This window comes from Tetrao urogallus (assembly GCF_951394365.1).
Source record: "Tetrao urogallus genome assembly, chromosome: 1".
In the NCBI taxonomy this organism is placed as follows: Eukaryota; Metazoa; Chordata; class Aves; order Galliformes; family Phasianidae; genus Tetrao; species Tetrao urogallus.
Genome location: NC_136813.1, coordinates 89,362,044 through 89,434,132, shown reverse-complemented (window position 1 = coordinate 89,434,132; position 72,089 = coordinate 89,362,044). Strand labels below are relative to the sequence as shown.

The 72,089-nt window shown below is 41.3% G+C and overlaps 2 protein-coding genes across 3 annotated transcripts; both read right to left on the bottom strand.

The window, feature by feature from the left end:
- Positions 1-3,404: 3,404 nt before the first annotated feature.
- On the bottom strand, positions 3,405-4,053 carry KCNE1 (potassium voltage-gated channel subfamily E regulatory subunit 1; the record flags this gene model as incomplete). Its single annotated transcript, XM_079549419.1, has 2 exons — positions 3,405-3,828; positions 3,983-4,053. The coding sequence occupies 2 exons, from the start codon at positions 4,051-4,053 to the stop codon at positions 3,405-3,407; spliced, it is 495 nt and encodes a 164-aa protein (XP_079405545.1).
- A 28,717-nt stretch (positions 4,054-32,770) lies between these two features.
- Positions 32,771-71,411, bottom strand: RCAN1 (regulator of calcineurin 1; the record flags this gene model as incomplete). 2 transcript variants are annotated; one of them, XM_079549360.1, is made up of 4 exons in its annotated part: positions 32,771-32,934; positions 35,855-36,014; positions 36,952-37,125; positions 71,109-71,411. In XM_079549360.1, the coding sequence occupies 4 exons, from the start codon at positions 71,334-71,336 to the stop codon at positions 32,771-32,773; spliced, it is 726 nt and encodes a 241-aa protein (XP_079405486.1). The 2 variants fall into 2 exon arrangements, with proteins under 2 accessions (XP_079405486.1, XP_079405485.1); XM_079549359.1 differs by lacking the exon at positions 71,109-71,411 and adding an exon at positions 39,261-39,347.
- Positions 71,412-72,089: the final 678 nt, after the last annotated feature.

Sequence of the window (72,089 nt, the reverse complement as noted above, 5' to 3'; positions counted from 1 at the left end):
CAACGTGATAGGTTTTGTCTATCATAGAATCATAGAATCATAGAATCACCAAGGTTGGAAAAGACCTAAAAGATCATCCAGTCCAACCGTTCACCTATTCCCAATAGCTCCCACTAAACCATGTCCCTCAACACAGCATCCAGTCTTTCCTTGAACACCCCCAGGCTCGGTGACTCCACCACCTCCCTGGGCAGTCCATTCCAGTGCCTGACCACCCTTTCTGAAAAGTAATACTTCCTCATGTCCAGCCTGAATCTCCCCTGCCGCAGCTTGAAGCCATTCCCTCTGGTCCTATCACTAATGACACGAGAGAAGAGGCCGACCCCCAGCTCACTACAACCTCCCTTCAGGAAGTTATAGAGAGCAATGAGGTCTCCCCTGAGCCTCCTCTTCTCCAGGCTGAACATTCCCAGCTCCTTCAGCCTCTCCTCATATGGCCTGTGTTCCAGACTCCTCACCAGCTTTGTTGCCCTCCTTTGAACACGTTCCAGGGCCTCAATATCTTTCTTGCAGTGAGGGGCCCAAAACTGGACACAGTACTCGAGGTGCGGCCTCACTAGTGCTATGGCAAAGGTGATGAGCAAGTGAACTAATCACACATTTGTAGGCACTCCTTGGCCAACCTGTGCTTTCATTGCATGAAATCAGGGATGGACTCGGTGTCAGCCTTCCTGCATTAGTCAGTTGTAATGATAGAGGAAGTGGAAGCTATGTGGAAGACCTGAAGGATGCTCTGCAATGGAGGCTGCAGCTGGCTCACACTTCCCATCTCCAAAACTGTTAATACGTGATCCAGAAAGGGATTTTGGAGCCTTTTTCAAGAATACAGAGACCAGGCTGACCTGACTTCTATCTCTCCTGTGATCAACAGTATCCTTTCTAACCTTAAAAATCTGCATCAACAGAGCATCCCAGGATGCTCTTTTTGGCCTTGTGCAGAGCCAAAAGACCTTCCTCATTTGTTGTACTGAACCAGAGTCAAGCTGCCTGGTGAACTGCAAACCCTGCGAGTTTATTTGAGGTGAAGAATTTGTGCCTGACATTTTATTGTTTCGCCTGATCTAGGTGTACTGGGACATATCCCAGCACCCAGGCCTGGCCCTCATTAATAGGATGTAGAAATGTGACGGGTGAGTGGGTGCCCATCAGGTAGAATCGGTGCTCTTTCTGCAAGCTTATGAAACAGCTCAGAAGAAAAACTTCTAAGGCCACAAGCAACATTTGTAATTAATATTTTATTGGGTTTTTTTTTTTTCACATGTGACAAATGTATGGGAAGAAGGAGAAAGACTGAAAGGTAATGTGAAGGTCCACTGTGGGAGTCTACAAATGACATAGAAAGGTGCTTTGTAGCCTGGTTACAGAGAAAAACATTATGACTAAGGCGTAGTGGTTCCTCACTTATTAAAATAAATAAAATGGTAGAGATTAAAAAAAAAAAAAAAAAAATGGAAGCTAAGTAATGCAGACAATGACCTTGTCACAAATAGCTACACTGGGCCTATTAAAATAAGGCCACCAGCAAATGACTCAGCCCAAAATACCTGAAAGCACCTGGAGTGGAAGGAGAGCTGCAGGAGGCAGACCTTTTGAAATGCTTAATGTTCAAAGGTTTTAATGTAATGAAGGCCATTTTTAACGCAGGTTTAAACATTTTCAGCAATGCTTTGTGGGTCTACACCTAGATAACCAACAAGCGAGAGCATTTGCATTCTCACAGAACGCGGGAAGTAGAAGCAGCATACAGACTGCATGGTAAGAACCCAAAAGGACAGTGCCCAAGTCAAGAAGTTCACGGTTATCCGAGGCCTGGCTTGGTCTGCCTTCCTCTAAAGGAGAAAAAGGCTGAGATAATTAAGCCGATAGATATATTCCAAACTGTTCAAGACACTTAAAACATTGCCCTCACCCTCAGCTTAATGGTAGGCACCATACAAATACATTTTAAAAAATACACAGTGTTTTCAAGTGTCCTAAGTTTAAGTATCATGGGAAGATAAACATGGCTGGAATGATACTTTAATGAAAGTACAGTGCTTTGCATCCTTTGCCTATCCAAATATTTGGTAGTGATCTGCTCCCACTCTGCCTTTGCCTTGCCTTTGAAGCAACTGCTCTGGATGACTTTTTTTCAAGCCTTTCCCATTTCTTCTCACTCTCTGGTAGCTAAAAATGAGATGTACATCTGTAGAGTAGAAAAAAAATGTCCTCTCCTGCCCAGACCATTGCTTCTTTGATCCCACACAAGAAAACAGGATTTGACCTGGCTAGGTTGCTATTTTAAGCAAGGCAGTGTTCAGAGCGGCCATATTTCTGCCAGATAGCAGAGACAGCCAATATTTGCTGCTAGAGCAGCAGAGTTCAGCTGCTGCCTTCTCCCTGTAGTTTGGTGTACACAGTCCATGGAAGGAGGGCATATGGGGGCCACAGGCAGAAATACCTTGCTGACATGGTTCCTCACATGGGATAGTTCCAGAAATAAACAGCTGTGCTAAGGGGGCTGCTCTTGGGAGCTAGAGAAACAACTCATGGGCTACAAGTTAGGTACATAGATAAGCTGCTTTCATGACTAAATAGCAGAGAAACCAATTTTCACAGTGTGGAAATTCACTTTGCAACCAAAGGCTAGCACCTAGGTCTTCTGCAATAATTAAAGGTGATTGAGACTCACAACACTGTATGTTACTCAGTCCATGTACAAAGGTAGATATTGCTTCTGAGATCGACCTGGATCCACAAGAAGGAAAAACGTAAGTACTCTGCAAGTCTTATCTGTGGTACACAATGTGAATTAAGGACAGTCACTAAAAACATTCCCTCCAAATTCTGCATTTTTTCACAGAAATGGTTTTCAGCAAAAATAAAGCAAATTTTTTTTTTTTTTAAATTCTATCTCAAAAAGCTACATGATTCTCAGAGAAACTACTTGTCCATAACACTGTACAGTTTATATAATAATTATTCAAAAATACAAAGAAAATCTTTCTGCTACATTTTCTTGGAAGACAATGGTCTTACTTGAAAACAATTGCCTGAACAATACTTGGCTGTTAATAACTCTAGCTTATGCTTGATCCAGTTTGTTTTGAAGTATATTGACTACTGTAAGAATTCATGCTGGCAACATGAACAACTGCATTTCTCACCAGGTGAAGCTGATGAGTTGATGATACTCCTATTGGTGTGTCCCCTTCCCTGACTTTACAGAGACTGAAACAATGTGATCAGGCAACTTTGCAGCACCGGAGCCATCACAAACCCATCAGCTTCACTGTCATCTCTGTAATTCAATCTGTCCTAGGCCAGCACCGGGAGCTTGGCAGGTGGGAAGGGAGCTAGCCTGGTTCATAGCAGATATTGCTTGGGTTGTCCCCATGCAAAGTTCAGTCCTTTCTCCCATTTGGCTAGGAAGACTTCTCCTCAGGAATGTGTATGCTTGGCTGCTCTACTGCCAGCTGGTTTTCAAAGACACAGCACAGCTTGTAATTTTCTATAAGCTTTGCTTGAAAATATTCCTGGTCCTTCTTGTGCCAAATGTCTGTTGCAATGTACGTGTTGTAGGGGTTGTGGGAGTCCTCCAGCCTCCTAGCACGGATATTGGTCACCATGACTCCCACTGTGAAGAACCCAAAGAGACCGACCATCATCAGCACGTAAATGATTTCCAGGCTGCCGCCAGTGCTTCCAACTGTAGAGGGGGCAGTGCTATTTGTCTGCTCCAGGTGGTCTTGAAGCAGCTTGGAGAGGAGAATGCTCAGGGCTGTGTCATTAGACAGCACCAACATCTTTTTAATTCGGTCCTTTGCACTTCTTTCTTCCCTAGTTTCCCTAGAAAAGAAAAAAAAAACCAAAAAAACAGGAACATGCCATTAGACAAAGATGTGATTCTTTCTGTCTGCCTTATGGTTCCCCCTAGCAAGGAAGTTGTCTCAGCACATGAATAGAGTCAGGGCTTGAGAAAGTGCCTGAGAGGCCTGCTTACCTCCTCCTTCCAAGCAAAGCCAGTGAGGATGTGTCCATCCCCTGCAAATATTTGTCTGAAAAAGCCTCCATGATACTAAAAGTCCTCAGTCTCCACAAATAGTCTATTGTGGTATTTTACTGCCCCAGCCGTTGGCCACTCACCCGGCACAGGCTTACGCTCCTGCTGCCTACAGCCCATGGCTTCTTCCCCAAGCCCCACAGGCACCAGGAGTGGCTCACTCCCATGCTGCAGCAGCTGCTTTTGGCTTAGAGGGTTGTTATCCTGGCTTCCCCTCTCTCCTATACCAGAACTGAATCTGGAAACAAAACTTCTGTACCTGATATACAGTGCAAATAATTTGGTACCTGCAGCAAGCATCACACATCCACCTCTGTTGAAGAGCTTTAAATTCTGCAACCCTTGTATGGATACCATGCAGAGACTGAACAACCAAACATTTGAGAAACATTTATCCCAAGCTTATTTAATGTGAATTCCCATTGGGCATTTGCCCAAGGAGGGTGTTTACAGGGAGTATGAAGTAACTGCCTACCAGACAGTGGCTGCTACTGATGCGCAAGGAAAACCTTTTCCCTCTATCCTCCCTCTTAGATGCAGACAGGCCTCCCCTAGGCAGTTCAGTGCTTTCTCCTCCAAACTAAATTGCTGTGCAACCTGTGTTTTATTGTCTGATTAGGAGAACTTTCACTGGCATTGCTGCAGATCAGGAATGCATTAGGAGATGGCTATACCAAGAAGCAGTGAACAACCAAAGCCTCCCAGCCACAGCCTTCTGTGCTGACAGCCCTCTACAAGAATGCCCCTCACTACAAGAAAGACACTGGGTCCCTGGAGCATGTCCAGAGAAAGGGAACGAAGCCGTGAAGGGTCTGGAGCACAAATCTCATAGGGAGTGGCTGAGGGAACTGGGGTTGTTCAGTTGAGACTCAGGGCAGACCTCATCACTCTCTACGACCACCTGAGCGGAGGTCATGGTGAGGTGGGGGTTGGCCTCTTCTGTCAGGTCACAGTGACAGGATGAAAGGGAATGGCCTCAAGTTGCACCAGGGGAGGTTCAGGTTGGGTATTAGGAAAAATTTCATCTCAAGGCTGCCCAGGGAGGTGGTGGATTCAATGTCCCTGCAGGTCTCAGGAGCCATGTGGATGTGGCACTGAGGGACATGGGCAGTGGGCACGGTGGGGATAGAGTGATGGTTGGACTAGGTGATCCCAGAGGTCTTTTGCAATCCTTAATGATTCTTTAATTCTAAGAAGTTGAAGGGTCCTTTTCCCTTTTTAATGTCAGCTGTGAATCTTTTAATAAGAACAACTCTATCACCACTGCAGTCCCAAAGCCTCAACAGCCAGGTAACATGACTGACAATCTCATTACAATGCCTAATTTAAACAGCTCTGGAAAATTAAGACTACAGTTTCTCCCTGTTTTTGCCCTTAACATGTGTGAATCAAGGTACTGTTATTCAAGGTGACTTCTGTGACAGCAATCCTGTAATAACATAAGACAGCTGTCAGTGCTTTCTACAGTTTTAAATATGTGATAGCAGGTCAGCCTGTTAGCAAAAGCTTCTTCAGCATGAGTGTTCTGTTGTGGTTTTGTGGTTTTTTTTTTAATGTTTGTTTGTTTTGTTTTTGTTTTTTGTTCTTTGGTTGGTTTGCTTTATTTTGTTTGTTAGAAGTACTGTTATGTTCATTTATAATACATCAAGAATGAAATGAACCCTTGGGCACAAAGCCACCAAAAGACCCAGGCAGCAATTACATCTCTGCGTGAGGGCAGCACTAATGATACATAGCTGTTGTGCAGGACCTCCATGCAACAGGGATGTTAGCTGTGCACACAGCCTCCAGCTGCTGGTAATAACACTGCAGTGGATGCGAAGTGTCTGGAGGTTTCTCTGAATTGTCTGTGCCTTGTTACAGCACAAATGGTGTAGAAGGAGATGTTGAGATAAAGGAAATGAGAAAAGAACACTTATCTTGTGACCTCCTATCCCACATGTGGAGAGCAGTAATTTACTCTGTTCTGTGGCAGCTAAATGAATTATGTCATCAATTTAGACATGAATATGATAAAAAATACTTGTAAAAATTAATTGCTAATGCAACCTACGCTGATTTTAGCACCAGATTTGTCCAAACCGTTTTACTAGATTTCCATGCTGTGCAGTCATGGAAAGTCAGATGCTCAGCCCAGGATGATAACTGTCGTGAAGAAAGTTTTGCTTTCCTCATCACACATTCCTGAGCAACACAAATGGCATCAGTCCACACCACCTGAACCCAGACTCCTACTCTTGGTGAGTGAGTGACCTTGGGGAGCTCAGGGGAGGCTTTTGAGGGCTCAGATTCACAGCATTCTGAGCACTTCCGGAGATGAGCTGCCTTTCCAGCAGGAAAAATGAGCACACATGGGAGCATGCCTTGGTATTTTGGTTTTAAATAGAGATGAGCCTGGGGGTGGCAGAGGGAGACAAAATCCCCTCTACAAACAATATTCTGATCCAACTCATTTCTTCAGTTGCATGAGTCAAAGCTACAGGAAATAACATCTTGGCAGCTTGAGCTCAATAGTTAAAATCTATTCACTTTTCACAGCTGTTTTCAGATCCTTTAATAAGGGAAGGAAGAGAAAAAGGAGATTAAACCTTTATCTGAGATTACTCCTCCTAAGTGCATAGAATGTGTCAACACTGTAAAATGTAAAACTGCTAATAAATCATTGCTATGACTTGTTGCCAGCCTGGCTCTATCTCCACAGCCACATCAGAATAACACGCTGAGGGAGGGAAGAGGCACACTCTGGTTCCCAAGAAAGACAGCTCCTCCTGAAACATCAGCAGGCCTAAAGGTCTCATCTACCATTTCACAAGCATTGTTCAACTCCACTGAAATCCATTTAGAGCTGCAGTACACAGGACTGGGAAGAACTGTTTGTATCGACGTCTAACCATTGACAGATGGAAGTCATAATGTCCTCAAAACTTTGTTCCCCACTCTCTGCAGATGTCTGCTGACGGGCTGCAAATCATCATCACTGCCCCAGTCCCTTGTGGGGTTCCTCTGAGGAGCTCCACGTAAAATTGCGAACATCCCAAAATCTGTTGGCCATGGGTTGCAACCCCTGTAAGCACCTTACAGTTGCAGTGTGTGGCAGATGGTTACACCTCCTATCGCCTCTATGTTTTGGGGGGCAGGCACTGAGCAGTATTAGTAGTTCTCTGCCTGGTGTTAAGAATGGCCTGGAGCAAACTTGTTAACAGTTTAGCAGCTCTCTCAATGGGCAGTGATTCAGAGGGAATTCCTTAAGGTTGATAACAGCCTGAGCTACATCCTGCTCTCAAGTGTGTTGCTGCTTCTCCACCCGTTAGGCAGGTCAAATGTGCCTCCCAAGCAAAAGTAGAGGTCTCAGTGCAAGTTTATTTTTAACACCGAAGTTTCCCAGCTGTGCAGATGTACTGCTGGCTTTGCTCAAGCTCATCTTTCATTGAATGTCAATGATGAACCTGAGCCACTGCCCCATTGGCTGTGATCCACAGCATCAAGAATTGAAATGAACAGGTTCTCAGGTGTAGCAGCATGCCTTCAATCTAACCTCAGTGCAGACAGGAGGATCCTAGGACAGTGTTTGCTTTCTTGTCTGATGGCTGGAATTGCTTGGGATGCCTTCAGCCTGGCTGCTGTTCTAAGCAAAAGTTTCCCCAGGGAAGTATTTGCATAGGTGGGCTGCTACTTGCAGCCGGGGGCTTCCACAGTGGGGAAAAAACAATCCAAACCCAAGAACAGCTTAGAGCTGTGAAGTATTACAGCTGCAACATGCAAGCCTGTGAGTCTGTGTGATGCATGGTCTGACTCTGCTTTGGGTCTGTGGCGAGGCCAAGCCAAACAGCTGGAAGAGCGTGTAGTGCCCAGCTTGGTGCTGAGGCAGTTGCATTCATCCTGCTGAGGAAGTAGGACTGTGACAGGGTATCTCTGCAGAGCTGCAAATTGACATTTGAGTTCAAGCAAAGCAATTAGCAACTGCAGAGCATCTGGCACTTAATATTACTTCTGTCTTCTTTATAAGCATCAGAACTGACTTATGTCTGGCTATTTCCCAAGAAAGGCAGAAGAGCATGGGTCTGTGTGTTGCAAGGCAGGCTGCAGACTGCTCTCCCAACCTAGGTGCCTCTGCACAGGGATCAGAACCAGTTGGAGCAGCAGCCAAAGCCCTGCCTCTGCTCCACCTGGGGCTGTGCTGGGCTGGGTCCCAGCAGTGGAGCTTCAGTGGCCCCCCATAGACTGCCAAAAAGTAAAGAGGCAATTTTCTGTCATGTACCTAGAGGATTCTCAGCTTTGGAGCCCAGTGGGGATTTTTCCTCCAATACAAGGTAGGCAAGTTGTTTTGCTTTGACTAGTGGTACCTCTCTTCCCTACTGAGTTAAAATGTGGTATCATGCAGGCAGAGGTGGATGTTAAATGACAAATGCTTATCTCCCATTGCCATCTTCTCAGCTCTCCAAAATCAAACAACTGTATTTTAATTTATACCCAGCTAACATCTCCAACAATCTCTCTCTCACATTGCTGCCAAGAGCATCAGTAACCAAGCAGCAGAAACCGAGACTTCAGAGGCATTTATACCTTCAGAAAATACACTGCAGCAGCAACTTCTCAGGAGCTGATGACACACAGAAGAGCCTACTGTACACTGGCAACAGAAGTTAGCATAGCACATTGCCCACCTCCCAGTTCTGTAAAGCGATTAAAGTTTCTCCAACATTAGAAGGTAATGGAACTCCTGACCTCATTTCTCTGCCTGTTCATTACAGGGATGGGTAGGTCAGACAACAGCTTTCTGGAAAGCAGAGCATTGCACAAGATAGACTCATTTGGTCCCTTCAGATCCTGGATATGTGTGCAACAGCACAGCATGATGCAAGGCTAGATGTGAGATGGTACAGTAGAGCAGCCCAGAAGCAAGTAGAGCTCTGGGGATGGATCTGCAGTCATGCACAAGCTGCATGTATCATCTGCAACCCCTAACAAATCTTAATTCTTTCCCCACCAACCCTCAGGCCACCCATCACTGCCCACTTCTACTCTAAAATACAACACTTGTACTGAGGGTACAACTACTTCTTCTCAAAAGCACCAGGTACATATCTAGTCCCCTTCCACACACCATATACATACCATACTATTTTGAAGTGAAAAACCCAGCAACCACCCCAAACAGTATGCAGTGAAGTTTATCCTCCCAGATGCAGCTGCCTTGGGCTCATACCCAGTCTGACAGAGCAGACAAAAACTGTTGTGACTGCAACAGCAAACAAAAACTGTCTAGTGAAAGTCTTGCTCCCCCTTCTTCTTCATTAGTTCAGCCCTGCAACGTTTGCCATCACCCCTGCTTTCATCCCCAGCCCGGTACACACCTGGAAACAAACCTTGGCTGGATGCAAGGCTCCAAGCCCTCCTGGAGGAATTGAAGGTGTGAGCCCAGGGAAGACCACGAACTGTCTGCAAGCAGAGGTTGGTTTCTGGCTCCTGCAGGCTCTTACTGTCCCTATTCCTGGGATCAGTGCAAAAGGTAAGAGGCAAACAGGAAAATATACAGGCTGGGGGAGGGCAGTAGCCTGTGGCAAGGGCCAGCCTCCTGCTGCAAGGTGTGGGCACTGGCCGTGGGTGCCAGGTAAGTGGGAGGTACTGGGGGCAATTGCAGGTGGGACCCAGCCCTGGTAGGTGCTGCTGTGGGGTGCTGGTGAGGCAGCATGAGGGGAAGCACTTTCAGGGTTTCTCCAATAAAATACCGACAGCTTGGTCCAGGGGATATTTGCTGACCTCCAGCCATCATCCCAAAAGAGCTGCTTTCCATGTGAGAAGAAATGTCTGCCATCACCCCTTAGCTAAAAGGGAGTCATTAAAGCACATCTGGAACCTCTAAAATGAATCTAATAGCTTTGCAGGGCAGCTGCATTTAAACACATGCAGACAGTGCTGGCAGTGTGTGATAATGAGCTCTGGAGTGCTGTGCAATCCCCCCCCAGGCACACTCCAACCAGGGACAGCAGCAGCTCCAGCTCCTCAGCTCTACTGTGCTGCTGCTGCCAGGGTGACAGCTGGAGAGAAGTGAGAGGGTGACTGAGGTATTAAAAGGAATGGGTGGAAGCAGTGTCTTAATATCTTCTCTTTCCTTTCAGGAGCTTTGTTCTATGCTTTTGGTGCAGTGGGGGATATAGTCCCCACTTTCTGAGCAGCCCAATGGAGCCATAGGTGTCTCTGCTCAATGCAGGGGAGTTGGACCAGGTGACCTTTCAGGGTCTCTTCCAACTCAAACAGTTCTATGACTACGATTCGTTGCTCATGGCATTGCTGCGTCCCATTGAGGAGAGGATTGTTAAAAGGAGATTCTTGAAGGTTGGGCAGTGGCTAAGTAGGGAAGCAGTGCACTGCTTTGTGAACAAATTGGTCCAATCCTCCAGCAATGCAGAGGGATCAAAATAGGGTGCACCTAAGGGTGCTGTGCCTGCAGGTGGAGAAGACAGGGTCTGGCATGCTCCCTTCTCTGTTTCTGGGCAGTGTGAGCACACTGAAAGGTGCACTCTAAAACTGGAGATGGTCAAAAAGGAGGTGAGGGAAAGAGGAAAAGAAAAAGGAGGACACACATCAGCAGAGACAGCACACAAGGAGCAGTCAAGTCCTGCTTCCTCTTTACAGGAGAAATTTGGGAGAAACTTAGATCACTTCCTCTTCCCGTGGCTGAACAGTCAGGAACATGTTGGGAAAGAGGAATGCTGCTTGGTGTGGGCTGGCAGCTGTAACCTTTGTTTCAGTAAGAGCTGCCTTGCCACAGACAAGGCACGCAAGCCATTTTGAGCCAAGGTTCAGTGACAACTGAGCCTCAGCACTGTGTGCAGGCGTGGCACCACAGTACAAAAAGGACATGAAACTATTAAAGTATCCCAAGGAGGGCTAGGAAAATGGCGAAGGGTCTGAGGGCAAGATGTGTGAGGAGCAGCTGAGGCCCCTCACTGTGCTCAGCGCAGAGCAGAGGAGCTGAGGGGAGACCTGGTGGCGGCTGCAGCTCCTCACAGGGAGCGGAGGGGTAGCGCTGAGCTCTGCTCTGTGTGACAGCGACAGGGCCCGAGGGAACGGCATGGAGCTGCGTCAGGGGAGGGCAGCTGGGGGTCAGGGAAAGGGGCTGCACCACAGGGCGGTGGGCATGGAACGGGATGCACAGGGCTGTGGGCACGGCCACCAGTGATGGAGCTCAAGGAGCGTTTGGACAGCGCTCTCAGACACAGGTTTGATTTTGGGTGGTGCTGGGTGGAGCCTGGAGTTGGATTCGGTGATCCTTGTAAGTCCCTTCCAGTTCAGGATATTCTGTGGTTCTATGAAAGCAAGGATTGACTTTGAAAGCTCTTGAGTTCTGTGTGACATCTCACTTCCATGAAACCTCCACTACAGCTGGGTGGAATGCATTTTGTTACACAAGACCAAATCCATTTTATTTTCTTTAGAAACATCCACGTAACCTCTATTTGACTTTGGTGGGACCTGACAGGCTGATTATTTTTTTAATATAACAAAGGTAATATACAAAAGCTAGGCTCAAAGCCACAGAAACTCTTTGCCCTTCCTGATCTGTCAATAGCCGCAAGTTTCATTTTGTTCACTGTAATGACGACGTGGAGTAACTGGATCCCTCAGAAAGTAAATGCATCACATCTCTTGAAGGTGGTAAAGGACGTTTCACAAGTATAGGAGTGTGCGGATTTCTTGAATGCATCTTTCTGATGGTGATAGAGAAAAAATTTATATGGGTTCTTAGCATCATTTTGAGGAAAGAAATAGTGCAGCAGGTGTAGGAAGCAGAGAATACTGGTTGTTCTTTCAATGACTCCATGCTCTGTCTTAGAAAGGCTGCTACTGTGGCTTTCGTACATGAGGAGATAAAGTCTAATATCCAGGAGATCATTATCTTTGGCACTTTCCCATGTATATCACATTAATCCCTCAAAACCAGAGGAAACTACTGGAAAGTTGCATGAACTCTTAGTTGCAGAGTTTTACTGGGCTTGCTACCAAAGTCCTGAGCAGAAACAAAAGACCACAGAAGTGACTCAGAAGGTGCTTTTTGTCTCCTTGGGTCCTGCATTGATCTGAGCTGGGCTCAGCTCATCTCTGCTTCCTAACACCTGGCCAAGGGTTGGACAAATGGGACTTCGGTCCCATGCTCCATTCCAAGAAGGAATTCCCACCACATGGCATTGGTCTGGCCCTTTGGGACAATCTCTAATTCAACCCAAACTGTGTGGAAATGACTTTAGATGGGGGTTATCCAAGCCATCTTCCAAAGGCTGGGTTTTCAGGGAAGTCATAACATGGGTTTTCAAGCAAATAAAGCTTGAGTTAGAGAGCCAACTTTAAAAGTACCCAGAATGATGTATAATATTTAGCAAACCTAATTAGTGACACTAATTCAATCACTGCTATCCAAGCACCAACTCAAATGCATCCAACTCGTAAAAGCCAGGACATGGACCACCTGCTTCCCACTTGTGCATGACTCTGCCATTACACAGCCACAACACAGAGGGTCACTTGGCTGCAGGAGCAGGAGAAATGCCACAGTCAGACCTACAGCTGCTCTCATCGGCATAGCTGTGGCAAAGAAGAGAGAGCTGCGTGGATTGACACCAGCTGGGAAAGTAGGTTTTCAGTTTGCAGTCAGCCAACCAAATATAATTTAGACTTTATAAAGCCACCATGTTACATTACGAATGTGCTGACACCTGCAGCATTTGGAAAAAAAACAGCGTATGGAGAAGTTTCCAGTCCTCTATAGCAAGGTTAAACACATTTCCCTTCCACTGAAGAGTAATTCCTGGATACTGGTAGAGGCACAGTGTTACATTTTTATGATGATGATTCAAATGAGTCATCTCCAATCAACAAGCAATCATTGCTTTAATGACCAGACAGGGAAAATGCGGTTTAGCGGTGACTGACACTGCAGTTTCTTCTTCTGACTGCTCACTAAGCACTATGGGAAGGCTGTGTCACGAGCTGCAAATTTGTATCCAGCCCAGAATCTATCTCCCGAAAGCTGGCTGTGGGTACCAGCTCCAGCAGGACCTGTGCGGCAGTTTCTGCTCCTTCCCAATGACAGTGTTGCAGGCACTCTGTGTGTTTCTGCTCTGTGCTTGGCAAGCAAGTGGCCACATCCCAACAACCACCATTGGCACCCAGCAGCAGGGCATGCTGCTTTCTGAATATCCCATTCCCTGTCCTAGGGATGTGGGAGGCTTTCTTGACCAAGGAAGGGGAAAGGGTCATTTTCCTCTCAACAGTCGTGAAGCAGCACAGGCACACCCAGGTCAGCCTGAGAGGCACTGCCTTGGAAAGTAGGTGATATGGCTAACAGCCCCATGGGGATGCAGTCTGACCCTTATCTCCCATTTCTGATACAACTGCTGTAACCTCGGAGCAACTACCAGCAAACTAAGAGCTGGTGACCAAAAACACATGCTTCAAGAAGTGCAGTCCTACCCATCCTACAGACACCTACTGAGCTGCGCACACACCTCCAGGACTTGGGCTGAGGAGAGACAGGACTTGGCATCCTCAGAGCAGATCAGTCCAGCACTTACATTGATCACAGCTCACTGTGGTCACAGTGCCTGAAAGACCTTCTCTGCTCCACTTCTGAGAAGGAAGGGCAGGAGGAGAGCAGAGAGCTCTGTGCAGAAGCGGCTCCCCCCATCTTCTTTCTCAGGGTGTCTGCCTCGGATGAGGTGTTCGTTTGCTGTAAGGGCTTAAAACAGGTGGGGCTATATATGCCTTCCAAAGTAAAGGGCTATCTTAAGATTCACACACTCTGACAGAGGATTTAAAGATGCTATCTGAAGTTTTCATTTAAGTCAGGTGCAAGTGCCAAAGCTATATACTCATAAAAATAAATCATTATGAGCAAAGAGCAAACAGTGCAGTGGAAAAGCACTGCAAACCTCCACACTTTTGTAACAGTGACATACTAACTCTAATTAGTGGATGGAAAATACTGTAAATTTTCTCCTCCTTTGGAGTTCACGAAAGTTTAAATTTGCTAAGAAATCAAGATGACACACTTCCAAAGTGCTTACACACAGCAGATGGTTTTATCTGCAACTCAATGTGCAGGCTCTGCGGCTGCAGCTGGAGGCTGAAGGGCAGTGGAGTGCGTTGCCCAGCATAGCCTGAGCTTAGGATCCAAGAGAAGCAGCAGTGGCCTGGATGAGTGAGGGGCTCCAGGAGAGTCATAGAATATCCTGAATTGAAGGGACCCACAAGGATCACCAAGTTCAATTCCAGGTTCCAAGCAGCACCACACAAAACCAAAACCCTATATCTGAAGGCGTTGTCCAAACTCTCCTTGAACTCAGGGCCTCCCCTCTGCTCCTCTGCTCTGCACTGAACAGATACTCCTATCTCCGTGTCTGGCAAAGAAGGTGACCCAACCCAAGAGCACTGCACAGGGGAGCCCCACACTAGGGAAACAGCAGGACATAACATTGGCCTGTGCCCTGTCTGGAGCTGCACGCTGTGCCCTACTGTGCCCACAACCCTGCCTCCTCACATCACACTGATCCTATGGCAGTCAGACAGCCTACCTGCAGCAGACAGACAGCCTGCCCACTGCTGTGTGGACCAGGTGGATACATGGTCAGGAGAAAACCTGACAAACTGTAATCCTGATTCCATCAGGTGGCGAAACTCAAAGGTTATGCTCACAGAGCACTTATAAATGAGCTAGATCCTCTGGTATTCAAAAGTCTACAGCCAGTAATGGTAGAGTCCTTCAAGCACAGCAGAAGTGGTTTTGTATAAGGCATGACCGCCTTATGAGAGCCGCAGTGTCAGGCAGGGAGGTTTTAGGAAGCCACAATATTGTCACCGCATTATTGGAAGCTTATTCATTCTCCTGATACTTAAGGTATCGAAAACCTGAGAGGATTGCATTGTTCTCCTTTTTGGCAGTAGGTTGTTTAAGCAAGAGCAGTTTTGAACCTTTGGCTTTTCCTTTTCCAAGTCCAGCCACCACAGGAAGAGTTTCATAGCCATGTTTTTTGTCAGCAGGTCTCCTCATTCACCAAGTAGAGATGGTTTATGCTCAGAAACCAGTTTTGCTGGCAGTGCTGCTGGAAGAAAGCAAATCAGAGGTCCTTTGCTGGTACAATAGCATTAGCTGTATGAACATCCCTTCCAATCTGCCAGGAATTTGCACAAAATTGCTAGGCTAAGGCATGAGAGGAGGCTTTGCTGTGTACTGGGAAGGGCATTCTCAAAATTTCACCTATTCAGAAAAGGTACCAGGTCATGGGGGAAGGGAAATCTTGTATCCTGGGAAGTCAAAATGTAAAATACCTTTCCAGTCATTTAGGTGAAATAATGAAAGCTATATCCCCACACATGCCACCCACAGCTTCCTGTGCTTGCAAGCAATGTGAGGTCCAGCTTTGCCTGGGTTATCAAGGAAGGCTTTCAAAGGCAGTGCTATTCCTGGCTTTTTTGTTCTTTTCTTCTTTTAAAGAAGCTGTGTGTTTTACAGTCAGGTATAGATAAGCTTCTCCCCAGAAGCAGGCACGCATATCTCCTTGCTATGCCTTTTTTCCCCTTGAGCAAACACCAGATGCAAGCAGCAAAAGCAAACTGCCACCTTCCAAACCCTGAGATGCTTGGTTTGTTTGTGGTTCACTGACCTGTGGCTGCCTGCCTTGGGACGTTCTCCCTCCAGGCTCACAGCTATACTCCTGCAGCCAGATCTGAAGCACTAGCACAGATGTACACTGTCCTAAGCCTCTCATCTCTCTTATCCCAGTTTTGCACATATTCAACCATGTCAGCATGAGCAAGCTCTCTCCTAGGGCAAGGAGCCATTGCTGTCCCCAAAAACGCCCAGTTGCCTTCTTGGGAAGGTGGAGGTAGAGCTGGGCTTGTGGTTGCTTTGTGCCCAGCAGAGAAGGTGAGTGGAGGTGGGGACTCAATTTTTCTTCAGCTGAAGGAAACCCACATGGTTCTGAATATTAGATAGCTGCTTGGGCTACATAACAGCTTGTGTGCAGCTTTATAAACCAAAGGGCAAGATAATTCCTTGGTTAGTATATGAGCATAGATGGAATATGTTTCTTCTGCAATCACAGCCAAATAGAAGGAAATGAAGTCCTGGAGCCAGCACTTTCCAGCAGGTTGCCCTTCACTCTGTCAAGCATTTCAGAGGAAAAGGGTGTGGGATGACTCAGAAGAAGAGAATATCTGAGAGGGCACTCAGCATCTGAAATGCCCTTGAAGCAATATGATTCATTTCTCCCAGGAGAGAATGACCAGCTCCTACATACAAACAGCTGTAAATGACCATTTCTTTCAATCCATTTCTTTGTCTTATAGTGGCCAGTGCACATGTTTAGGGAAAACTGGTAAGAAACGAGTGTTGGGCTGTGTGTTGTTTGGTACAGGCCCTCGGCTACCAGCAGCCATTGCTGCAGCAGGTTCTCCATTCACACAGCCACGTGCTATTAGATGACTCCCTGTGTCTTGCTGAAACTAGAGATGAGAGCAACCTACATAAACTAAGAACACACTGAAAACATCTAGGAATTTTCCTAGACAAAAGGTGTGTGGAACAGCTAATGCCAAGGTAGCATCAAACAAGCATTCCTCTGGTTGGACCTTTGAGCTTTGCTAAGGTACTGATCCCACTGGTGTGTTCGTAATGGCGCACTGCCACTTAACCATAAGGGCACTGCAAATAATAAGACAATGACCATAAATTCTTCTGTGATAGCAACACTGCTGCAGAATGTGTTGGGTTCCTTCCATCCCCTAGGACTTCTTACACCTTGCCTGTCCCCACCACACCTGAGCATTCCCAGCTGTGCTAAAATGGCTGCTGCTACTTTGTTCTCTGGTCTAGAAGCAAAGCACAGAATTATGGAATCATCGAGGCTAGAAAAAGCTTTTAAGATCATCAAAAGTCCAATCATCCTACCAAAAGTCCCACCACTAACCCATGTCCCTTAGCACCGTGTCCACACATTTCAGAAGTACCTGTAGGGATAGGGACTCCACCACTTACCTGAACAGCCCATTCCAGTGCTTGACCACCCTCTGTATGAGAAATTCTTCCCAATAGCCAATCTAAACATCCCCAGTGCAATTTGAGGCCGTTTCCTCACATCCTATCACTTGTCACTTGAGAAAAGAGTCCAACACCCACCTCATGGCAGCCTTTCAGATAGCTGTCAAGCAGGCTGCAGGACCGATGGAGAAGAAATGCTGCCTGTACCAAAATCACCATCAAATTTCTCCTCCCTTTCAAATAAAGGCACCTTCTGGCCGTCATGTACCTGCAGTGTCCCCAGCTGCCTGTGGATGCAGAAACGCCAGTCAGCAGTGCGTCAGGGGTCAGTGCTGGCTGTGCTGGCGTGGGATGGAAGGAAGCTGCCCACGGGCATAAAGCATAACTAGACTTGCCGTGGGCTGAAGTTATGCAAATTTACTTAATCAGCATTTAAGTCCTTACCTCAGAGCAGGGCCCGCAATACAGGGTGAGGAGGAGATCGGTGATATGAAGTTTAACGCAAAGTCTGGTAGTCAGCCGCTCCTTTCTTCAAGGCAAACTCCTTTTCTTCCTTGCCTGTGTTAACATCATGAGTTTTAATCGCAGCTTCCTCATAGCAGAGATCTCATTTTTCATTTACCTCAAAAACCTCTCGCAGAGTTTGGGCATGATATAATTAGAGGCGATGATGATAATTAATCGATTTTGAAGTTGCCATCTCTCTCCAGTGCATTTAATGAATGTCAATGATAGAGCTTCCCAGAAGTGCCAGAGGCTGTAGCTCCACCTAATGACATTGCTGAAAGTGAACCTTGAATGCATGCTGAAAGAGATTAATGATGGTAGATTCCAGCTTCATTGTCAGTGATGTGGAGATGTGAGTGCAAGGCTCCTGCAACAGACAGAGCTGGAGAACATATAAGCTAATGGTTTGTGTGGCTGGTAGACAAGCACAGTGATGGGGAGAGGCATACTGAAGCCCAAGATTTCATGCCAACCCACTGAAATGCATGGCTTGGTGATTAGCAGTATCTATACTGCCTTGAAACCTCAGCTTGTTGACCCGCCTGGTTTCTTAATGTGCAGCCACAAAAGAAAGAGGGGCAGAGCTGCACCGGCAGTGCCAGTGAGCAGGAGGCTCAGGGCAAGGACCCAACTGCTCTGGTAGTTTGCTCAGCTGGGCTGACAGTTGTGACCTCAAAGGCACACCCAAAGAACCTGGTGGCTTCCTCAGAACTGTGAAATGTTTTTATTCCACTCCAGTGGGTCTTACCCTGGCAAGGGAGCAAAAATGTGCTTCTGTTGCCAGCCCCAATGAGGGTGTTGCTAGACCTCAGACTCCTGCTTCTACCACCTCTGCAATTTCTGTCCCTAACAAATTCTACTACACCCAAATCAGAAATGCACTCACAAGAGCAGAAGCTTTGGGCCTGCAGGTTGGTGGTCTTGATGCAGAGCAACATGCTGTCTCCTGCCTTTTTCATCTCCTCGTGCCTTCCTCACTCTGGGGGTTTGGGTATGCATTCATACATGTTTGAAATGTGCACGTGAACATTTTTTCTACACATTGCATATTTGTGTTACTTTGGGCACTTCCTTTCCTCCTAAGCAAACAATCCTTCTTAGTTCTTTGAATTCCCTCCCGCTCATAACAATGGTCTAGACATGGAGCAAAACTGCAAAACTGTCCCTCCTTAGATCAAGCTGTCACGCATTTCTCTCTCTTTAAATAAGGGGCTATTGCTAAGCTCACTATTTCAGTTCTCTCTCAGCCAACAGCAAGGCTGAAGCCCATTCTGGCTCTGTCCTAGAGCTGGCATTCGTGACCTCATTTGCCCATGCCCTCTGTGTGCCACGTGGGATGAGCCACAGCCTGTGGATAGCATCTCCTCAAGCAAGCGGTGAGGCGACCTTAGCTTGAGTGTTTGTAAAACGCTTCTGTCCCTGGAGGTGTTCAAGAAGCAGGTGGACGTGACACTGAGGGACATGCTCAGTGGGCGTGGTGGGGGTGGGCTGACAGTTGGACTAGGAGATCTTGGAGTTTTTCTCCAATCTTCATGACTCTGTGATTCTCTTCTATGATTCTAAAATGGCTGGAATTGAATTAGCATCACTGGAAAGTAAATGTCCCTAGAGAATGCATTGCCATTAAACGCATTAGCTGGTAGTTAGCAGTACTAATAATTTTTAGCTGGTAGCTAAAAATGGAGCTTCAGAGTCACACGCATAAAGATGCTCAAATATGAGCTGCCAAACACTCCATCACACCCAGGTGAGACCCTCGTGCCAAGCAGCAGGCCCATTTTATTTAGAAAACTGGATGTAGTTCTAACAACATTTTCCTTGAGCAGTGGTATTGCTGACCATGCCATTCATAATACAGTGACTAAGTGATTTACTAATTTTAAGCCTACTTTGTTTATTCCACACCAGGAAATGGAAAATGTGAATTCCTGGTGTTCAGCTCCTGCACCAGATATAGTACATAATTCCTTTCATTTGGAAAATTTTATTTCCAAACAGTATTGTTACTCAAACTGTATTAATGCGACAAATGTACCGTCCAAATAGTTTCCAGTAGATCTCACCAAGAGGATGTTTCTTTTTTTCTGGTGCTAAGAGCTGCTCTACTCATGACAAAAAGCTCCAGTTAGTCTCATCTTTTATCTCAAATGTTTTAAAAAATAAATGAATACTTGAGGTTCTTGTTTCCTCAGAAGTTATAACCACCAGTGATTCACTTTCTGCAAGTGTCACACGGACACCTTGGTCAGTGAGGACCAAGTTGGGAAACTACTCAGATATTTCAGCACTTCAGTCCTAAGTACTTCTTCTGAATCTACAGCACTTGGTTTGAGCTTTGTGGTGCACTGCATGCTGAGTCCTCAGCAGCCTGAGCTTCTGTCCCTTCCTACATCATGCCAGTCACCCCCGGGAAGCCTGATCTGGTGGGTGGCAGCCCTGTCCATGGAAGTAGGTTGGAGCTCAGTGGTCTTTAAAGTCCCTTCCAACTCAAGCTGTTCTATGATTCTGTGATGATTTCCTCAATGGTCCACTGATGAGCAATCAAAACAAAACCCTCAGGAGGCCAGAGGTATCCTAGCAGCAGCAGGTCTCAGGGATTCCCACGGAACCAAATGTCCTGACAGCGGGTCCCTATGATTAAGGTTCCTGGATCCTCACCATGGGGCAATGAAAGGCTGGGAGGTGGATGAATGCCTGAAATCTTTCCATAGAAGGTACCAGTTGTTTGTAACTCTTCTCCACTCAGCTCTGCTCTAGCAAAGCCGATCTTTAATATCTTCAGTGTTTCTCATCCTTCACAGAAAGTAACAATGCTTCTGATGGCAAATAAATTAAACACATCAACAGCCCATGACTTAATTTTGGAGATGAGACAGCATCAAAAAGAAGAGTGCCTTAAAGTAGAGCTTTCCAAGACAAAGCAGCAGCATGAAAACAATACCTTGACTCACTCCATCACCATCGATATCATCTTAACGCTACAAATTCAGTTCAAATTAACTCCTTCAGGTTTCCACAGAGGAGAAAAATCTTCTAGTGGTTTGTTTGCTTTTAATCTCACCTGCTTAATAAAGCCAGCAGGTACTTGTAATATGAATGCTGCTGTGTCACACTTAGTGAATGACCCAAGACATCAAAATCGCTTCAAGCCAACAAGAAACAAAACCCAAGTTGACCCTGTCCCTCCTGATGAAGATAACAGAGCAAACTCATACCTGGCCAATAGTAAACAAACCAAGATACCTATGCTTTTAATAAATGCTGCAGCACCAAGCACTTAGAGGAACCAAAGAATAAATAGGTCTTAGGTCATCAGCTTGGGGCAACTATAGAGATGCTAAGATGGAATATGCACTGATGAAGCTACAGATGCTGTGTTTGCAATAACTGCTACGTGTTGGAGCAGTGGTGAAAGGACCTCACCCATACTATCTCTCACCCTGGGCTGGGTTCCTCAGCTGCCACTTGCTGCTGCCGTTCATTCTGTCACAACACCTTCGCGTGAGTCCGCCCTTCTGTTTAAAGGTTTCCTGTATTCTGCATGGCCATCATTAAATTTTACAGATTATAAAAGCTCATTTAAAGTGCAGATTTGTACATGCATTCCACTTATGGCTTGCTGCATTCAGCATATCTTGCTGCTGGTAGGCATGACTACTACTGGAATAAAGGTCATGGATAACAACTACCACCAAGCAATGAAACACTGCATGGGCAAACTTTCTGGACGGACATGACCCTTTGGCTTTATTTATAGAAGAGGAACACCAGGCAGGGCACTAGGTACTGGAGTACCTTCCTTGAATCTCAAACTTGCATGAACTGTCAAGCTGTCTGCAAAATATACACAACTGTGGTTTCTTTTTTTTCCAAACCCCAGGGCCAGGTGCCTGTGCCAACTGCCACATAGAGAGTCCCCTCACCCAGAACCTAGCCAACAAAATAAAAATCCCCTGTTGCTTCAGTTTGTTTGATAGTGCTCCTATTAACTCATGCTGAAACATTGGAAATTGTAGACTAATTTGAATGGAAGAGACCCTTAAAGGCTATCTGGTCCAAGCTCCCTGCAGTGAGCAGGGATACCTACAGTTCCATCAGGTGCTCAGAGCCCCATCCAGCTTGACCTTGAGCGTCTCCAGGGATGGGGTGTCCACCACCTCTCTGGGCAACCTGTCCTTATTATGCTTGAATACAAGTATGTTATTTGGAGCAAAAGGACTTCAGGTCTGCCTCTATCACCTCTTCCTGTGGTTGCCTATGTGCAGGGACATCTCTTCTGCTCCATTTTCTATAATGACAAATAATTGTAAGGTGAAGAATATAAGAAACAAAGAAAGGGGTAATTACCATTAAGATGCTTGCATTACACTCCTTCACCTGGCAGTAAGGACACTCCAGCCAAAAACCAGATGAATAAATTCTGTGGATCTAGCCCTGACCCTTTGAGCTGCCAAAGAACAAATAGAATCACAAAATCATAGAACACCCGCAGTTGGAAGGGACCCATAAGGATCATCAGTTCCAAGTCCTATGTACAACACAGGCATCTGATTTGCCAATAAAGGGAAGGATCACAGGAGGCTCCCACAATGGCAGGTTTGGACTTCACCCAAATGTAAAGGCTGAGCTAAGATGGAGCCGGCTATTTGCGTCACCATGAAAGCTGGTGCAGATATGATTCAAGAGCAGATGAGCTCAGGTGTTTAATGCAGGCAGATTTCAAGTGCGTTTACGGTGCTCAGATAATACCCTGGAAATATTACTGCTGCAATGGACAGACTGGGGCACAGAGCCTGAAAAGAATTTGGAGCTCTGTGAACACACCTTACAGATGCATCAAAACAATCATCTGATATTTTCTATGTTTAAAAAGCACTTTAAAAGCTTCAGCACTGCCAAATATAATTTTTACCTACGAGAGATGTTTTAAACCATTACCCAAAGCACAGAGTGAAGGAAATTTCCTACAGATACGCACCCCACAGCTGGATTTCTGGAACATGAAAATAATCCCCCCAAATGACAGAAGTGTTGCAGGAAGACATTTTTCTCTCACAATTCTCTCCCTTATTTTGCTTCACAGCTCCACATCAGTTTTCTGAGCATGGATAAAGAAAAGGCCGTTTATTTCTTTATCCTCGTTAGAGGAGCTGTAGGCATCCCTCTCGCATCCGGCTATCATTTATCATCTTCTCTTGTAAATTCCACGCACCTGGCCAGACCTCAGGACTATCTGCTGCCTAAATTCCCCGCTTGGTTCCCGTCTGCAGCCCTCTTTGTGGAGTTTGTTTGTGGCGTTGGTGCAGAATTTCGCTGCGCCATCTGGCATTGTGTAATCAAGTGGAGCACAGGGAAATTGAGAAGTCTGGAAGCAAAACAGCTAGCATCTGCAGATACCAGGCAGCCTCATCGCCAGCCAAGCTGGGGTGTCATTGGCAGAAGCCTGCCATTTCCAGAGTCAGGCTCAGAGATTTTGCAGTGTCAGCTGAGAAAATACTTGTTTTTAAGCCGACTGGTGCTGAAAGATTTGATTAATGACTGCAAGATGGCAGCCTTCTCACTCCCTTCACCGCAGGTACCAAGTGACAGCACCCCTGGTGTAAGGAGCAACCCCGTGGGCAACAGAGCTAATTCTCCTTTTCTGTCAGCAATCAACATCTATTTAGATGCACAGGCTGTGCCCCGTGACTCAGCTGACCAGATGAAGGCACTCAATGGGAGGAAATGGAGGCCCTGGCACCCACAGCCCTGGCTGTGCTTCTTGCTGCTTCCACTGCCTCACGCAGCCCAGCCTGTACAAGTGGCACAACGATGGGGCTTAGAAAAATTCTCATCTGCTCAAGGGTAAAAGAAATTCAAGCCAAGACTTATTCAAATGCACATTAGAATAGGGCCTATCTTTTCAACTGGAGTCTTACTCTGGAAACAAAACATTTAAAAGTATAAGTAGGAAAGGCCTAACCAGAAGCTTCATTAACACAATAGACAAGCATTCATGAAGAGGCTGTAAATGCCCTGTGCTCTACACAGTCATAAAGATGCACATTACTGTTGTGTGCCCTCTAGTTTAGCACTTGTCCTCTGACTGAGAGCTGTCACAACTGCTACCTATATGGCAAATATACTTCAGACTGGAAGATAGTCAGCATTGCCATCACTCCCTCAAGGAAGCCCAAACCAGCACTGCTCATTTCAATATCACTCACAGCAGGCCTCTGCTCAAGTATTTAAGATATACTTTGCCTCCCTCGATTTCCAGTAGACTTCATTCTTAAGTGTTTCTAAATTGCTTCAAGAGCTTCCTGCACACAGGGTAAGTCAGAGCCAGGGTACACACTGGGGCCACTTCTACCTTACTTGTGCTCAGTGACCTATTCTTCTTGGCTTCCTCTGTATCTTCTCTCATTCTTGCGTGTCCGATCTTCTCTACTCACACTGTAGCTCAAAGCTGCTCAAGGCAGAGACTTCCTTGAGCCTGGTGTTTGTAAAGCACATGCGTCATCGTGAACAATTAATCACAGCTTTTAATCTCAGCAGTTCTTCTTTCCTCCTCCACACAGCCCACACACCTCCCACAGCTCTTAAGAATCCTGATGAGCAACATCCCTAAAAAAACACAGCAACACTTTGCTTCTTCAAGAATGGAGGCATTCAAGGCCAGGCTGGATGTGGCTCTGGGCAGCCTGGTCTGGTGGTTGGCAACCCTGCTCACAGCAGGAGGGTTGAAACTGGATGATCATTGTGGTCCTTTTCAACCCAGGCCATTCTGTGATTCTTTCTTACTGATATTCTCTAATACAGGAACTGGGTGTACACAAAATGAGTCCCAAATGGCTCTGGCAATTGGGTGTATAAGGTAGACAAGGGCAGAGAGGCTAAGTACTGAGCAGTACTATTCTGGAAACCTTTGGTAATGAGTAGTAACAGGACACGTGGATGAGTTAGTCCATTGACATGCTCTATGGAGAAGGATTGGGTATTTACTACCAACGAACACAACTCTCCCCCCAAACGCAGTACTATTCTTTTCCTGAATGATACCATAGGCTGACAAAGCATGGAAAGTTCTTGTTAAATATTTCTCCCACACAGCACAATTTGGCAGAGAGATTAGCAGCGTAATGTAATGCACCTTCTTTTTAATCTCATGTAAAAATTCTAGCTGCTGAAACACTGCTTAATCAGCAGCTTGCCATTAGAACTGCTCCTCAGCAAATGCTTACTGGAACACCACGTCATACTTGGAAAGATTTTTGACCTACCTACAGGACCTCTATTATAACAGCTCTAGCCTGTAATTAAGGCTATATCAAAGCTTCTATCCTGTAATATTGCTCTAGAAGGAGAAAGTACACAGAATAACCTAGAAAACTCGAGGTTACACACGAAATTGCTCAGGGTATCATTTCATACAGCTGAGACTTCAAACTCAATACTTGCCATGACTCACCCAAGTGAATGCAGGACTTCACTGTCAGGTGCAGCAGTTCCTTCTCCTTTCTTGCAGTCTTCACACAGCACAAGCTATTTTATTTTCACAAGTTGTCATCTCAGCTTTCCTCAAGGTATCTAAAGCAGTAGGTCTCCACTCACCCTATCGATCCTTCAGCATAGCCAGGTTAGCTTTCCCCTGCCTACAGCAAGCACGCTGCATTTAAGCACATTTTCTCATGCAGCATTCTCTGATCCAGCCCATCAGACAGGCCTAGCTGAACCAAACAAAACACGTGCATACATCTACCTGCTTTCAGACTGAATTGTCTCCTCCATAAAACTTGAGAAGATCCTGTACAATGCTCAAGTCCTTAACTTACAAAGCAAGCTATGAAATTACGTTTGCTTATACTTCTTACAAGAATGCCACAGCTGTACCTTGAAAAACAGATCCTGATCAGCATGACGACGGGTAAGGTAATTAGACCTGTCCACTTGGTTCATGTTCAAGTGGTGAAGCAAGGTCAGTGAATTATAGATATGCAACTGGAGCATAAGAAGTGGAAGCTTGCTCTCTGAAAAGCTCAAAAATGAGGAGGGCAGGGAGCCAAGAGGTACTTGGCGTTGCATGGTGGAACTGGTGCTCTGGGAGAGGACATGTGCTTGTGCCAGCTGGAATCAGGACCATTACAAGAAGGTTCAGCATGACAGCCTCTGTGGGAACATACATAGTGCCAATGGGTATGAAGAACTTGGAGGACTATTGCATCCAGCGTGGAGGCATAAGTCAGGACACTGAGGAGCAGAGGGAGAGGAAGTCTGAGCCCTGATGCTCAGGTCAAGCTCTCCTTGTACCCAGACTCCTCAGCTCAGCCTCAGGAGCCTCTTTTGCTTCTCTTTTCCTAATGATTTCACGTAGGCTTCACTCCAAGCTACGGTAATGCTTTTATGACCAAACGAAACAACTGAAGTTGGTGCTGGCCATGCTGCTTAGGACACAGGCAAAAGTGAGAGACGGACTGATGCCAGCATATAAGCCAAGATGCTTGAGGCTTGGACAACCTTCTACAGGCCTACCGCTATCTGCTCTTCTCTAAATCTTAACGTGGAAATCTCATGGAAAAAAATAACATCTGGAGCACCGGACTTCAGCATAAAAAACTTTTTGTAAAGCTTTTTCATCTCTTTAAATGAATTACTGTGCATAGCTAGGAGACACCAGCATGGCACTTTCAGTCTTTGTAACTCCAATATATCTAAGAAGTGCATCTGAAAACAGCTTGGGCAACTACTTGGTTTCAGAAAGAGCCTGCTTACACAGAATGGAAAAGCAATCAGAGGCAAGCCTTTTCCCCGTAGCACTGTATTTTTTTTTTTCCTTTACGAAAATAGAACTCCTTCCAAGTGTCCTTCATCACAAACAAGCCCATTTGCCTTCAGCCAGAATAATGCATGTTATGGCATGCAATAGGCTTGACCTTCAGTATCAGAACAAGGAAGATACTGCATTTCCCTCTCAGGACAGATATAGTAACATGTGTATTCTCTGCACGTTCTTCGTACCTTTGAATGAGGTACGAAGTACACACCAGTCATTTAAAAGACAACTTTGAGAAGTAATTACTTGGCTAAACAGAGATCTCCTTGCAGCCTTTAGATCATTGTCTGTCCAGATCTGCAAGAATCATGAGATCAGAAACAGCATTTTTAAAAACATACTTACAAGACATAGAAGGACATGGAGAATATACTAAAATGAATACCTGTCACTTTCCACAGAAACAGATGCGCTATGTACAGAGGTTGGTCTGGTTCGATGCCGACAGACTGTTGAGCTGTTTGTCCTCACTGAGCAAGGGGTGTCAGCTATAAACTAATGGATACCCTTGGCTTACTAAACAGAAATACTTCAGAACCTGAACCAGTGCAGTCACTTCTTGCAGCTTCCAGCCACACAAGTACAGCAGGATCAAATTCTCTATTCCAGTAGGGGCAAAATCTTACGAGTGGAAAACAAAGAGGTATAAAGGGCTAGGCTATGAAACTGCTTTTCATGCCAAGTCATATTTTTTTCTCAGCCTTCATAAAATCGATAAATTGATCATTTACTTCTCACAACAGCGGCCCAAACAAACCTCATTCAGCTCCAATACTAGTAAAGGCCAACAATAAAAATAATTTAAAAAATCCCATGACGCTGTTAAAAGCATGTTATATAGCTGCTGCTCTTTGCATTAGTTCAGCAATAACTCACACTGAGAAATGCTTTTGGGTGAGCTTGTCTAAGCCAAAGCCACCCTGTGAATTAGCAACACTTGATATATATATATACAAGTATTTGGATTTCACCTTTTACAATGAAAAGTGGCTGGATACAAAGGTAAAATCATTAACCATCTCCGCAAGCTTGCAACGCATGCTAGCTTTTCATGCCTTATTTTTCCCATTAATTGAGCATTGCGGTGATTATTTCTACTCTCTTTCCCTGCCAGGAAAAGCTTCTCTCTGTGAACTCTACACCCCAGCATGTACAGTCCTTGTACAAATTGCTTTATCACCTGGCTTAATCACATTTTACAGTATGCGTGCTTACTTGCACACAGGGATACCCATGCAGAGATGTTACTCAAGTACTGGAGGCAATCCTGCCGTGATAATATGACACCCTCAGTGTGTGCACTGTTTGCTTTCTATGGGCTATAAAGCATGAAGAGTGTCACAGATATGGAAGGCTGGAGGTTGAGATTTTAGTTTTATCTGCATTATTTAACGGCATCGCTTGATATTTAGCTCCACCTATTGGGCACATGCATGTACCTCTTCCAATTCATCGGAATTGAACAGCAACTTATTTGCACCTCCAGTCTCTGATCACACTAGTCTCTGCTCATCCTTTCCCCAGCTATTAAGTACAAGGTTATAAAGCTCTCGAGACCCAAGGAAAACAAGTATATAAAGTAAGGAAGAGAGGATAGCAATAACCAAGGGAGGACTAAAAACTTCAGTATTTCCAGAGATTTGGACAATGGCAGCACGCATGGGAATTTGATTTGTTCCAAAGCCTGTGTATTTACTGAAGGTATCACAACACACTGTGATACAGGGAATTGATTACTTGGCCAGAATTACAGACGGACAGCACTAGAACAGAGCACAGTTTGCACCCACCAGTCAAAGAAATGAAGGTTAAACATGTAAATGACAGTGATAGATGCTCAGTGCAAAGCAAATAGTAAAGCAGATGTAATTTCATGAGAATTAACAACGGCAAGACATGTTGGGTGATAGGTGAATATAGGAAAAGTTCATACAGCTGAGATATGCTACTAATGGAGCTGAAAATAAAACAATTTCCTGGCACATATCAGTGCCAGGAAAACATGCACGCATTCAAAATGAAGGCAGGTGCACACAAAGTCAGAAATAAAATCCAAGGAGATGAAGGCTGTGCTTGATAGACGGTACACAGCAAACTCAAATACAAAGAGAATCCAGTCCTGCCAGATCCACTGCACTGACTAATGGTCAACTGAGCCACTTTTTTCGTCTTGCTTTACCAAAGTAGGGCACAGCGTCCTGGGGATGCCTTGAGCGGGTCTTATCTTCACTGTTATTGCTTGTTTATTATCAGTTGTTCTGTATTCTTGTTCTTAGACATCCAAACATGAATTACTAAAGGTGTTAAGTAGATAATTTTTTTCTGTAAAATGTTTCCAGAATGTGTTGGACATAATTCAGAATAAAAACAGAGATGATAGAGAAAGTGCAATAGCTAAGTCTAAGGAATGAATTTCTAAACTTAGTTCACGCCTGGAGTACAAGTCTATCCCTTGCTATCATTTGGAAATGGGAATTTGGAAATGGGAGAGGATTCTGGACATATCACAACAAGAAAGAAAGCTTCACAGATACAAATCACAATCTCAAGTTAAAGAACTTGTCTTCCCAAAGGCATTCTTTCTAATGTGACAAAACTAAACTTGACTTGGCAGGTGATCATGCTTAAAGCAAAATCCATGCTGTAACTGTTAAAATGGCATGAGAGAGTTGCTTCCCCACCCTTGACAAGTCTGGGCTACACAAGAACAATTAATAGGCTTGTCTAGTATTTTAAATATCAAAGTTACTACACTTGTTGCTGCTCTGAGAAACAACGCCCTGATTAGAAACAAACCTTAGTCTTACATACTGTTGAATTCCCCTTGATAAGGTTATTAATGTAGTGATGCGTGCATAGAGCATAACCCAGCGATAGCAATGCGTATCACTAAACTGACAACAAGTCTTGCAAGATGGCAACAGGTGGCATCTTCCAAGATTCGAGATAGCAGATGCTATCCTTAAGCAGAATGCAAATAATAAAACTGTGAACAATGTATTCAAAAAAGAAAAAGAAACTAGGTATTCTGTGTAAAGTGGCTCAGTTGAAACTGCTGCTGTTTGAAATTGTGGAGCAACTTACCTTATTTTATTAGGTCACGTAAGGATCAAGTTATTCTGGTTACTCTACGCAGGAGTTCCCTTGGATGGGTCTGCTACTGATGAGCAGCAAAACTCTGCTATTTCAAATAGCGTCTGTTTATGGGGCAATTTATTACAGATATCAATTCTTCTCAGTCGTAAGTACTGAGAAGAATGATGAGCATTAATATCAATAAATCCTTTCTGCCATGAGAGGATTTCTTCCATCCTAAGGAGTAAAACTTTCAAAGCATTTTTGCATATGCTCTGCAAGTCACCACACTGGATTACTGGATAAAGCCATAGAAATGCTGACGTTTTCATATTCCGAGAGCTTTAAAAATAGAATTATTCATGCTGTAGAAGAAAACTAGTAAAGGTGTAACAGAATGGTAAAGTGTTGATACTGTTATTAAGAAGCACATCAACTCCTGACACAGAACAATCAGTTTTTAACTGAAATATTTTGGACTATTTCATTTATTAGTAGATTCTCATACTTGCATTAAGATCATGTAAGTCACTTAAGCAGAAGGTTGGGAAGTCTTTCTCTATGCATAAATTTATTTAGTTGATAAGGATGTGACCTGGAACGATATTCTTATCAATTGTTACTTATTCAAACCAGCAATGTTTAAGAAGCCTAAAGTTCAGATTGTGGCGCAAAATCTTTGAATAGTTACATGTACAAATACCACAACATTACAAGAAGACAATAAAATATTTTAATTTAAATATGCCCCATACTATACAATTGTATAAAATACCAATGCAATTAATTAAGCACTCATTTAACCAGTTTTGTTTTGTTTTGTTTTTTTTTTTTAAGAAAAAAAACAGGGCAAACAATATGTTGTAGTAATAATAACAGAAGGTGACACACGCCAAGATACACAACCAGAAAAGACAGGCAGATTACTGTCTCACCATCTTTGCTTACAATTACAATCAGAAGAACACACTGCAGCCATCCCAAGTCTCCCATCCATGGTTTCCAGTGTCCACCTTCATTAGGCAGATATTAGGGTAATAGTCTGGGAAGATCATATTGGTAATTCTTTAACATTCTTTATTTTTAATTGAGTATTAGCACTGCTTTCTTTGGATTGCCAGGAAGCAGAACAGAAACTAAGTTGCTAATGTAAAATTAATGCAAAACTAATGCTTTGACTGGTAATCATGAACAGACAGAAAAAGGACCAAACAGACATATTTCAACAATTTCAAGTTGCATGAAGTAAAACACTAAAGTCCAGTAGCAATTTGAGAAACATGGAAAAAATCTTGGAAAGGCCTGAAGACAGTTGTGGCAAACTAACAGGATTTCTCTCCGTTTTATTTATTTTGGGGTGTTAAGAAGCAGTAGATGTATTTAGCTGATTGTTACTCATTAATAAGGCAAATAACCTTAAGCACCTTAACTTGGAGAGAGAGCCACTTAATTAGGTTCAAGATAGACACCAACTGTCAGTGTTTGGTATGCCCTGTAAACTGAAACAAACAGAACAAAGATCAAAAGTAAATGACCTTTAAAAGATTCCTGTTCTCTTTGGCCACAGGATATCAGTCTCTGTTTTGCTTAGTGTAATGACAGGCCTTCAACAAATCACTTACACACCGCACCACAGCTTGGAATGGCTTTGTTACACAACTTGCTTCACTAGTATTTTATTTAAAAAACAAGATGTGAGCCTGGACATTTAAGTCTACATTTGCTTCAAATGGCACTGAATTGATTTCTTTACATTAAGTCCAGCTTTGAAAGTCATCCTCAGACCAAGTGCGGCAAAAGTGAATCAACGCGGAACCAAACAGCTTGGATTTCTAGAAACATTTTGAAAAGCTCCAAACATCCCCTTTCTAAAAATGGTCAGTGATATTTTCCCACAGATAGCAGTTACTATCTCTTAAAAAAGGAAAAAAATAAATACACTTACATCAAAGTGAAGATTTCCATTTAAAAAAAACAAATAAGAAAATACACTCCTGCCATCTTTTGCCAAACCTGTATGTCATGACCTAGTGTTTTTACACACTAATATATTTTAAAAAAACCCTAAAGCTTTTCCCATGTGTACCCAATACTTAAGTATGCATCACTACTTGGCGTTAAGCATTTCTAAATACCAGCTTAGAAGCAAGGCTAAGAAAGTATATACTTATGAACATACAAAGCCAGTAGAAAAAGATACAAGTGTGCAGCTTGTAGAACAGTTAACATCAGGAATGAATGAAGAAAAGGCACTCCATCTCTCTTTGCTGTTCTACACACTGTGTGCAATTTTTCAATCCCTGTTAAATCTGTTTCAACAATGCAGATTTGCTTACTGGATAATGCTCTCATTCTCTCCATTACCATTCTTCTCACTGAAAATGTACATTGCTGTGAACACGCAACATTAGCTTTGTTTATATATTTCAGAATACTTTTCTTTAATCCAAGTGAGAAAGTTAAAGTCACTGAAGAAACGTTATCCAAGATATAAATTATTTTAACTTAAATAATTCTAAAACAACTTATTTAAACCACTTTCCTATTGCACATTTTTTTTTCTACAGCTTTGCCTGACAAAATCCTACATAGGCAGTTAAAAGAGTCAAATTTTAAAAGCACAAGTTACATAGCACCAAAGGAGGGTGCCAAACAAACTGTATGCCTGCTGAAATATGAGTGCCCATATAAACAAATATAAATATATATGTATGTACACATCTAGTAGTAAGTCCAGGATGCTGAGATAATAAATACTTTAAACAATTTCCCAGATCTCCAAAAGCATGTGAGAAACTATAGAAAATAATGCAAAGTTACTTTAGAAGACCAAGAATACACATGCACAAAATCTATTATATGAAAAAGATTTACAATTCCAAATATTTTACCTTTAAAACCACCTCTGTTATCGCTATGTACACCACACAACGACTAGCCTACTAGTTTGAGGATTTATGTGAGACAGAACAAAGAAATCTTCCCCCACTGCTTTATAACAGAAAAGCCTACAGTACCCCCCCCAGAAAGAACCCAAAGTTTGTCATATTAGGTCTCAAAATGTCATTTTCTGCCTATCCTTCGTTCCCAGAGATCTGGGAACACACTCATGATATCTTTCAACCTGCAGCATTAAAAATAAGGATGAAATTTCCTTTATTTTTTTCAGAGCAAACTTACTTTGGAATTTCTCCTACTACAACTGCTGCTGTTGCCACCAAAGCTGTGACCTGCTGTTTCCACAGTAAATGTTTCCCTTGCATATGCCTACTTGCAACCCTTGAAAACCCGCAGCAGTTCAGCTTAAATGGGAAGGAGTATAATCCGGTCTTCTTGTTTGAATAATTTTTGGTTTGGGTTTCTTTATTTCTTCTTCCACATCATTTTCCTGGTCGCTCTCACATACGTGGACAACAACACTAGGGGTAGTATCAGTGGCAGCATGTAGCTCATACTTATCTCCTGAAAGTTAGAAAATTAACAAAACTAGTCAAGAAATTTTATAGACAGCTATGAAAGACATGCTAAAAAACAAAAAGGACTCATTCTTTAAATGTTATCTGTGTAAGTAAAACATTGATAACAAAAAGTCTGATGCCACAGAGCATTCGATGGTGCAGACAAGTATATTACTAACTGCCATATTTACCTCCCAGAAGTGTTTAAGGTCTGTTTTCAAAGCAACAGCACTCAGCTGCTCTCTTAAAAAGAGAGTGCATATATATATATATATATATATATATATATATATATATATATGTATGTATTATATAAAGAGTAACTATAAGAAAATATCTCTGTACAGGCTTTCAAGAAAGTGTTCTATATGAGCTGTCTTGAGATTAATTTGAGTGTTTACTGTTTTGTGTTGTGCTTTTTTGTTGTTTGTTTTTACTGTAAAGCACACAAAGCATCCACTGTATCATGCAGACAGCTTTTCTCAGTGCTGACAAAACCACAGAATCCTCCTTACTCCCAAAATCTTTTACACTTAATGAGGCTGAATGCACTTCCGCCCACCTCTCACAGAGATGCTCTGATACTGTTCTGGCATTCTGTGAAGCAGGAGCTAGACAGCAGGCATCATATGAGGTGAAACACTGAGATATAATACAACCAACGTGTAGATGTGCTGTGATATAAATTTGGTTGACTGCTGATTTGAAATTTGTTTTTGCTACAAGATAAATAATTGTATCCAAACAGATGTTAAACAGGTTTAATCTTAAGGTTAGACCAGAGAAAGAGCAAACTATTTCTTTCCTCCATTTCCCTCATCAGCTCCCCTTATTCATTTTTTTCTTGTTACTTTAGGCTCATTACCTCTCAAGTGGGGAATACAATTTTAAGACTATTTTAGTGATCAGTTGTTTGAGAGAACTAATATAAGCTGCAGCCTGTGCTGTGCCAAGGCTCTAAAGTGGTCTCTGCTCTGTTTTCTGGAGGACTGCAGGAGGGAGAAGTGGCAAGAAGAGCAATTCCATAGAGAAGAAGAGGTAGAGCCTTAAAAGGCTCAACATTCACAATATATGTGAAAAACCTCATGGGAGAAAGGGATCACAGATCTGCCAGTGAGCTTACTGTAATGCATCTTAATAACATAACTTGCAGGGGAAAAAACAACCAGTATTTTTTTTAATAGATTAGCAAACTTTTAAATATTTAAGACATATATATTTCTTCCTGGTATTGCCAAAACTTAAAAGGAAAGCAGCAAGCTGCAAGCAAGCTCTGAACGTTAATAAGATCAGCAAGCTGTAGTGCTATTTATTTATTCCAAGCGCTTCATCAAAAACAACTTTTATTCCCATGAGCGCTGTCTTATGGGATTTCTGTTTCAAAAACAGATTTTGTGAGAATAAAATTTAGGATGTCAGAGCTACTCTTGATGGATGGTTTCAAATAACCATATAACAAATAACAAAGGCTCACACGCGTTGTGTATATGCTTCTGGATAACCAAATGATTTTTGGCAGTATTTTATACCCTTACTTCTAACTGTGATATTTCTCCTATAAAACATTCTTGCCACTATAATTCATTTACTATTTAAAATATGGTACTTATTAAAGAACGGCAATAATCCATCCCAGTTTTTACCCCAGTATAAACATAGATATCTGTCTCTCCACAGACTGCAAGGGTATGAACTTTCAGAGTTCAGAAAAATTCCCTTGTGGTCTGAGTCACATTACTTTCATTAGGAACTGCGGATTTCACCTGCATGCAGTCAAGCTACTACACAAACAAGCTACGACTGCAAGGTTGGTGCATGAGGAGCTACAAGTTCTTTCCCCTCCTCTTCCTCTCCTTCCTACTGATGTAATAAGGTGTGCTCCCTAAGCAGGCAAACATAGAAAGAATACTGCAGTAAAGTGATACTATAAACTATAGCAGTATCAAAGATACAATGCAAACTAACTATAGCCAATTGCTCCCTCTCCTAAACCCAAGAGGACAGCTGTGAACAGGTCAAATCAGATTTGTATGTTTTTGGAAATAAAATTTCTACCAACTCTCATTCAGTAGCTTGTTTTAACTGAGATATAAATGGACATCAAGGAATGTGATCATATTAATCCTTGAACTACTCTCAAAATGATTTAGTTTAGCAGAATGTTATATATAACTCATGACTACTTGGTTTAAAATATGGGTACCTATCTGTGATGCTATGTATTTTTAATAAATGGATGCATTAACATCCTACACAGTTGAAATGAAAAGCAACTAATGAGACAGCACTAGAAATAAATGGTAGTAAACAATGTTAATTTTAACATCTCCTCTGATTTGCACAGGGAAAGGTAGAAAGGAAGCATTTTTCTTTCCAGGGGAAAGCAACCTTAAAGCTTCCAATAAATAAATGAACTGCAGCAGATGAAAATACCGAGGAGTTGGGAGTGGCGGAAACTTCTTCCTCTTAAATCCAGAAGAAAATTAGTGCCTCAAACTACCATAATATTCAGACAGCAGTATGTGTAGGAGAGAAACTATCTCAGAATGCAAACAAAGGTAATTCAAACGCAGGGCTATACAACTGTTAACTATTTTACTGTCCTCATCTTTCCTATCCTATCCCTGCAGAAGGTGTGCAACTACCCAGCTTCCTCTATGTTTAGGAAGTTGCTTCTTGATTCTTGTTTGATGAACAAGCTAATATATTGCTGAAGCGACATTCCTGCTGTTTGTAAATCTCAAAACACCATATTGTTGAGGCCCAGGCCCTTCAAATGATCCTGTGGAGTTACAGTGTGTGTAAGAAGTTCATAGCTTCCTTTTTCAGATATTACCAATGTGATTGCTACGCAGTAATTCATTTAGAAAAAATCTAGACATTCATTTCAAAACGCACATATTTGTGCTTCTAACGCTTCTTACCTGGTCCTAACTTGGAAATAGCATATAAAAGGTCATAGTTAATCACAGGGGTAGCATCTTCCACTTGCTTCCAACCAACAGGTGGAGAGGCAGGAGGTGAAATCAAGAACTGTTTGTCTGGATTTGGTGGTGCCAAATGTGAGCTTCCAATGTGTAAAGTCTGAAAAAAAAGTGATAAAAGACCAGAGCTATTCTACTGTCATCAATGAATTCATTATTAATGAGGAATTTTAAGGTTTGGGTTAGATGTTATGCTGTAACAGGCACTCAAGGTGGCAGCACGTAACAATAGTATTGAAGAGAGCTATATGAAAGACCCAGTATACAAAGTACAGACAAGTCATCACATCCATTTACTCTGATGGAACATGCAATGAAGTGTGCACATCTGCATCTTCTCATTATGAAGTTTTACAAAACTTTCACCAGAAAGTATTTGCCCTTAAAATACTGAAGTAGGAGGAAGCTGGATATGGGCTTTAAAGGCAAATGGCGTTGAAACTTATTACCACAAGGGAGAGTGGTGAGAATTCTAGAAGGTATATAAATAAACTGGCTCCTTCAGGATTGTCCCTAGGGACATCTGAAACAGACACACACAGGTTAATTTTCCCATTAAATTTACGGAGGAAAATACATAGCAGCTACCAAAAAGCACCCAGATTACCACATCTTAAGCAGCAGATGCTAGCTAGTCCTAGAGCTGCACTGAAGGCAATCTTGAAGTACAAACAATCTGCAGTAGTGAGAGCCAGATCAACAGGTAGGAGTCCTCAGCATGTGCTTCTACACTTCAGATTCCCTTACAAACTATTTGAGCATCTTATTGTGTGTGTACTGCTGTCAAATACACTCGGCTTCCCCCACCCAGTGCAGTTCTATCTTTGACTATGTTGATTACTATCATCTACTCTCTTTCCCCAAGGGTATCAAACCAACAAAGAGACATAAGTGCAAAGTATGCTACATATAGCTTGGGAATAACCTAATCAAACCAAAAATTAAGTGTTCGTTAACATGTACTGGAGACCTGTGCAAGCTTATCACTATTTAGCTATGCTTTGGTACACTGCAATGGTAATCACAAAAAGACATACCTGAGCAAAATACAGTTTTATTTCCTTTCCAAGGAACTCTGTCTTGTGCAGCTGGACTCTGGCATCTGCCGCAGATAAAGGGTTACTGAAATTTATTCGTACTCTTTTGAAGCTCTTAAAATACTGAAAGGTGATATCTCTGTCATATGTTCTAAACAGCGATTCAAATTTGGCCTGAAACGAAAGGACCAAGAAGAGTCAACATGCAACACTGTGCACTTCTCTGAAGAAACACAGACATAAACTGTAACTGCTAGAAGGAACACACCAGCGCTCTTGAAGATTAATATCATTGTTATAGCTTAGGTTTCTTTTTCTTATTATCTATTTATTATTAATTTTTCTAACCTATCACTTTCTGTACTAGCTTTTCCATTCCTTATTTAAAAATAGCTTATTATTAGTAAGTGTCTTATTTAGCAGTATAATAGAAACAGTGGTATTGTTAAGGTGTTGAAAAGAAATGCTTGCCTTACAAAATTAATATTGAAACGCCTGGAAAAGAGTCTGCCAAGCACATCTTTGTCTAAGTGTGCAATTCTCAAGGAAAGCAGTACAAGACTTTTAACAGAAAAAAAGGAAAAAATCCTATTTGCACACTAAATGTAATTTTCTTCAGTGACTCAGCACACATAATAAAGGTCACGAACATCGCCTTTTATAACAGCTGTTGCTTTCATTTAGGAAAATGAACGTTAAGAAAATATATTATTACTGAATACAGATTTAATAGCCTCTTCTATTTCTGGAGCTCAATTCTAAAGAAGCTCCTAACTACATCTCCTAAAAAGACCTAAGCACTAACCACAGAGCTTCTGAAGGTCCTCTGACACATTCTGAGTTTTGACTGCGTTCTAAGTATAGGAGTCAAACCAAAATCTCATACCTTTACAGAACTGCAGCTGACAGGATGTTGCTATCCTAACTGCATGAAAAGGCTAAAGATGACCAACAGCTGGTCTTGTCCTTGTTGCACTGGATGCCTGTGCTCCTAGGGCACCTGTGCAAATGTGACTTAGATTATTTTACTTTTTAAATAAAGAATTTATTTATTTGAGGATGCCAAGTCAAAGGAGGAAGAAGCATAGAACATTCTGAAGCTGGCATACTCTTGCAAAGTGTTTGTGGCTCACATTAGGACACAATCAGTTACAGTGGTGGAGATGGATTGAGCATGCTGGTATTTCTGGTATTTTCTCTTCATAAAAGCTTGCTGAAAGTTGAACATGAAGCTAAAATATGCAAATATATAGAACTGCACTACCTTTTTTTTTTTTTTTTTTTTTTTTTTTTTTTTCTCTTTTTCCCCTTTCTTTTTCTGTTTTTATTTTGAATTAGTAGGAAAAGCAACAGATTACATAAGAGGGCAGTGATTACTTCAAAAATTTCATTTTCCTTTCCAAACAGTTCTGTTCCACAAACTCATCACAGCTACATACATAAACACCATATTCCAAAGATATATTAAAACTAGAGCTGTCCTACTTCTTGTTGAGCCATATTTAAGATCCTTCAAAATGAGATCTGATTACAAGATCCTTTGTAGAGAAAGCCTCTGTGAGTTAGCTTCCTGTACTGGAAAGACAGCTAGAAGGAACCATGAAAACTAGCTCTGCATTTCTAAAGCCTTACTCATGTGTTACTTAGAAAAAAAAGAAAAAACAAGTTACAAAGAAACAACTTCAACACATTCAATATTCAAACTCAGAGAGAACCAGCAAGAGTTGTGCAAAATCTTGTTTCTTAAAGTGTGGGGATTCTATAGGTCATAAATATCATACCAGCAGTAGGACACTGAACAAAATGTTATTTTTGTCCTTGAGGTATCTTAGCAGTCAACAATTCTCTGTATCAGGACTGTATTACATTATATTCATTCTAACCAGTGAAATACAGATCCAAGAGAAGTTCTTAACAATTCTAACATTATTGAGAGATACAGTGCCAAACAAAAAAGAACACATGAGAAAGTGTGGAATGTACTGTAAGTTACAAGAACTTTACTACCAAGATCGTAATCCAAGCACTGCTGCAAGCACATGAAAGTGAAGAATACACTATTCAGACAAGAAACGTCTGGAGTTCAACTTCTGATCTTTTTCAAAACCACACAGCTTAAGATCTAATAATTTCCAGAGCGAGATTCATTCGTATCAAAGCATACCAGAGCACCAATGTGACATTTTCTTGTTAAGTAAAAAAACCCAAAAGCTTTCAAGGTAAGCTGTATTCTAACCAGTTACGAAACAGGACCTACAGACTTTAGCATTGTGGTAGTCTATATAAGTAAAGCAAAAGAGAAAGCATACCCTTGTTTCTGCTTGATTGAAGACATCGCTATCTGCTACACAGGCAATCAGAGAACTAAAACTGTAGTTAAAATTCCTAAAATGCATTTTGTGCTTTGCTAAAGCGATCCTTGCTGTTCAGCAGAAACCAATTACTTTTAAGGAAGCTGTTGGTTCTGCAGGCAGCGTTTATAAGGGAAACAAGTCCAGCCCCTCTGAAGGAAAAAAAAAAAAAAAAAAAAAAAAAAAAAAAAAAAAGGAGAGGTTTCAGAGCATCCTGTATGTGACAGCGAATTCCTGAACAAAGTCCTGCATGCTTTGAGGCAGTCAGGAACAAAATGTAAGCTTCTACTGGAAAGAGGTGACGTCAGCACATTAGTCAGCTTCCCTATGCTAATTACCAGCGCTCGGGAGGATGGAAAAAGCAGCTGAGGTTTGCACAGCAGCTGCTTTATCAAGCCTCTTGCAGCATAGTTTCCACTGGTAGTAATTCCATTCAGCACTCAGACAACATGCTCTTCATTGGAATGGGACAACCCATCTTAAGATGGAAAATGTTACTGCTAAAGGACCAAAGTCTAGAGTAATAGGCTGTAATTAGCCAGGAGGAAAATTTCAAGACTTTGGAATGGAAAACAAATCCCTCAGGTCAGTAGCTTTTAGTAAATTTTGGAAAAAATACACAGACTGAAACTTAGAGATTAGGAGGGGTTCATTTGGGAACATATTTTTTCCCCTTTACAGTGAGAATTCATTTTGAAGCTTTCTCCATTGCAACTAGGTGGATTAGTTTCCATTCCCACTTCAATAAAAACTCAGTCTGAGCCCCATAAAGTGATGTTGATTTTTTTTTAAAACCAAAGCTTCATCAGAAATCTACTGACAGGGTTTTAAAAGACAACCTGAGCTACATCACAGCAGTGATGAGCTATGAAACTGAAGTTCCTGAACATCTTCTGGTTGAACAATTTGCATCCTGGCTTCAGAATGTTTCACAAGAAGTAGCAAGAACAACTTAGAAAACGTCATTATAATTCTGAACTAATTCATTACATTTAAACATTTAAGCTTTTACAAACCGTTTGGAACCCTCCCACATAGATTTAGGTCAAAATTTGTAAGAAAGTCAAATTTTAAGTGCGTTTAATTCATTTGACTATAAAATGAGGTTATCACAGAATCATATATTTTCATAAAATACTTGCAAAAAATAAGCAGTTGTCAATTTTAGACCTTATTTCATACATATTTAATAATGCATAATTATTCACACAAATAGCCTTCTTGACATGCTCAAGCTTTACTTACTTGCTTGAAGCTAAAGACTGTTACTGTGCCATAGGCCAAAACCCCTGTTTAGAGGTCAAATTATCTGCTACTGTATATAAACTGGCATATAAACTACCTTAGTGTGAAAGGTGGTGGGCTTCCTTAGAAGCCCATAGTTTAAAATAAGCTCAGCTCCAGAAAGTGGTGTCAGGAAGAACAATGCAACAACTAACATAAGTGCCATCAGGGAGATTAAACTCAAATCCTAGAATAGATAACAAGGATCCTGAGCTCCTAATGTACTGGCTGCCTGACACATAGAAAGAGGGGAAGAATAAACAACTCTTCCCCAAAGCTCACTAGAAGATGGGATGCAAAGTCTAACATGCAACCCAACCATTCTGAGATTTGGATGTGGCACACGTACAGTGAAAACTGGTTTGAGTTCCCAAGATCACCACCTGTACTCAGAAATGCATGTATGTAAGGATTCGTAAGAAGCCATCATACCAAGATGTGAACTACCTGAGGTAACGCAGAAAATCATGCAGAGCATTTCTTGAATCCTGCCCTTGCCCTGGAATTAGGTCATTAAGTGTCCTAAAGACTTTGCAAGTGGAAGCACCGAGCATGACTCCATAGACCAGTGGTCCAGGTGCTCAACTGGAAAAGATGGCCATGAATCATTTGGGCATACAAGGAAACTGAAAATAGGCTTTCCACATCCTGAGGTGAATGCTGTTGCTACTGATAAGTAAATAAAGGTCCCCATGTAACCTGATGAGGAGTCAGAGTCACTTGACATACTCTGAGGCTATCTAGGTGAGTGTATTTTGTGGGTGGTGGGTAGAAAGGATGTTGCTTTTAAAGAGCCTCACTGGACTGACATATGATGCAGTTTTCAAGCTTCAAGCTGCTCAACAGAAGCAAACCTCCAGGAAACTCACTGCAGACCTTTATAGCAAAGAGTGTGAAACCTTCCTAGCAGTTCAGTGGTTAAAGTTCTTTAGAAGTCTTATCGTGGACTCAGCTTAAAGTAGCACAGGTAGATTCTAGGTACATACATCTCTTTGTAATTCCAGATTTACATTTGAAGAATTAAAAAAAAAAACAAAAACAAAAACAAACCCACAAGCAGACTGCTACATCTAAGATCAACTACATGCTACTGAAGACAAGGCACAAGCAAAACAACTTTACAAGTCTTCCTAAAGCCATTTTATCAAATCTAACCTCATAATTTAAAACAGGACTATAGCACTAAGTTGCGTGTCCACTAGAAGCCAAGAGTCAAAGTTACAAAACAACCATTACAAAAGCCTGACTGTGTTGCAATCTTCTGTGTTGCTCACGTTCTTTAACATTTGCTAACCCCACATATTAATAAATTACCTGGAACAAGAACACTGCAAGACTATCAGTGCTTGGGGATTTATGGCTCTGATGCTTCCAGAGTAGTATTTTTTTCTTCCTTGTACTTCAGAGAGCTTGCTACTTTGTCTTCTCTGAGATTCCCTACTGACCTCATGACTATAACACAGGAAAGAGAACAAGGGTAAGATCGCCTGCCTAAAGATATATGCCTTCATTCAAGTAACAAATGAAATATTCAATACTGGTGCAACTGAATGCCGCTGTACTCAATGATGAGAAATGAAATGAGTCAGATTCAGGTGAAGTGGCAGCACAGCTGGCTTCACAGTTAACCTTTCCATTGAACGGTACAGATTTTGGAGCTTAATTCTTCAAATTTGAGCTCTGTTTCTAAAAACTGCAGAGGAGAAACTCACTGAAATATTCCTTAATCTCAATAGCTCCTGACAGATGCTCCATTAATAGCACATTCCAGGCAGAGAAATTTGACAGTTTGTTTTTGGGTTAGTTTTCCGGGGGAAAGGAAAAACAATGATTGAATGTCATAATTAGTTCTATAATTTAACCTCCACTTGCAATGAAGTAGGTAAGGCATGACAAAGGAGGAAATGAGACCAAAGAAACAGAAAAAAGGCAAGTCACAAAAATGACTGGTTGCCACTGATATGTACATCAAAACCAACAATCCAAGAAAGAAAATTAAAATGAAAAGAAATATACAGGTAGCTCTGTAAGTGAAGAAAACAACCACCTTACAGGCTATACGTCAGAATGTAGACCACGCTTTTCCCTCATCACTGGCACATTTCTTCAATTACCCTTGGCGGTTGCTCCTTTTGGAGTCCCTGAACTCCCACTATATATACACTTGCTGATCCGCTGCTATCAACATACAGTTTCTATTCCTGACTTCATGTTAATTATCTTGCCTTCACCCTTATTTAGGGCAGGGATAAACATCCTGAAGTTACTTAGGATGAATAACCATACTTGCTGATTTCATCTTCCTAGTAGTTGGGAAAGGAGAACGATGGGCAGACAGTAAACAACAAACTTCCTATACAAGAGGAGTCTAGGGTCAGAAGCTATTCAAGAGACCTAGCCTATACTGTTCTGCCAATGAAGGAATAGGAAAGCCATATAACTCTGTGCAACAGAATGTGAAAAGCTGATAAACATTCCTTTCTAGAACTTAGCAGCAATCTAAAGCTTGGCTTGAACATAAATTCAGGTAAAAAGGAGAGATCTCCAGAAATTCGACCCACTGAAACTACCAGTGAGCATGTGTCCTCAACAATGCATTTTTCCAACCCTGTCTAAGCATGCTCTCAAACTAACAGAGCAGTCAGGAGATGCTAACATTCTCAGTTGTCAGAAAACCTCCATTTCCCTGCCCTTTCAAGATTAAGGATTCGAGAAATAGGTTGTTATTCTGGGAAAGCTTTTTGTGTTGTTCACTTGATCTTTTGTTACAGTTTTGCTTGGAAAATTACTTGATGAGCAAGAGCACAGATGAGCACAGTGTCAGCTGGCCCACCCAAAAAGCCAGTAGTGAGAGTAGTGAGTTAATCCACTTGTCTTAAGACATCTGTACCATTCTTAGTCTCATTGTGCTATCCAAAAATAACAGGAAAAAAAATATAAATCTGCCAACCCTACTTCCCCCTAAACAAAAAATTTTCCACACGTGAAGACTGAAAGGAAAACTGCATGATTTCTTTTTGCAGGTCCAACAGGATTTATTATCAAGTAAGAACAACTGGCAGATCGATCATGTTTGTCTATAATCCTCCCCAAAATCCTTACTTGAGGCCGAATGCTGGAGACTGACAACCTTGATGTCTAATTCAGAACACTAAAATGGCAGCACACCTACTTACATAATCAGGCACTAACCCAGTCCTTGACACAGCTGTACAAGGCAAATCCAGATCAGAAACAAAGGTAACGTGCAAGAAAGGCAGGGAAAAGGAGGGAGTTAGAATTATCATACAACCAATTACAGACAGTTTCTTCTGCTTTGTGATTAAGAAAAACCTGAAGTTATTCCACAAAGCCATACTCATTGTTCCACTAATGTGTGACATTATCAGAAAGGTATTACAGGCAAGTATATATACATTGAGTAGTACATTAGTAGAGAAATACTCAAAAACAAAACAAAAACCCTAAAATAATCAGTATTATAAACTGCAAAAAGTATTGACAAATATATTTGCAGAAAAGAAATCACAGAGAGTAGAGCAATACAAGTACACAGACTGGTTTTCCAAATTACACAGAGCTATGTGAAGTGTATTAAATCAAGGTAACACCCACACAGTGACAAAATGGAAAAAGAGGCACGAAGCATGGAGCTAAGACTCATCATCAGCTCCTCTCATTAACTTTGTTTATAATGTGGAACAGCAAACTCATGACCATTCACTATTTCATATGTGAATAAGTATTATAGTCACAATTTCCAGCCATAAAAGCTGAGACAAAAATTTGTGCTGCTTCAAAATTTAAGCATCTATTATGGCATCTATATCATGCTATATAGTACGGTACACAGGGGAAAAACCCATTTGTCTTCACTACAATTTATGCCAAGCACTATATGGGGAAGCCTTAAAAAAAAAAAAAAATTAAATGGCTACAGAACTCTGAAGTGCTGGACAGTATTTTCAGACAGAAAAAGCAACTTTTCAGAAATAATGCTTGATATTTGTCACAGAGCACTAATTCAGCACAAGCATCAGTACCGCATTTGGCATGTCAGAGTAGATACTTATTGCATATAGACAAGGCTAAAAGCCACTTGTCTGGGTGTAACGTCCCTATGTTTTGGACTTAGCTGTTATGGGAAAAGCTTTTCTTCTTCTAAATACAAGACGCAACAGAAGACTGAGTGACCATTTTTAAAGATGCTGATTGGCACTTATAAGCGGGAGGGGGACCAAACTTTTGTATGGTCTGATAGTAATAGGAAAAGGGGGAAGAGCTTATGTTCGAAGAAATTCTTTCCTCAGAGGACAGTGAGTCACTGGCATAGCTGTTCAGAGAAGCTGTGGTGCCACAACCCCGGAGGCACTCAAGGCCAGGTTGGATGGGGCTCTGGGCAGCCCTATGCCCCCCCACCCCCCTCAAACACAACAAAGTTTGGTTTCAAACTATCAGAGCCAACCTTCATAAAGATAAGCTGTTGCTTAACAATGAATGAAAATGTCTGGAAAAGACTGTTCAATCCAGCTCATGTTGGGAGAACAGGAGATGCAAGAAAAAAAAAATCATTAAATTAGAATTCATTCATTATGGTTAAAAACCACAATGAATCTTTAAACAAGACAAATGTCAATAGGATTATTCTGTCAGATGTTGGATTGCTGATTTGTTTATATTTAAGTAGAAAAGGGGAAGAAAAAGTAAGAGGGACAATCCAATCTAAGTCATGGAATCAGTGCACATGTCACACTAGATGAAGCCAACTATGGAAAGGGAAGGGCAGGAAATCCTTAAGCAACTCATCCATTTTTCCTTAAACTTTTTGAGAGCTTCTATAAATATAGGTATTTATATAAATCTTTTCCTCAGAGAAGAGACTAAAAAAAGCAGGAAAAAGGAAATAAATATAGATGATCTTTGGAGAATTTCAGCTGAAAAAGAACAAGGACTTTTAAAGCAAAGTGTATTAGTAAATCAAGTTTGCATACTGTAAAAGAAGTATCTATAAACTATTTACAGCAGTAGGAAGCTATTAAAAAAAAAAAAAAATGCCCTCCCTTCCCCTATCAAAAAGTGCTATCTCTTAAACACTGGGCAATCATGAAGTAAAGGAAGTATATTCTTCCTGCCACTATAACTGGGAAAAGTCACCAACAGACTGACTCAAGGTTATTTATTTGAGTACTAGCGTGAGAAAAAAAATATTCTAGACAGTAATTAACAGATAGGTGCATTTACAAGATGAAACAATTCAAAAAAGTAGGAGACAGACAAGCTATACGAATCTCCTACTAAAACAAAAACGGCCTCTCAATTATTTTGAGTGAGGGGGCACCTTCTGAAGATGAACACTTTGCTTTGTAAAAAGGGAACAGCTGTAAAGTTATTTATAAGTTAGATTCAGTAGGGGGAGAGCTCTAGGGGACAGGGCACATGCTTACTGTTGGATTCATGCATTCCTTGCACATCACACATACTCTAACAGTTACCACAGCTGGAGTGCTGCAATGTTGCCTCTGCACTTTGCCCATGCAGTACAGCGAGCTGAGGGGAATTAAGGAAATCTTGGTCCTGGGCTTGTACACTGGTATCTAAAAAAATAACAGGCTGAAGAACTTAACAGAGACCAAATTTTGACAAAATGAACCTTTAACACTAGCTTTAGCATATATATATTTTTAATGATGCAAGTAGGACTGTATCAAGCAACTGGAAAAATGAAGTGATAAGGAATAGAAGTTCTCGCGTAAAGATAATCAAGAAGTTAGAGCTTATGAAAAAGAAAGTATATAGATAGAAATATAAAGGAACAAAGTTCTCCAGATATTTCTCAAAGTAGGCTGCTACTGGATCTGTAACTGGATCTCCCCTATGACAGTCCAATCCCACAGCTCAGAGTATTTTATTCAAGTCCCCATGCTGAAGCCTGTGCGGTTCATCCAGATGTCTCGCTAGGAGACACACACTTTCAAATCTGCTGCCTTCCATCCACGAGTTGGAATAAGCATGCACGACATAAAAGAAAACTGCCAACAGAGCAGTGAACCTGAATTCAATTTATGATTTTTAAAAAACAATCCACTAAGTTGGAATCTGTTTTTATATGAGTCTTACAAATATAGTAAGATATATCTTGTAAAATAGGAGTTTTAAAAACAAATTCTGAGTTAATTGCACAAGGTTATCATCCAGATTTAAATATCAAATGCTGTCTTTTAAATAGTTGTGTTTTTTTGTTTTGTTTTGTTTTTCCTGTGTGTAATACATTCATCAGAATAAAACCTTCCTATCAGCACTTCATTCCTTTTAATACCACTTCAGGAAAAAAAAAATATTTGTCTGGCTCTCTAGTTTTATGAAACACACAGTAACCATCACATGATGCACATGTGCATCGCATGTGGCCAAAAAGGCCAACGATATCTTGGGGTGCATTAAAAAGAGCATGGCCAGCAGATTGAGGGAGGTGATAGTTCCCCTCTACTCTGCCCTGGTGAGGCCATTTCTGGAATACTGTGTCCAGTTCTGGGCTCCCCATCTTGAACAGAAAGACAAGGATCTCCTAGGGAGAGTCCAATGGAAGGCCTCAAAGATGATGAGGGCCTAGAGAATCTCCCTTATGAGGTAAGGCTGAGAGTGCTGGGACTATTCAGCATGGAGAAGAGAAGGCTGAGAAGGCTGAGAAGGCATCTTATCAACACTTACAAATATCTAGAGGATGGGAATCAAGCAGATGGAGGCAGGTCCTCTTTGATGGTGCCTAGCAACAGCACAAGGGCAGCGGGCACAAAGTAGAACATAGTAAGTTCCATCTAAACATAAGGAAACATTTTACTGTGAGGGTGACAGAGCACTGCAACAGGCTGCCCAGAGAGGTGATGGAGTCGTCTCCTCTGGAAATATTCAAAACCCACCTGGACACTTTCCTGTGCAACTGGCTGTAGGGAACCTGCTTTAGAAGGGGTTGGACTCTTTGGTCTCTAGGGGTCCCTTCTAACCCCTCCAATGCTGTGATAACAAGGACAATAATGACACCATATCAACTGAATATTTTCTAAAACAAACCAAAGATTCTAAGATACTCCTATCTCACGCTTTATATTCTATAAAACAGAGATGATCATAAAAGACAATTTTGAGAAGGAAAAAAAGGCAGAAGTGGATCGGTTATTCTTATTTGTGTCATCATCTACTTATCTATTCTCCCTATTCAGCATTAAAATCAAAAGTTACCATGAGACACTGGAACAAGTAGCCTAGTGAGGTTGTAGATACCCCTTCCCTATAAGCATGCAAGGCCAGGCTGGATGGAGCTTTGAGCAACCTGGTCTAGTGGGAAGTGTCCCTGCCTATAGCAGGGGGTTGGAACTAGGTGATCTTGAAGGTCCCTTCCAACCCAAACCATTCCATGATAACAAAGCATGAATCACTGCATATTAACGATCCACATAAGATCCACAGTTTAATTAGCCTAACTACTTTTTTGAGCAATCTAAGCAAAATCTAGTTTTCAAATTGTTTCTGGAACAGCCAGATAGTGTTTCAAAGGCTTCTGAATCTAAGAACAATGATCTCCATGATCACTATTTCCCATCAACAGGTTAGACTGAATTCCAAAGTTATTTAATGCTAGAAAACTCTGAACCCAGCTATCATTTCTTCTGACTTTGCTGCTAGTAGCATGCTAATCTTTGTTTCAGCATGACTTGAATCATTAACCTTACTCTTCAATTTCAGAATACAGTAAAACATGACATAACCTACAATAGTGAAAAGCGAAAATTTCAAAACAAGTAATACCTGGTAGGGGGAAGAAAACCCAGTCAGTCCAACCTGACTCAACTCAAACAGAACTGGAGTTTTTGAGCCACAATGAAACTTCCATTATCACATTTGGGAAATCAAATCAAATCACTATGCTGGTTAAACAACAGCATTTTACCATCAATTCTACCTACATTATTGTGAAAACAAGCCAACAACTAGGAATTTTGCAGCCTGGAGAATCTTCCAAAGCAAACACATACTCCTCAAAATTAATGGAAATTAAAAAAAAAAAAAAAAAAAAAAAAAAAAAAAAAAAAAAAAAAAGAAGAAGAAGAAAAAAAGGCAGCTTGGGCCATTGCTGCAAGCAGAATTTTGTTCACCGTCCCATTCTGCTACACAGCAAGGTGCTACCTTTATTCAACCTGTGGTGTTTCTTAGCACTATTCTTATGGACATTTGAGAATTTGGGTATAGTCTTACATCCAGAGATAATACACCAATGTCATTATATGTACTCCCCCTCACAGATAAAGTACAGCTGACTGAAAATCTTCAACAGCTATTATTATTCTTTGATGCCATTTGTTGAAGTAGCATACTGGATTGCCTGTGGTCTCGTTACTTTATAAAGTGCTTTTGTTTGAATAAACAGCTATTGGTTTGGAACAGTTACTCAGTCTTTCCTCAAGAGATACCAAAACTTGTAAAAAAAAAAAAAAAAAGTTTTGTTTCATCAATAATTATTTAAAGCTGCCACTATTTCTTTTCCCTTTACTTAAAAAGTTTTACCTTTCAAATAGATGTGAATTGCAGTCTAAACTGGCTTCAGAAACTGCCAGTTAACCTACTGCTTTTCTTGATCTTAACTCAGTAACTTTTAACATAATGGAAGGAAAAAACTTGACAGGAGGTTATTTGCATCTATTTCTATTGTTTCAAAAGGAAAATAAAGAAGAAAACCTGCTCAGATTAGTTTAAACATCTTGTAATCCCATTAAGAAGATTGAAACTACAGATTATGTCCTGAAGATGCCTGTCCTCTCAGCAGAAGGCATCTAAGATTTTGACAACCTATGTGGTGTATCAGCTGTGGACGTCAGTAAGGTTTCTACAAAGCCAAGTGCTGAACTCAGCCATCTGTCTGCACACAGAACCTATCCGCTCTACAACTACTCCACTGATGTATAAAAAAATAAAAATTCAAATAACCCTCTGATTATTTCTTTTACTTACAGATTCCAAAAGCATTGCCAAGGAGGAAAATAGTGGTTTTTACTGAACAGACTTTTTTTTTTTAAAAGAGCTTAAAATGCACTAATTTTCATTCTTACATTGCATAGTCTACTATGTTCAAGCAGAATATAAAGAGCTGTGCTCTATCACAGAAGGGCTATTTACAGATCAAACGTGTGACGGTTTTCCAGCCAGCCATCAGAAAAATACCTACAGTGTGTTTAATCCTTCCTTGGAAAAATCCATGACTTACACTTCCATTTCCAAGCATTAAACATTAAATTCCTGTTAACTGACTGGTAACATAAAAGTGGTAATTTGGAAATTCCACAAGAGAATATTTGAGTAACCAACTACACTGTTTTAGAGATATTTTTAATATAGCAACTATAATTCAAAATTTAAAAGCTCTTTGTAACCTATTTTTACTCCCGCAATGAATTTACCCAAACAACCCGTAGTAAATGGATCACAGTTTTGCCCTCATTCAAGTATTCTGATGGAAATAGACATTTTTCATACAGTATATTTACTGGCAACTATTTTTCCATTCACATTAAAAATATCATTTCACTTGGAAAAATGACTTTGGAGTGCTGAGAAGCAGCATTCCAAATATGCAAAATTGCAGTGACTGAACAGAACAGTGGACATCTGAAAAAAGGGTCTTAGAATCTGCTATAGTGCAAGTACTCATAGAATGGCTTGGGTTGGAAGGGATCATGAAGCTCCAACCCCCTCACCACAGGTAGGGCCGCCAACCTCCATATCAAACACTAGACCGGGCTGCCCAGGGCCCATCCAACCTGGCCTTGAACAGTTCCAGGGACTCTAGAAGAGATCAACAACTTCTGTTCAATTAAGTTTGTTCCACCGAGAAAATTATTTTTAAAAGAATAGGAAGAAAAATGAGAATGACTAAATAACATCCGCACTGCACTGTCAGCATACATGAATTGATTATACAAACCAGCTGTTCAAACGGCCTAATACCTATGCAGAACCAGCACCAAAGCGGTCTTGAATAAATTGGCTGAGAACATGTTCCTACAGAAAAATCTAGGACAACTCCTCCTCCTTTGTTCAAGGAATGATGCTTACTGAGTGAATGTGTTAATCTGAAACTGCATGACCATGACACACTTATCACTAGTTCTCCTGATCAGCACTAAAAGTTCAACTCACTCATCTACACGTCAAAGCCATCTGGCACTTTGGAGTTACGAAGAATCCAGTCTGGAGTACACTCTGTCTCTTTAGAAAAGAGAAGAGCAAGAAATATTTGTGACTGCTGTACACCCAGGAAATATGCCAGCAAGTCCACAAAGCCCTCTCACCTTCTCACCAAGCAGAAAACAGTGTACATTCAATAAGGGCCTGTAACCCTATATCCATCTCTGAATAATCTCTTTGGGACATTATTTCGTCCTTTAAAAAAAGAAACTTTTGAAGTCCACAATAAGCAATGCATGCCCCTTCCCTCCCATTTACCCCCCTTCATAGCTCCTCCACGTATGGATAATATATGGGTAAATCCAGAAGAAAAATGTACCTTAAAGAGATAGGGAGAGTTTTTTTTTCAAAGTCATCAGACAAAAAAAAAAAAAAAAAAAAAAAAAAAAAAAAGATTCTCTTGAGTGTCCTAGCAATCAAGACACGGGGATAAAGACTTAAAGAATTTGTGATTAAAAATAGTGTGAAAATACTGACGGGACAGAGCAGAAAGACGATCAAGGAAAAGGCACGCAAAACCCAATTGCAAGATATTCTGTTTGGCATTAGTCAGCCAGTCAGGTTTTGTGAGCCTCCAGACAAGCTAGAACAAGTACCAGTGTATAACACTGTACCTAAAGAAGGGAGAATTCAGAATTCTTTAGAAGGTGGCTGTCAGGAACACACATGGCAGAGTAAAGAGGGATGACTGTTTTGCAGTCTGTGCAACATGCTTAATGCATAAAGGAATTTCTAAGCTTTAGGACCTTATTTAATCCACACACTATTATTTAAAAGAAACAAGGGGGAAAAAAAAATTATCTTAGGAAAATGTTCATTTTCTGATGAATTTCCAGAGAATTTTCAGCACAGAATTTAAAGAATGAACTAAAAGTGCTAAAGATAGCACTTACCTCAGATGATTTATAAAGACTACATCCTAATTTGCCACCTGGTAAGTGTATTTAGCATAGCTCTTTCTTAAAGCCAAGAAACGCACATGCTAAGGACAGAAGGGACAGAAATAATTAACTATCCAGTGAAAGCGCATCAGAATTAGGGAGAAAAAGATTCCCAATGGGCAGGGAAGTAATGGGTTCAAGATCGGTTCTATATACAGAGACAGGGAAGATTTCATTTTCAGTGTTAATGCAATGTTACCCTGTACTGTAACAATTTTTTATTTAAAAGCTTTCATATTAGAAAGATTAAATGCAATCATCTTTGAAAAAAAGCAGCAAGAATTGAGACTTCACATGTAATCAACACTCACAGCTTCATGTCTACACAAAGATGTCATAACTCCAAGCACAACAGCCCCCCAACACCAAGCTTTGGAATCAGCTGGTGCTGTCACAAGAACTACTGTAGGATTTGCTGCAAAAAATCTTGAAAGCCACACTTCCTCACCATGTCCTTCTTCTGGCATTTCTGGTATACCCTTTTAGCACTATAATGGTGTATTCACAAGCCCTGTTCAGATCATGCTTGTCACAGCAAAAAATAAAAATTCAAGCACCTCTATGCCTTCACACAGGTGAAACACGTTGTAGAACTTGGCTGATAACACGAAAAGAAATATTTGCTACCACTTAGCAAAGGAATATTTGGCCAGCCTGCTGAATATGAGGATAATATTTTGATTCGGTTCTCTGAACAATAAAGAGTAATCAGCACTGCAGCATACATACATTAAACTCATTGAGTACTGATGGGTAAGCCTTTGTTTTCCACAATCGTTTCAACTGCACAGTCTCTGAATTTGCTCAGCAGTTACACTGAGAGCCAAAGGAGAGAATATGAGTAACAGTTTTGAAAGAGAACAAAACAGGCTCCTATCTTAAATTACGTCAATTCAGAAACGCAAGCAGAGGAGGAAAGTTCAGGAAAGCAAGCAAAGAAATCCTCTGAACACCATAAAAACTTGAAGATTTCCCAAAATTATCTATACCTTTTACTTGATACTACATTTCTAACTTGTTTCAAAATAAGCACTTTTTAGAAATGCTGCATGAAAGTAAAAGAGCTCAATTGCAATTGCTTGCTATTCTTGCAGTAACTTTTCTTATTTATGTATTTCCATGGTTTTATAAAATCATGGAAAGTTGCACTATTTCCTGATAGCAGAAGGCGAGGACTGGTCACTCATTTGACTAATTCATTCCACTGGGTTTTCCATATGTGATTCATACATACTGTACTCCTTTTTCCTGGAAAACATTTCACAAAGTCTGTACAAGATGTAAAGTGGTATATTTTCATTGTCTAGTTTCTAACTGTAGATCTTTGAGACTCTCTCTTTAAAAGCAAACAGCATTCTTTTAATAAGTTCATTCTGTAAAACGTGTTTTTGTTAACTCAAGCACTCCTATACTCAGCATTACTGCTATCATGATAAATATGCACACGCTTGTTCTTCTCAAAATGTTACTTGCGGCTTACACGCAGTTCTACTTAGACATACAAACAGACTTAGTACATCCTTTAATAGTACATTTTATCCTCTCTTGCCTGTCCTGATCCTGACATCGCTATTTTATGTCTTGATTCTGTTCCCAGTTGAAGTTAATGCCATAACACTGCCACTTTTCCAAACGAAAGGAGGATCAAGTCCTTATCTGTAAGCTCCTCTTAATAGGGTTTTATACTATTTACATGTCACCAACAAAGTTATGGGGGCAGGGAAGGACTCTGAAACTACCAACAAATAAGAATTTAACTATTTAATACAATTGAAGGTAAAAATATGAGGACAGGCTGACAGCTGATTTCATGGCAACCTCAGATGCTAAATATTGTTAAGTTCCTGCAAAAAAAAAAAAACAACAACCAAACCATCTAAGACACACAGAGCTGTTGGCAGATCTAATGCCCACTCCATTTGCCCAGCAAGGGCTACTGTGTTTAACAGCAGGACACATCATTCTCTACCAGTATATACATGAGAGGGGAAAAATAAGAGTCAAGTATATCCATTTGAACCCTAAATCTACAAAAAAAAAAAAAAAAAAAAATCATATAAAAGGAATTAAAGTTTGCCCAATTATTCTTCTTGCTTCTTTATAGAATTACAAACACTGGCCTCATTAAACATTTAGATGAAAATTATGCTGCACTTGAAGTTAAATTTCTGTGGGCGCATACGAGGAGCACCTCTGGAAAATTCTCTACCAAATCCTGAGACTTATGTCTCAAGAAACTGGGAATGATTGAGGGGCACAAGGCAATGCTTATTCTTAGTCAGAAATAAAATGAAGAAAACTATACATGTGTTTTCCCTCTTCATTTTCTGTATAATCCCATTTACTAGAACTTCAGTCAGAGATGTACTAGGAAACAGGATGGTGGCTATTTCTTTTTTTTTTTCTTTTTTTTTTTTGTAAGGAATACCTATGACTCTATTGTAAGTCTGTTCTTTTTTTGGAACTCAAAACATCACCAAGAATTTGTTTATATAGAGGAACTGTAAAATAATAGTTCCCCAAAACTTCTTGCCATACTGGTTTCTAAAATCCCTTCTGGTGTCAGTTCAACACAGCATGCACCAGCGGGGCTATTTTTAGTACCTGGGCAAAGTTCTGGCTACTCTGATCGAGACTGAGTCAGGATGGTACTACTTAAACAAATGAGCCTTCAAAGGAGTTCTCAGGACCCTCACCTCCTCTCATTTTCCTTAAGAAATTTAAGGGAACATAGGTTTGTTTAGTATGCAGATAAGCTCTGGTCAGAATGAAATTACATGTAATCATGTTTCACATTTATATGTGAGTTGCTGTGGCTGTGCAACAGGTTGGTTTCTCTTACCAGACATTCCTTCCTGCTTAATATGACAATCGATTACCCAGTTCTTCCTTTCCCAGACAGTCTGATGTAGCACTGCTCACATTTCTCATTGCTTGAGTTTGACTTACAAATTTCGTTTCCATGCGAGCTTTACAATCCTTGCTTCAGGCAGGTTTCACTGGACTTGCCATTAAGCTCCCCTTTGAACTTATTAGAAATATTTTATCAGTTTTAGAAACCGATGTTGCCTCACATATAAGTAAATCAGTTCTATCAAAATGGGAACAATTTCCTTCTGGAGGTTAAACAACACTGAAACTTCAACGGGACATTGAACATAAATGTAATTTCTCAGGCTTCCATACTGCTTTAAAACTTCTTATTTACCTGCTTTCATAGTTTCCCCAGAGCACTTTTCTGGAAAATACAACCATGAAGTCTTTTCTCGGGCCGAGGAAGAAAGGCACACAGCTCCCTCCAGGGCACTGCCCTAGACTATTCTTAGTCTGCTGTGACTGCCACTCTCCAAGGTGTTTCTGAGGAACTTCATTAAGTCACTGCAACAATAAAGCCTTAGTCAAAGGAAAGACTGCTATTGTACACTTAGCATTTAAATAACTACAGAAATGAAGACATCTTTCCCATGTGAGCAGTTAAGGGTTATCGCTTTTCCAGATGAATTATTTCTCGATTACACTGCTTCTGTAAAAAGCCTGGAGAATAAGTGCTTTATTTCACAAAGTTTTACTGTGAGGAGAAAAACCCCGATGTATTCAAATATTCTTCATAAGAACAGTTTGTGTGCAATTAATACATACTCTTTTAGGAGTTACAGTTTCATAAGCACTATTTTTACACAAAGGTCATTTCTGAAAGTCACTTAGTTTTGACGGCCTCTCAGAAAAGCAATACCTTGGCTGTTTGTATAGCCAACCGAGAAAATTTCAGCTGACATTTCAAACCTGAACAAGAAAGCTTACAAGCATATCCAGTTCTGCGTTATGCAACCTAAATGTTAGAAAGTTTTTGCAAATTTAAATCCAAAGTAATTACATAATCTTCAAATTAGACAATATGTAATGCAAAGCACTAACCATAGGAGTCAGCAAAAACAGAAGTGGGAGGGATTAAACAGTAATGTGTGAAGGTGTGTTGGGAAAAAAAAAATAAAAAAATAAAAATGTGGGGAGGAAAAAAAATTCTCTTAAGAAATGAGAGTCCTGTGAATTTACAAGAGAAACTGCACTGCCAACTCTAAGAAAGAATCAGCCATCTGCTTTAAGGCTCCATCAGAAACTACCAGTCACATTAAAGATAAATCAGCTCGCAGTAACAAAACTTCCCAGGGTATGTTTTTCCTCTGGCAAAGAGGGAAAAATAAATCACAGTAACGCAAAGTCATACTTGTGAAAAGTTCTTTTTTAAATTACTGCACTGAAAGCTGTTTTCTCTATAATCACATCACAAGTGCAGGATGTAGCAATTTCATAATTCCTTTACTGTTTGATATGGGTGAGGCTCCAATAAAATAAATACAATTAAGTCTCTCTGTTCATTAGTAAGTTTCCGAACCCCACAAGCAATCTGTTAAAAATAAGACTATCCACTTCAACACTGGAGAATTAAAACTACCTGCTTGGGTGCCATGTTAAGACTTTTAAAGCCCTTATTTGCCCCTGATCATACTTTGTTTTTACATTCACAGATCTAAGAACTATTCTCCCCCTAAATCCTTATGGGGTATCACAGGCAACTTCTCAGTTTTCCCAGCCTTTACTCCTACTAGATATGTCCAGCTGTTCATAAAGAAAACAGCTGACCTTCCCAAACAACGCCCCCATTCAGCATAACTGGCACCCAGCACTCTGCCAACTCCCCAGTGCCAGAAGCCACAGGTTCTCCTGCCAGAGGTCTGCCCTGCTGCACAGGGGCCTGAAAGGGATCAAGGTTCTTTCACTGATACGACCCAGCACTCCTGAGCTGCATCAGCACAAGCCACTGATAGCTGTATCTTTAAGTGGCCTTATTACATCATGGTTTTGAAGCAGTGAAGTTCTGCAGCTGTTCTTTGTTTTCTTTTTGCTCCACTTGCATGGGATCTTTTACCTCCTATTTAAAGCTTAGATTTCTCGCAATAATACTTGGGCAATATTTCAGGATTAAGTGACAGAACAAGCACACTTACAATACTTATGGTTAAACTATAGGCATCAGAGAGCTTCTGGAGTTTAACTTAGACTTTCTTATGGAAGGGGGATACGGAAGCAAAGAGAACAGAGATTCAGAGATTTAAACTTTATTTTCCAGCTGATGAATAACCACTAAGAGATCAGAAGCTAATTATCAGTCTGGTTCTTCCATCACCTTGGATTTTTATTTAGAAGCTAGGTTAGATTTTACTTTTTAAAACATCATATGCCTTCTGCTTCATTACTTACCATGACATTTAAGAGAACAGGTCTAATACAAATAACTTCAAGAACCAATGAACTGTAGGAAAGAACTCATCAGCAACACCAAAACAGGTATCAGTGCTGTAATCTGATTTCCAGACCCAGGGACACTGTGAACACCATCAATTCAGGTCCCAGCTATGTCATGAGACTTCAAGTGCCTACACTGCAAGTTATGGCTGTTTTCAACTGTCCAGTTTTTCCATTTGTTTCTTGCCTTGACTTCTGCAGTCATCCACAGCAGGATGGTCCCTAAAATACTCCTAATTTAGCAAAAGTCCACTACTTAAATAAAAAGCTAGTTCAGAACATTTTCAGAGAGAAAACCTCCTCAATTAGCACAGTGTTACATAACTCCTGAACTTGTATGTATTATGTAGAGAAAAAGTAAATCCACAGCAGGGCTTAAAAATTAAGAACTTTATACTGGCTAGCTTATTTTGACTAGCAAATATTTTGCAAACAGTCTAGGCTTTGAACACACCTTCAGCACTGCATCATCTAAAGGGTCAGATGATTATTATAGTAGTAAAAAGATAATTTTCAGGTAGTAAAGTAAAATTAACTGTGATTTGTTGTATCTGGACAGCGATAGTATCCAGAGGTTCCCAAGAAAGAAGCTGAGAATTACAATTGGCTTTTCACTGGACACACATAGACAGACCTCAGAACTGTTGTCAGAGAGCCTCTTTCCGTAAGGGAAGGAACAAACATAAAACAAAGGAGCAATGTTTTCACATAGAGATAGTTGATTCAGGCCAGAATGAGATGAGGGCTTGACAAAGCTGCACAAGCTTGTGCGTGCATAACACCTAATGCTAGGAATGCTGCAAAAATCTGATGACAATTCTATTATGTGTTTCTTAGAAACTGAACTGTGCAATTAAGCAAAACAAAACAACAACAACAAAAAAACACACCAAAACCCAACAAATAATAATAAAAAAGCCCCACAAACCCGAACCTCAAAGCCTGCGGCAGATAAACAGCTACAGCCCTGTTACTTTGCCCACTTCAGGGTCTTCAAATGTGAAGTCTCTGCCTCAGTGACAAGGGCAGCAGTGAGCAGAGCAACTGCTTGAACAGAATGGCCTCTTCCAAAGTTGTTAAGACCATGTGCCAGAATGCATCCACAGTGAGCAGCCTAACTCACCAGCACTTCCTTCATACCACTCACAGCAGTCATCAGGAGTAACCTTCTCCTCTCACTTTCAGTTCTGTGGCTTCTGTGGCTTCTAAAAGCAAAGCAGGAGTCTGGGGCATTTCCACTCACTCGAATAGTATCATTCTGATGCACTTAACATACTTTATATTTAAAATTCAGTCACCTTCATGCACCACATTTTATGTAAGTAAAACAATTTGTCCTTTAAAAGACTACTATTGTTAAAGGGTGAAGCTAAATCTAGATATTACCTTGGCTTTAATTTAAGTGCAGCATGAATGTGTATTTTCTCTTGGTGTTAATCCATCACTTCCAACAAGTAAAAACAGGATTTGTCCCAAAACCTTTTCCCACAACTTTTTTCCCCTCCTCCTTTCTTCCCTCATTTATGCCAGGTACACAAGCTATGTAATACTGACAGAAGATATAACCATAATTATGAATAATTCACTGAAGTGTTTGTGATTAACTATTTATTACCATAAAAAATGCAACATTATTATGCCAAAACTACTACTTGAAGGAGTAGGAAGGTTGGGAAAGGTGAGGACTGAACTGTATGAAAGCATGCATTCTGGCGCTTCTTTAATGACTATTCCTTTGTAACAAGACAGTAACATTTGCATAACTTAAAGATGCAAGATTATCAAAGCTAAATGCAAGTTTTCTATTCTACTGCATTCATCTTCTGACCATTCTTTTCTGTTCTCTGTGAACAAGGGAAAAATAAAAGGGAAAAGGCAGAGTATAACTCAGGAGTCTTTAGAAAACCACAAGGGCTGTGGAGAAGCAGGCTGGTATTTTTTGAACTTTAAAGAATGAAATTTTCCACTGGAGTCAGTGAAGGAAGAATGGGAGATGGTTTCAAAATATTTTTCAAGAATGTTCTGGGTGGGTAGCAGAAGAACAATATAATTGCAATTAGTGATCGTGTTTCTAAGAACACACTAAGCATACTCAAGAAGTTTCAAAAGCATTTTTAAAATATTCTGATAAAGAGAATAAAATGAGCCGCAGAAGAGGCTGGATTTTATCTTAAATCAGATGCATTTTTGCCAAGGTTAATGTCTAATATTCTGTAATTTTCTCAGGCATATTAAGCTAATGACATGGTACAAGGTATGATAAATTATATAACTCATATTTCTACCTTACTAAATAATATTGATTACGGCTTTTTAACAGCAAAGAGGTTTAATCTGTCTGCCAAGTTTGTGAAGCTTCCTACATAACCAACCCTTTCACTGCAGCAGGCACAGAACAGCCACACAAGGGCTGAATTTTTTTAGCCATTTACAGAAATAGAGACATTAAAACACACAGAATCATCAAGGTTGGAAAGGACCCCAAGAACACCCAGATCAAACATCCACCCATCATCAATAGCTCTCGCATGCAGAGTAACATATGACCATCTGACCTAATCCTAGATCCTTCAGGGTAATTTTGCTATTGAAACACCACTGGTAACAACAACAACAAAAAGCAGTGGTATTTCAAGCTTTTGCAGTACTTAACAACAGAGCTTTCAGAATGCAGTCATTTTCCTTGTTCAGATGGAAAGAACACACCTGCTTTGTGCAAAGGGAAAAAAAAGATCATCTTTAAAAAATAGCTCCTGAAACTGCTTTAACTTCCTGGATATTCAAAGCAACTGTATTTGTTTATAAACTTATGCTTCAACTGATATTGCTGAAAAAACAAGTATGGTTCATAGAATCATAGAGTAGCCTGGGTTGAAAAGGACCTCAAAGACCATCTAGTTTCAACCCCCCTGCTGTGTGCAGGGTCGCCAGCCACCAGACCAGGCTGCCCAGAGCCACATCCAGCCTGGCCTTGAATGCCTCCAGGGATGAAGCATCCACAGCCTCCTTGGGCAAGGTTCCTCTGTGTAAGGTTCCAGATTTCATTCTATTTTCTGTTTCCCCCTTCCTTCTGAAATGCCTGGCTTTCATAGAGCAGGGGAGATGAAAACTTCTTTAAAGAGGAACAATGAACAAAGCTTATTTTTTGGATTTTATTTATTTATTGCAACTCACCAGGGAAGAAACAAGAGACATAGCTGCATCTCCAGTAGTTAAAGATCAATCACTTCAAAAAACACCTATCAGCAGATGCACTTCATCTGCTATGGGCTTAGGTTATAAACACTGCTTTTAAAAGTTGTTAAGTTTGTTTGAAGTCATTATATACCTTACAGGTAACTGACCTTCTCCCAAAACCCATTCTCAAGAGGAAGGTGTCTGATTCTTGATGCAAAGGCTTTATCTGTTCATGCCTAATAGGTAGGCTTTATTTAGCATCCTTAAATTATATATTGTAATGAGGCGTGAACACATAGGCTAACAACATTTTTAATAGTCAGAAGTCAATGATTTAACCTAGTCTCTGACCCGATCCGATTATTCTTTTGGTTATACAACCCCCAGCAAGAGTTATTCATACTTTCCACTGACTGCAACAGCAGCTGCTTCACTATCACTCTGGAGCCTCAGGAAAATTCAAGCCCTTAATCACTATTTCCATTAGCCAACAGATCTTTGCTATCAGCTTGAAGCAATACAGCTGAAGTGCCAAGAAGTGTACCTACAGGAAATTGATTAAATAAATAAATAAATCTATCCTGCAAAGACGCTTCCACATCTATCAACAGCTGGAAAAGTACCGGGACGGGCTCCCACCAATTCCCTTTAGCTTTCACAAGCTACACACAGAAGTTTTCTGCGCAATACTTTACAAGCATGCATCTCCCATTTGACAGAAGAAAACATCTCATTTAATAAGATCACAATCTTAGGACATACGCATTATAATTCTTACCAAATCTTTTCTCCCTTTGCCCATTACTTAATTACACCCTCCTTCCCAAGCTGGGCAAACCAGTCTAGTCTACTACATACATACTCCCACTATTAGATGTAAAGAAGTCTCAGCTTTCCAGGGTAATGGATAACTTACTATTGCCTCTTCCTAGCAAGATCACCAGCACTGAACAACTTAGTAATTATCTCCCACCTCTGGGAGGGTTTAGCACCTAGAACTGTCGGGCTGCGCTCCTTTTCTCATTTTCATAGAAGCACAGAATGGTTTGGGTTGGGAGGGACCTAAAAGATCAGGCAGTTCCAACAGTCCTCCTATAGGCAGGGACATTTCCCACCATACTAGGCTGCTCAAAGCCCCATCCAGTCTGGCCCTCAATACTTCTAGGAATGGGGCAGCTGCAACTTCACTAGTAATCTCATCGACGATGCGTTTTATCTAATTACTGGATTATGACTGGCTTTTTCACTTACAAAATTCAGAAATAGGATAAACCCAATTTCTTATAATACAGCTTGAATTTACTGGCAGTTCACTAGCTCTGTTGTGTTAGCTTCCTAACTCTACAGAGGAAGGAAACAGTACAAAAGAAAAAGAAACTATCCCCCACACCTTTCAGCCTTGGAAAGCATACTGACTTTCAGAAGCACTTTCCATCCAGACAAACCTTTGTTTTGAAAGCAAGCCCAAACCTTCGCAGAAACTTCCAGAATGACATTCCAAAACCAAAAGAAAACAAACTTATTGTTTGACACACCTATAAAGCATCTAAAATGGCATTTCTTGGCAAAGCCCATTCTGTTCTAAGGATACCAAGATTAACATTACAGTGATGGATACACACACAAATCTAATGATCAAACAGTAATTATCTCACCATTACCTTCACTCCAAGTGTAATCCAGCATAACTATCTGCAGCTAAAAACAAAAACAAAAACAGGACATTAAGCTTTTATTGCATCCTCTATGTATTCCTTAGGAAAGCTCTTTCCACCATCTCAATAGGACAACATCTTAACATAACTTTCAGGACAGAAGTGTCAAAAGCATGTTAACCTTCTCCTCACCAGTCTTCTGTCAACTGGCTCAAAAGTTTACCCATTCAAAAACATCCTTCAGTCAGGCTAAATACACATAGGAAGAAGTAATCATAGTACTTTCAGATCTCTCCTATTTCACTCTCTTAAACTGGTCACAGTTATCCCCCTGAAAAACACATTATCTCACATCTTATAGGGACTTTCATTCTTCTGCTATATCTTCTGTACTTCACGAACAACAAGCAACCAAAATCCAACTCATGAGGCTAGCAACCTACTCTTAGTACAGTAGCTGAAAGCACACTTTCCTTCCAGGAAGTCAGCCAACATCAAAATAACTCCAAAAAAGAACACCTCAAAAGAAGAAAAACAATTATCAGTGTCAGATCCAATTATTAGTTTCAGAACTATCTGAAAATCTGCAACAAAGTGAAAGAATTTTATCTTAGACAAAGTTACTTTTTTTTTTTTTTTTTTTTTTTTTTTAAATAAATGAAATCCAGTGATAAAAGCTGTGCTTTTATGTGTGGTATCAGTAATAATGACTCACAGCGTTAACAAAGTGAGCAGCCCTTCTAGTTATCTCTGGCAGTAACAAACGCTTGCAGGTAGAGAAAGGAAGTATAAAGGCAGGTAAACAGACTTCTCCCAACTAATTCTTGCAACAGCAAGTCAAAAACTTTGAGGATCAAGTTAGACCCTAATCACTGTGCTTGATGGCTACTATTCATGAATCACTCCTTTCTTAATACTAAGCTCTTGGCCTCTAACATTCTAGGGCAATGAGATCAATGGTTTAATTATGCATTACACACACACAAAATAATTGTATTTGAGACCTCATTTCCCACTTTGGGTTCACTAAAGACAGCTGGATATTTCAGCTTCACTAATTTGTTTCCAGTGTATGTTCTGTGCTGGAAATTTTTCATGTGGTGGCTCACTCCCACACCTCCCCTCTCCCATGGGAATGAAAAGGCTTTACTCTTTACATTCTGTAGAATGTGATGGAGCCTTTTTTTTTTTTCCCTTCCCCTTAAGTCTGCAAATCCTTCATAAATACCAGGTTACAATAATTAATACTGCATGAATGATCTCTTCAAAGTTAAAAATGCAGTTTCCATTAGGAGGTGCAAGCAGGTTCTGGCTATCTGAACGGAAAAACCCGTAACTAATTATAAAGCCATTCCTAGTTCCTTTGAGGCCAGATGTGTCTACAAAGCTCCTGTCACAAGGAAAGCAAAGTCCTTGTGTTACTCCATTTATGAGGTACTACTATCATTTACTGTATCAAGTCCTGGGGGTGGGGGGGTGGGGGGGTTGAGGGTTGGGGGAGGAGCACAAATGAACCACAAACTGCACTTTTGAGACTACTTTACCGAGCTGAAGTCTCACTATAAATGAGACTTTGAAATCCCTTGTTTCTATCAGCTGGTCTGTGGAAAATATTAACAAGCTTCAGAAACTGTTCTTTGACATTCAATGTTACCCACTACACCCACGTCAAACAGCTTGTGGATTGTTTATCAGAAGAGGCAATAACAGGACAAAAACTTGAGAAGCACCTCCACACAAAGTCTGAAGTACAGAAACATACTTAGAAGAAGAGGAAGACACCCAAACCAATCCCAACTAAAACTACCTATTATCGCTGTTGAAGAAGGTGACGCATCTGATGGAATACAATTTCAGAAAAAGAAAGGAAAAGAAACATCATGCACTAGGATTTACAGTATATTTTCACATCTAGGAAATAACATTAATTTAGGTCTTGTTTTAGTACTTCATGCGCTGAAGTCTGAACATGCTTTCAACTTCACAATTTGAACTTCACGATTTGTTTACCAGTTTAAGTACTTTACTGGGTTTCTTTCCAACCTTTTCTAACACTCACCCATGACCAGACAGCCTTTTATTGAAGAACAACATTATTAAAAGTATATACATTTATAAACATTTTCCACTGCAGTGTTATCAACCGAACAATCATCTTCAGTAACAAACTGCCGGGGACCTAAGCTTTCCCTATGATTGCTGTCAAAAAGAGCTTATTTATTATGTTAAGCCTGTTCTGCAGAGGAGAGTTTAGTTGTTACTAATTAACATAAGCATTATTGTTTATACCAGTAAATATTAAGGCATCTTCCTGAGAGGCAATTGGGATGGTCTTAAGTTCATATCATACCTAATATTCTGTAGTTATTTTTACACTTTCCTTTTACAGGAAGTTTCTGGAGAACTAACTGCAATTTGTTCCTGAAATACATCAATAACAAAGAACATAAGGAAATGTACTCTACAGCATTACTACATATACTAAACTTACTGGTACGATCAGAGCACAGAGATTTAAACCAGACAGAACTCCTCAAGGCTTCCATTTGATTCTGTAGAAAAGCTAAAGCTTAAGTTTCTTTAGACTTTCTTCTTTAACATTTGCAGTACCTACACTATTAATGACCATTTAAAAATACTTATTTTTACTTTGTGCAAAGTAATTTTAAGCCACCCAAAAAACATCTTGTGCAGCATTGCTGAAAAACTTCCCATTTATAGCCAAACACACCAAATCTGAATGTCACTTACTCTTACTTTCACCCTACAGATATGGCTTTCCTTAAAATATTACATAAGTGACATACTTCCCTTTCATTTCTACATATGGAGGGACTTGCATCACTGCTCGAGGAGTAGGATGGACGGATGGCTGCTGCACTTTAAGGACTTCACTAGTACCAGGGCATCAGATGTAGAAGTAAGTATTTTACTCTTCTTCCCTGACCTAGGTGACCTACAAAGCATCTAAGTGTGATGTAAACCTCATTTGCTCCAAATATCTCCTCTGAACAAGATGAAGATAGTGCAAGCTGCAGCATGAGGTTTCTTCGTTAGTAGCTTACTTATTTCAATCAAAATTTCAACCAGTATTCATGTATGATGCACTCCTTGAAGGCAGCAAAATAAAGCAGAACTGTAGAAACAGAAGTAATTCGCCTTCCCCTTGTGAAATCACAACTTCTACTATTGTTTCATGGCATTATCTGTACTCTCACAAGGATAACTAAGCGTGGATAATATTTAAAGGAAGCCATCTGAATTGCTGTTCAATGGTTCAAAATTCAAGTATATGAAAAAGCAGTCTAGCACTGTTTGAACAAACATCTTCATGCTGTACAGTCTCTTCAGCCCCTTCTACTCCAGCTGAAGAAAGAGTATTTAGCTCAAAAGATGATTTCTCCAAGTCATCTTTGTGATGGCAACTAGAGCAGAATACCACATAGGCACGGAGAAGAGCAAGCAGAAAATTCTCTCTGGGCTCACAAGACCAGAAAGAGCTACTCAGGTGGGAAGACTGAAGACATTATCCTTAAACCAAACAGTCATCTCATGATGACTATTACCAAGATTTCCATATAGACTGTATATACAGTACAAAATGCTCACACTATTCATAAAGTACGCCAGCTTATAAGACAAGGTTTTTCCAAAGATTCTCAGGTGATTAGATATCCCAATGACTCTCAGGAGTTCTGCTTATGCACTTAGCAGACTGGATGCATCCCAGGAGCCATAAAACTGCATTAGTATGGTATTACGCTCTACAGTAACATCAAAGATTATCACATCAGCCAAAGCACTGCATTTATATGGGCTCCAGACTTGAAGTCACTCAGAAGTCTGTCTTAAATTGTTAATAGCTGCAGAATAAACTTGTATCATCTGGAAGTAGAGCAGCTAAATACTTCTGGGTCTTTAATTTTACCACAAGAACTTCCATCCTGGAAGATTTTTTTTTTTAATCACAGAATCATTAAGGCTGAAAAAGACCTCACCCAGTCCAATCACCAGCCCACCCCCCCCATGCCTCTGCCCACGTCCTTCAGTGCCAGGCTCCTGAACACCTCAGGGACAGGTGACTGCACCACCTCCCTGGGCAGCCTGTGCCACTGCAGCACTGCCCTTGCTGAGAAAAAATGGTTCCTAATATTGAACCTGAATTGTGCTTACTTATTTTATTGTTGAATGCAAAAACAGGCCACTGGGATACGATTTTCAAACAATCTTAAGCCAGGGCACTTTTTTGAAAGAACAGAAAGAATTATAAACATTACTGCAAAGATTATTTGAGAAAAAAAACAAAACAAAACAAAAAACAAAATGCAAACACTGGCAGAGAAAGAATGAAAGTCTATGAAAGTCTTCAAAGCACACAGAAAAGTATGGATTCCATACAGTTTTCATTAAAGGAACATTTCATCAAAAGCAGTCCTGTGGTCACAAAAATGTAAGCATGTAGAAAACACCTTCCTGAAATTTACTTTTACTTTTTTTTTTTTTTTTTTTTTTTTTTAAAACGTAACTTAAGAGGTTTAACACAGTAAGTAAAAGGATTAACAGGCATGTGACTATAACAGGAAGAGATTACCAGAAAACCCAAGTGCTATTTTGTAAGGAAGGTTTTGTAAGTATTCCTGAGATATTCGACTAAGTTCCTGTAAAGCAGAAGTAATTCTAAGCATTTAATACAAAATACACTCAGCATCTCATGATTATTTCAGCAGGCTGAAAGTCAATTAAAAGTTTCCAGAAGCATGGCTCATTTAACAATGAGTTTATTTTCAGATCAATTCACAAACAAGTTTTTTCCATATTAAAACCATACAAAGCTGAAGGAAGACTAGAATTGTAAAGCTATGATAATCATTAACAAGATGCAGTTTATCTGCCTTTAGTGCTTTTCCTCTTGGTTATATTACTGCAGAGAATTCTGCTCATTTTGAAGACCTCACCTTCATGCCCTATTATAGTCTTTTATAAAAATAATAATAGTAATCACAGCTCAGTTTATGCATGCTTGCCATTGGAGGTTACATGAGGACACATTCTCCATAATGGCTGCAGGAGACTGGCTCACTCCTACTAATACACTTAAAAGTGATCAAGCTAAAGTCCTTTAAAAGTTCAGCTTTCAGCGATTTTTTTTTTTTTTCTAGCAGGTTCTGGAGAAAAACCTATTATTGCAATATAACCACTGTTATCTATGAATGCAAGTTTTCCATTAAGGGAAATCTGCTATATTTGTTAGTTTGCAGTAACTTGAAAGATTTAGTAGATTAAGGCAATTATAGATACCTTAAAGTAATGCAAGGAATTCAAGCCATTCTAAGGAAAATAGCTGCAAGGAAAACCTTCCAGTTTCTTAGCACTCCTCCCCCCAAAAGAAACAAAAAAACCCCATCAACTCAAGAAGCAGCAAAAAGCACAACCAGGAGTAGTTTATCAGTAGCCCCAAGCTGAGTTCTTTCTAAGTACTCTACATTTCTCTCCCTCCTCACAAGTGAAATGAGTGATACTCATCTACAGTTCAGCTAAAATAGAAAGCACTCAGAACAGACCCAGGTAACCTACTTAGCAAGACACTGCCCGGGTACAAACGAAGTTATTTAGCCCCCCTTGTGGCTACGCTCTGAAGTTTAAAATCATCACTGAAGTATGCCACATCCCTCCAGGATTACAAGATACAAGCAAGCCTATTACCTCCCACACTTGCCATTTGACAGTAGAAGTTCTATTTAAAACACAGAGTGTCCTCTACTGACACAAAAAAAGATTAAAAAAAAAAAAAAAAAAAATGAATACCAGATAAGGAAAATAGAAATTGGCAAAAACATAATTGCTGGCTCTGTAATTAGCTACTGACTTTTTTTGTTGTTGTTTAAATGAGTACACAGACACGGTTAAACCAAACTCATTTGTATCAATAAATGCTGCTTTAAGAAAAAAAAAAAAATATTCTCAAGCATAAAGCCAACACGAGAATTACCGAGAACACCAAACCAGCATTTTTTCAAGGCAATCAGCTAACCTGAAGATCACATAAAGGCTTTCTACCAGAGATCATTTACTGTACACGTCTGTGAAAGCAAAGATAGAAGTATAAAGTCTATAGGAATTTCTCCAACTGTACTTTGGAAGAAGCTTGAGAATAAGTATTGCAGCATTCTCTCAAAGATACTAAAAATGACACTGTAAAAAGCATCCTTGGGGGATTTAAATCGCTAAAATTCTTTCTTACGAGAATACAGGAAACAAATTGTTGTTTACTAGTACTATTAACTCCCTAGATAAGATATTACACAGGGGATGCTCTGAAAGTACTGCCTACTGTCTTATCATGTTGGCCTGCGACATCAGAGGCAGATGTTGGTGGTGTGGCAGCAGAGGTTGGACCATCCAACCCATATTCCATTACATTTTGTTGCCATGAGACCGATGGCAGCAGAGGAGCAGTCTGACACAATGGTGCTTGATATGGAAGCGTGTATGAGCAAAGGTGTGTCACTGAATTCCTCTGTATGGAAAAAATGGCACCCACTGACATTCACTGATGCTTGCTGAACATTTATGGAGACTAAATAGTGGATGTGAGTGCAGTGTAGGGGGGGTGGAGCGCTTCAGTAGCAGTGACGTGAAATGAAGCATTTCCAATGAAGTATTCCATAAACAAATCACTGATTTCAAAGAACCGACTCTGAGCAGACTTTTTTTTTTTTTTTTTTTTTTTTTTTTTTTTTCCAAAACATCTCTACCCACCTGATTTGGTAGCAACAGTAATCTAAAGAAATGCTGTAGCTGCGTGCTAACCCAACCCTCAGTACTTTCACACAAGCACAAATCACTGTTTGGAATCAGGAGGGCGAAATGGAAATAGATGTTGCCAGTCATCTTCTAGCTGCCCTATCTCACCTTTGATTGGATCAACCCTCCTCAAATAGGGCAATCCAGGATTATTAAGTGGCCTACCAGAGCGGAAAAAAAAAATCCACAACTATGTACACAAGGTATTTTAAGACTGTTACATAGACGCAATTTCCCACCTTTTCCAGAATAGATGAAAACACATTACACGAACAAAAATCATACATATTTATAAAAATACCATGTCTTGTGATGTTGTATTTTACAATACCTTTACTTATTCCTTGAATTATAGATAAAATTAAATGCCCTTACTGAATTTGCAGAGACTTGCAAGTTTAAGCTTATTGTACCAAAAAAAGGGGAATTTTCTTAACATTTACTCCTTAAAGCACAGTCTTTAAAATTATTACATTATTATCATTTCCAAACACTAAGTCATCACTCTAGACCAAAATACCTTCATTTCCCAGATACCAGAATCAGTGACTGCTAATGGAGAACTGGATGGAACGCATGGGAGGCCCCGATCTCTTTCTCTTTTCAATATAACCTTATTCTTTCCACAACACCCACCAGCACTATGCTGAATCCACCCCTTACCAACTCAAACAGCAGCCACAGTGCCTCATCCTGCCTCTTCTCTTTGCAAGTGACAGGTGGTCAGCAGAGCATGATAAAAACATACCCAGTCCATCATTAACCTACTGTTCTCCTACACAGTAGTGGTCTGTTTTCTGCCACCTCTGCATTAATTGGGGGTAAGTTATGCATTTCAATGGCTGAGGTTCAACTAGCCAAAAAGTAAGCTATTCTTTAGTCTATTAGAAGACAGCACACCTACCACGTGCCACAGAAATCTTTCCTGAAGTTTTATAAGTAAGAACGTCCCTCCCTGTTGGACATAAATATCACTTTTATTCAGGTTCAGAATAATCCTCCCATTGTCTGTCTTCGGAATTTAATTTGAAGAGCAACAGTGGTGGTGAAGTAACTGCACATACAGGCATCCATAGTTAAGATCAGCTTATAGCAAGATGATCAGTCTCCAATTAATTTGCCATTATTTTAATTAATCTGCATTCCTTCCTGCTGCAACTCTTGGCAAGAAAAAAAAAAAAAAAAAAAGTAGAAAGCGTAGAAAGCACAGAAAAATTATTGCAATTTCAAGGACACACAAGGCTTTACTCTGATCTAAATTAAGAGTGTCACAAGACCGAGAATCTTTGGAACCAAAACAGATGGAAAAACCATTTAAATATGTAAATACCTCCCGGTCTGGCTTGCAACTATGCATCTGTGTTGTCATGCATCTAACCATTTTCAATCCGTTCATTTTAAGGCTACTGAATCCATCCAAGAAAATACTATTACTACCTGCAGCTGAAAATACTATATAGAACTGATTATATTTTCCTAGGCACGTTTGGAGTTAATTTATTTTAAGTAGGATAAATCCCAACAAGAGTGCCATTTCCGTCACACCAGCAGGTGCCCTAAGTGATACAGAAATATCAGGTTGGCACTGGAGGTTACAGAACTTGAAAAAGTAACAGTGGTGATGGAGGTACATTGTATTCCACTTTCCCGAACCTTTTTAATACTAGACTGTTGGTAGGGTTGAGATATTGAGCTACTGCTCTAACAGCTCTTAGCTGCCTTCCACCAGGAGATTGACAATTATTTTAATGGCATTTTAAAAATCAGGAACAGCGTATTTCAGTTAATTTCTGTCTACTTAAAAAGTAAACGTTTCCTTAAGTATCAAAGGCGCTAGAAAATATGATCTCGATGGCAAAATGAGCCATGAGAAAAGCCTACAGCAAGGCGGACTTCACTCATTCTTTAGTCCTAGACAGCAATGAGACAAGTAAAAGAAGAATGAAAAACGAAGCTAGGCTTGGTCTTCCACCAAGAAAAATGCAGATGAGAAGCAATCCTGAAACAGTTACATCCATTTATTACACTTAGAGCTACGTTAGACTTAAGGCAAACGAGTTGACACCATTCCTCTGACAGCTGCTGCCACCCTGCTCCGGAGCAGCGGTTCGTCATTCTGTTCGCATCCTTCCCTTCCTGGCAGGAAAGCTCCGTGTCCCCCCAGCCCCCTGCTTACCACCCGCTCCCCGTTCCGCGGCCGGTGCAGTGACGGCGCCCGTCCCCCCTCCCACTCCCCCCCCTCCCTGGCTCCACCGCTGGCCCGCCCGTCCCCGCCCGCACAGCCCGAGGCGGCGGCCGCGACGGACGGAAGGAGGGGCGGGAGCGGGCCGGGACGGGCCGAGCCGAGCGGCGGCTCTCGCCGGCAGAGGGAGCCGGCCCAGCGCCGCCCGCCTCGCCGCTCTCACCCGGCACTGGCCGTCCTGGAAGACGCGCGGATCCAGGTTGCAGGCGATGGTGGCGGTGGGCAGATCCTGCAGCACCACCGCCTCCATGTCGCCGCCGGCGAAGCTCCAGTCCGGTTCGGCCTCGGGTGGCGGCAGCACCTCCGCCTCCTCTTCCTCCTCCCTCGTTTCCCCGAGCGGCGGCTCCTCCCGGCCTGTCGGGCCCCTCCCGCCGCCGCTGCCGCTCTCCATGGCCGGGGGCGAGCGGAGCCCCCGCGGGGCGGGGCCCGGCGGCGGCTGAGGCAGCCTCGAGCGCCTCGCGCCGGCAGCCGTTCCCCCCACCTTCGCGTTTCTTAACCCCTGCGCGCGATTAACCGTCTCCCTCCTGCTCTTCCTGCTCCCCGCGCGCACGGCACACGGCGCCGCCTGAGCCAATAGGACGCGGCGCCGCAGCAACAGGTGGCCTGCACAAGGCGGGCGCCGCTGCCGCCATCTTGAGTGAGGGCAGGGGGCGCGCTTCTTTCTCCCAGCCGTGTGTGTGAGGGAGTCCGCGTGCCCTGGGGCGTGGGGCAGCTGCGCGCACAGGGGTGGGTGGTCAGAGCATTAGGGGTGGTATGGAGCGTCGTGTTTGTGACCTAGCGTTAGAATCACGGAATCATTAAGGTTGGAAAAGACCACTAAGTTTATCTAGTCTAACCGTCAGCCCACCCCCCCCCCCACGCCCACTGCCCACGTCCCTCAGTGCCACATCCACACGGCTCCTGAACGCCTCCAGGGACGGTGACTGCACCACCTCCCTGGGCAGCCTGTGCCACTGCAGCACTGCTCTTTCCTAGAACATATTCTTCCTAACATCCAATCTGACTCTCAGGTGACTGTGGAGAGCCATGATACCTCCCTTGATCCTCCTCCAGACTGAACAATCCCAGTTTCCCTATCTGCTCCCCGTCAAACTTGTGCTCTAGACCCCTCACAGTTTAATTGCCCTTCTTTGGACACACTCCA